Here is a 62,411-nt window from a genome sequence, read left to right on the forward strand (position 1 = left end):
CAGGAATAAGCATGCTGGAGAAGGAGGAGAATGACAATGACCAGTGTCCCTTTAGCCTGGCATTTGAGCCTGACTGACTTGCTCCCCTGGATGTGTCAGTCAATTTGCCTGTGAAACCCACTGCTCTCCTAGTTCACCTTAGAAGGGCCAACCCCTCCTCTTATTCCATTTGCCTGAACGCAGTAGGTTTTGGTTTCTTTTCATCAGAAGCAGCTTGATCAGAGAGAATGCCACTATTTGCCCTTCCTGCGCTGTGCTTCATTGCTCAGTCGTGTCCAACTCTTTGCAACCCCATGGACTGCAGCCCACCAGGCTCCTCTGTCCATGGGGATTCTCCAGGCAAGAATACTGGAGTGGGTTGCCATGCCCTCCTCCAGGGGATCTTCCCAACCAGGGATCGAACCCAGGTCTCCCACATGGCAGGTGGATTCTTTAATGACTTGAGCCTGCTGGCTCATAAAATAGGCCAGAAACAAGAACAATGATTCTCCCTAAAATCCCTACATACACATTCCTGGTTTGGTGCCAAATCTCTAACAGCTGCTAGCGTGGATAGAGAGGACCAGACTCTCCCCGTGGATTTGGATTTGGTTTCACAAACCAAGAGATATCACCCCAACCTCTTGGTTGAGGTGTTCCCCATTACTTCTGGTGAAATAGCCCGACTTGTTGCACTTACTAAGGACACCAGCCATTCCACCCCTGAAGCAGTGGAATTCAGTCAGCCGCAAGTCTAAGGGAAGTCACTGGGCCTTGGGGAACAGGCAGCAGCAGCAAGGAGAGGAGATGCCAGCTGTGTGCTGAAAGTGCTCTGGTAGCTCCCAGTAATTGATGATGTGGACTTGGGTAAGAGTATGCCCTGAGGATGATCAGGGCATTCTAGACAATGGCTGATGGTTGGTTTGTTAGAATTTCTTTAGATCTGAGGGGCTGCCCCTGTTCTCCACATTCCTTTCCAAGCCATGTCCCTGGAAAAGGTTTTCTATAAAAAGCTGGTCTGAGCCTGAGCTGCCCATGGTCAAGTATTAGCCCTTAACTTGTAGGGAGGAAACTGAAGGGGTTAAAAGAGCCCATCTACATAACTTCGAGAGCAAGGTCAGAGCCAGGAAGAAGGCAGGGCCCTCAGGAATGCCAGGTCAGCCCTGCCCAGGCACCTTGTGAATACAGCCCATGGGGAAGCCAGACCAGGCCGGTAATGCCAAGGCAGGAGGGGAGAGCCAAGGAGGGAACAAGGATATCCTATGGTGGGCCAGGGGCCAGAGGGAAGGTTAACCAAGAAGCCGATGCCAGAGACAGACCTTTAACAAATGGGAGGCAGGAAGGACCACATAGAAGTTGAACAGGGAGGGGATAAGCCTGGGGAGCGAAATAAGGATTACTAAGATGAAGCTGGCCAGCTGCCACAGCCCTTCGGTGCACATTTAGTACACTCCCTTAATATCCTGGAGCAAGGCCTTGAAGTGTCAGTTTCTCACTAGACTTGCAGTGCAAGGGCCAGAGCTTGCTGGAAGCAGAGAAGAACCCCTGAGCCAAAGTGATAGAAAGTTGCCAGAGTCAGGGGCAAAAGTAGGGCAGAGGTGGCAATCCAGAGAAGATGATGGCAATAAGAGGCCAAGAGAGTATAGAAAATATTGCCCTACTTCCTAGAAGTCGAAGTCAAAGGGACAGCTAACACAGAAGGGCAGCTTAAGGGAATGGCCTCACAGGCTCCTGGCTGAGATCAGGAGTATGGAGGTGGGGAATAGAGGATTAGGGTTGGAGGATTGTGAGATGTAAAGCTAAAGCTTCAAGGGAAGTCTATCCAATAGAGGTAGAGAAGAGTGAGTGGCCCAGCCCCAGGAAATGGGACAGGCAAAACATAATGTAGGAGGAGTGGATCCCAGCTTGTTGGTGGGGTACAGGATGGGACTCCCTTGAGTGAACTCAAAAGCCCATGGGAAGCAAGTGGAAGGAACTACAGAGGGACATTAGGGAGAATCACTTCCCCAAACCCCTGAAGCCCCTGTATCACATGTTTCAGCCAGTAAGCCAAAGATTATTCCAGACCTCCACTGACTAGTCTAGCAAGGGCCATTAATGTTCTTCCCAAATGGAGCCTTCTTAGTCTCGAGATGGAAGGGGTAGCTTTGGATGTCTGGGTACCAATTACAAATGTTGGAGATGAGATGAGGACGAGGATAGAACCTAACAAAGAAAGACTCAGAGAGGAGCCAGCAAGAATTCCTGAGGCTCAAAGCAACTAATGTTAACACATGGGAGAAAGAACTCAAGGGCTGCTGTGGTAAGATGGCAATTCTGATATGCTGCTGCCAAGATTACAAACAGGTATATTCTTTCTGAAGCCCATTTGGTGAAATGTAGAAAGATTCATAAAAATAGGCCCACCCTTTGACCCAAAACTCCACTTGTAGGGATTTACTCTAAGGAAAAGCTGATGTGGGCTCAGCTTTACATACAAGGATGTTCACCACTGTGACATTCATACTGAAGGAAAATTGGAAGAAATACAAACATTCAAAGATAGAGAACTGATCTGGCAAAAATAAAGAACTTCTGGAAAACGTACTATTATGTAGCCACACTACATCATGCTTCTGAGGAATCCAAAATGGCATGGGAAAATGAGTGTATTGTAAAATTTTAAGTGGAAGAATAAAAAACAAAATAAGCAAACAGAAGTAGAAAGTTGTAAGTTTCTAGAACAGAGACCCACTTACCTTAGTTAATGGGGAGACTGGGGGTGGGGATACGAAGATGGTGTCTTCTAGGGATGTAGAATGTGAGAAAGGGAACACTCTTAACAGCGGCACAGCTGTGCTTCAGGGGCCAGACCGTCATCTAAGAACTCAAAGCCACTTTAGAATATAATGCGGTTTGGGTTATCCTATGTGCCTGCATACCTCTCAGCCTGATTCTAATGCTCTGCAAGCTTTAAAGTGATGCAGCCTCTCTCGGTCTCTGTTTTTACTACTCCTGCCACATCCAACTTCCTGTTTTCTTTTCTTTGTCCTCTTGGTTTCCGCTCACTAATGGCATCTGCTACCTCGTGGTTTCTGCTTTCTGTGTGTTTTTTCAACTTCTGTCCGTACTACCAACAGCAGGGCCTCTACAATGACCTCCTATTGAAACTATCCGACGTAGGTCTTCTTGGTGCCGTTGCTTACCTTTTCCCTCACTGGGTAGAGCTCACTTGCCAGATTGCTTCGTAGAACACTGATAGGCCTATGGATGGGCTGGTCTTGGATGAGACATCCAAATGTGGTTGAATCAGCTGAGATCAGGATGTAGGAACTATGACTAGCTTTCCTCTGAAGGGAGCAATGGACATTTCAGTACTCAGAGTATAAGAGTACTCTTATACTTCTTCCCAATGCAGAGAGTCCATCCAATTTGAGGTAGATCCCAGCCAGAGGTTAGAGTAAGGCAGAGATTTACCCTTGGAGAAATGAAAGCTGGTGATGTTGTCAGAATCCCAGGAGAGAAACTGAGTCAGACACCAATCAGATAAATGGAGTACACGTGGCAAAGAGTGGGAAGAGACTACTACATAATGCACATGCCAATGCCTGTGACTCACCTCAGCCATATCAGATTTCAGCACAGTATGATTAATGGTATTAGATTGGTAGAGGGATTCCCTATCACAGCTAGTCTTGGTCAGGATTAGCTCAGAATTGAGCCATATTGAATCAACATACTGGACGCCTCTGGTCCTCTGTAGAAATTCCACAGATGCTTTTGCATTGTATAGGGAGGGAACTTTTACTCCCCGAATAGTTTGTTCTTTAACTAATAGTGAGTCATGAAATAGTTCTTGAACTTTTGACTTATGAACTCTGAATTTAAATATTCAACACAGATTCCTCTGTTGCATCCTGAAAGGGTGTTCAAATAGTTTTCTTTATGTGTATTAGTTTCCTGTGGCTGTTGTAACAAATGACCACAAACTTGGATGGTTTAAAACAATAGAACTGTATTCTCTCACAGCTGTGGAGGCCAGAAGCCCCAAGTCAAGGCACTGGTGGGAACATGCTCTCTCTGAAAGCTCTAGAGAATAATTCTTCTTAGCCTTTTCCAGGGTCCGATGATTGCCTGAAGTCCTTGGTGTTCCATGGCTGACAGCTGCATTGCTCTAATTTCTACTTATCTTTATACAGCCACCTTCACTGTGTATTGGTCTCTGTGTCTCTTTCTCTTCTTATGTGGATTCTAGTCATCAGATCAGGGTTCTCTCTAATCCAGTATGACCTCATTTTAACTAATTAGATCTGCAAATACCTTATTTCCAAATAAGGTCATGTTCTGAAGTTCCAAGCAGAAACGAATTTGGGGGAGGTGGTTATTCAATCCAGTATAACATATTAAGCATTTCCCAACCTCTGGTCAAATTAATAATGGAAAGAAAATCCTATGCTTTTCTTAGTCCCCATTAGATGAGGTCTGTTTGTTACTTGTATCTCTAAAATGGATACCAAATACAAAGATGACTGGGGTTATGAAGCCTTAAAATCTTTGACCAGCTTCCTAGCACCACTATAGATTCTCAAAGGGTCTGAGTAGAAGGGCCACCTGGTAAATGAACAGTGCTTATGACTAAGTGGGACTTTGACTTTAAACTCTTTTGGGGTCCCCCATTCCCAGAGATTTTGGGTGAACCACTGGACCTCTGACCTAAAACCCTAAATAAAAGCCAGAAATTGTCTTCTTACAAACCCAGTCAAGAGCATAATTTTCCATAGTGACAAGAGGTCAAAAAGGGTTTATTCAAAGGAAAAATGTCCCAAGGGAAAGAGAAAGTTGATCTTTCCACCTTGGGAAAGCAGCAGACACAGAAAAAAGGCATGGCCTTTGGAGCTTCGGTGTTAAGTTTGTGAGAAGTTCAGACCCTGGTTTCACCACTTGCTAGTTGGGTGACCTTGTTCAGACTAGTCAGGCACTTAAGTCTCAGTTTCTTCATTAGAACAATGGAGACAGTGGCATCTTCCTTACAGACTTACAGTAAGGAGTAAATGAGTAATGCATGCGGGGCTTCCTTGGTAGCTCAGTTAGCAAAGAATCTGCCTGCAATGCAAGAGACCCCAGTTTGATTCCTGGGTCAGGAAGATCCCCTGGAGAAGGGATAGGCTACCTACTCCAGTATTCTTGGGCTTCCCTGGTGGCTCAAATGGTAAAGAAGCTGCCTGCAATACAGGAAACCTGGGTTCTATCCCTGGGTTGGGAAGATCCGCTGGAGGAGGACATGGCAACCTACTCCAGTATTCTATCCTGGAGAATCCCCATGGACAAAGGAGCCTGGTGGGCTGAAGTCCATGGAGTCACAAAGTGTCAAACACAACTGAGCGACTAAGCATGCATGTAATGCCTATCAGTCAGTTCAGTTCAGTCTCTCAGTTGTGTCTGACTCTTTGCAACCCCATGAATTGCAGCACGCCAGGCCTCCCTGTCCATTACCAACTCCCAGAGCTTACTTAAACTCATGTCCATTGAGTCGGTGATGCCATCCTGCCATCTCATCCTCTGTTGTCCCCTTCTCCTCCTGCCCCCAATCCCTCCCAGCATCAGGGTTTTTCCAATGAGTCAACTGGTCACATGAGATGGCCAAAGTATTGGAGTTTCAGCTTCAGCATCAGTCCTTCCAATGAACACCCAGGATTGATCTCCTTTAGGATGGACTGGATGGATCTCCTTACAGTCCAAGGGACTCTCAAGAGTCTTCTCCAACACCACAGTTCAAAAGCATCAATTTTTCAGTGCTCAGCTTTCTTCACAGTCCAACTCTCACATCCATACATGACCACTGGAAAAACCATAGCCTTGACTAGACAAACCTCTGTTGGCAAAAGTACAGGGGAAATGCTAGTTACAATCATTGCAAGGCCTAGAACAACAGATTTAAGGTGCTCATATCATATTTCCTGATCCCACACTGATTTCGATGGCCCTTCCTAGAGCAAGAAGGCCCTCTCTTGTGGGAAGCAACCTAAGACCATTTGTCACCAGCTACAAGAGAGATATGTTCTCCAAATAGGCAAACCAAAGAACACTGTCATATCAGTCTGAGGTTTTAATCTAGAGGCTGCAAACTGGCAGCTCCCAGGTCAGATCCTGCTCCTAAGAAGTTTTCTTTGGTCTGAACAAAATGTTTAAACTTTTGGAATTTGTTGGCCACTTAAAAAAAAAAAAAAATCCAAAGATGTTCTTTAAAACGTAAATTTATGGCTTGAAAAATCAGAAGACCAGGCAATACTTTACCTAAATTTTCCTATGACCAGACTGCCCACATACTGTATTGCACAAACTGGCACATTTATGATAGTGAGAAGAAGCTCTTTTAATAATTACAGCTGAATAACAGACATTGATTGAATCTGCCTGAGGCTTCCCTGGTGGCTCAGTTGGTAAAGAATCTGCCTGCAATGCAGGAGACTGCCTGCAAGAGACCTGGGTTTGATCCCTGGGTAGGAAGATCTCTTGGAGAAGAAAATGGCAACCCACTCCAGTATTCTTGCCTGGGAAATCCCATGGACAAAGGAGCCTGGTGGGCTATAGCCCATGGGGTTGCAAGAGTCAGACATGACTTAGCCACTAAATCGTAGAGGCAAATCAGAATACAAGGTTGGTTACCCTACTTATGTAGGACCTCAGTGATCTGGAGCTAAGAGTGAATGCCTCTGTAGGGGATCTGTCTCTCTCAGTTGCCCCTACTTCTAGGGTTTTGAGTTTTAAAGTTTTATTTTAACTAACCTTTGTATATCACACCTAATAACTGGTTCAGTATCTCTGATCTGGGCTTCTATCAACTTCCTTCTCTTTGAAAGAAAGAGTGTGGGGTGAGTCATCAGTCATTGTATATGCTGGACTTCATTCAGGTGCTATCATGGATTCTGAAAGAATTTCCAATAGCATAGCAACATCTATGTAATCTCGTTTATGTCTTATCATCATCAGAAGTCTTATTAGTCAGTCCTCTGCATCTAAAGAGCATTTATCATTGGGGTATGGCACATGTGTCATAATAATCATTTGTAGACATTGTGAGATTCCTGAAATGTCTTCTGAATCATATAAGGAAATTCTTAATTTTCAAGGAGCTCCCATCTAAGGAATGGATTGCATTCCAAAAGTTTGCTTGTACATCTAGCATAAAGAATCAAAAGGTGCATCCTATAGAAACAATGTTGTTGCCCCCCACCTCACACATATAAGCCCACCACCACAATGGATATCCCATGTGCCACAAGTGAGAACTGAACACAGCCAAAAAATAAATAAATAAATATTCTTTTAAAAAGTGCTCATTCTTTAGAAATTCTGAATCAAAGCCAATGGTGTGAGAAGTAACTTATAGGAAGTTTTGGTGACAGTCTCCTCTTATGCCCACTTACATGTGGCATGTAATTTAGTCATGTAGATTTGTAGGACAGGTACAATTTGTGTAAGAAATATCAAAAACTCTTTATTAACTAGAACACTTGATGAATACAGAATATGTCATTTTTTCTAATCAAAGTGGATTATTTGAAGCTTGCAGTGTGGATAGGACTATTTAGAGCTGGTAGGGGTATTGGAAAGAGTCCTGCTTGAGGAGACAGGTGACCTCGCTTTGAGTTCAGTCTCTGCTCTTAGTTTGTGCAATTTTGGGTAAAAAGCTTACCTTTATTAAGATACAGCTTTCTTATGAGAAATCTGAAGAAGAATGATGACAGTAACTCATATTTCACCAATTTATTTTGAAGATAAATTGAGATAATGTAGCTTTGTACACTGTGAAATGCTATAGAACCAAAAACAATAGAAAAGTAAATGAACACTGATCAAGCTCTTTTTATGAACCAAGCATTGTGATGAAATTACTAGTATTAACTAGCCACTAACACTACCTACAGTGGCAGAAATAGTATCCTTAAAATTGTCACTCTCAAATCTTTCCCTACTGTATACAAATGAAGAGACCAGGGCAACCCTTCTACTCTGAGCTGAAACCAATCAGCTTCCTCCCACTGAAAATACTCACAAAACACCGGGCTTGTAAACATCCTGCCTTCTGATTTTAATGATAATATTACAATGGATAGGATGCTGCATCCTGGTCTACACCCCAGAGTAGGAGTGATATTGACTCATTGCATCTCTTGAGTATTACAAAGAAGATATGGCCCACTAAAAGAGTTGGATAATGGCAACTTTCAGCTAGACTTGGACTTGATATTTCTATGGAGTAAAAGAAAGAAATGGTCTTGGGTCCAACTAGAATTCATTAATGGAATAATTAGTTAATTAATTAATTTCTAGGACTTTGTGTTGTCTTATATGTTGGTTATGGCTGCCATAACCAAGTACCCCAGACAGAGTGGCTTAACAGAAATATATTTTCTCACAATTCTGGAAACTAAAAGTCTGAGATCAAGGTGTTGGTATGATTGGTTTTTTTTGAGATGCCTCTCAACTTGTAAATGACTGTCTTCTCTGTGTTTTTGCATGGTCTAGACCTGGTCTCCCTTCATCTTCACATGGTCTGTGTCCTAATCTCTTACAAGGATGCAGTTATATTGGATTAGGGCCTAGACTAATGGCTTCATTGTTACTTAAATACCTCTTTGAAGACCCTATCTCCCAATATAGTCAGTTTCTGAAGTACTAGGGGTTAGGACTCCAACATAGGAATTTTGAGAGGATAAAATTCAGCCTACAACTCTTTGATAAATCAGTGATCTACTTTGTTCTCAAGAAATTCCCCCAGTAATATCTCTATCTCCTTTATTTTTGCCTCCTTGGCACAGTCCTGCCTCACTCCCACTACCAGAGCCTCTTAGCACCTACAAAACAATGAAAAGTCCCTTCAGTTTTCATTGTGCTTCCAACACTGCTTCACCAATACAACACTGTCATTGCCATTGGCAGCTCCAATTCACAGATGTGTTGGTGCTCCAGAAAGCTTGTGTAAATTGAAATACCAGTTCTCTGTGAAACACGTTCAGAGTCCTTCTAGAATCCACTGTTCCTTAGAATCCACATACTATGCTTCTAATTTTTTAGTCCCCAAGTAACTCCAAGTTTTATATCAAGACCTCTTGTCTATTGGTCTATTCACTTCCTTAGATTCCGGTCTCTTGGTAAACTTGTTTTATCTTTTCAAGAACTTTTTTTCCAGAATGGAACTCTCCCCCCACCCCCCCCCACCCCCACTGATTCTTAGTTATTATCCAGATGGAAGATATTAGAAATCAGCCTGATACTGTTCATTCTAACCAAGAGGATTGTCTTCATCTATTTATAAGAGAGATCCAAACCATGTCTCACCTTGCAGCCCAGCTCGGGCTAACTCTTAAGCAAGGCAACTGGCTGTCTTGATGCTTGTTTGTCATTCCATCTGTTCTCCACCCTGCGTATGCTAAGCTAATGGTTTCAGTTATGTTACATAACAGATATTTCATCAGCTTTTTGGTTAGTAGGATATATGTTATGCTTGTGACCTCATGAAGTCTAATACCATGTAGCTCCTAGGAAAATTTAATTATACTGATGAACATCCTAAACTGAATATATCATTGAGCATAATAAGTATGTCAAATCTTATTATTTGACATACTTACCAGTGGCAAAGGATGCCAATCCATCAGTGATACTCAAGCACTATTTTTCAAAGTTTTTGACACAAAAGTTTACAGACATTTCGAGATGTAAATATTATCGGGTTAGTAAGTCATATAGTACTATTTTTCTCATATTTTATTTCTTCTAATTTAAGTCCTACCTGTCAGCTATTGAGATAGTTTCAAAATAAAATAATTTAAACCCAGATATCTACATGATTGGACAATAATAGTTCTTCTGATGCTATAGAATGTGAAAGTGTAACTAACCTGTTTTCAGCTTTTACAAGCAGTCCCTTCTCAATTCTCTGGCAAGCATGCCACAGGCAGTCACCCCTCTATAAATACGCAGTTAGAAAGATAAACACTCATTAAAGTCCCTAGTGGTTGCATTGTTTCTCAGGGTTCCGCAATATTTATTCAGTGTGTAGATAAAGAAAGAGATTAGCAATGTTTCCACTGGGCTCTACTCCTTCCTGAAGCCAGCCAGCCTTCTCCCCAGGAGAAAGGCAGTAATCTGTGCATGTGTTTCAGAATGCCTCAGGACAACTTTCTACTTCAAAAGCAAACTGAGCTCTTCATTGGTTCCATGCTAAGCCACCCACTTTTTCAAGGGACATAATTTTTAGTAACTTAATAAGCCAGACCTCTAAAATAATAGGAGTAAATTTGCAGAACAAATTTAATATTTAAACATGTGAGTATAGCTTAAATATTTACACATAAACTAAGAATGATTCAGGTAGGGGCTCTGATCTAATTTCATAGACTTAAGGACATTTTAAAACCTTAATTTGTCAATTAGTGTAGAAAGAATCCTGGTCTTAGTTTCAGTCTAATTAGTCCAAGGACTAACCCTGTGATCTCTGGGAAAACTGAGCTGAGCTTTTTTTTTTTTTTTAAAAAAAAAAAAAACAAATAAAATTAAGGACAATGGAGTAGAGCTCTAACATCCTCTGACTCTGAAAATTACGATATTCTTTCAGGGAAAACAGATCTCATCTTCCCATCTCATAAAGGTTTTTGAGAATTGGATGACATGATCACTCCAAAGCACAGCATCATCCATTGAGTAGAATATGTAGATGAGGAGTAGCTGTATTTGTTTTCTTATCTAGCAAGCATTTAGGGGAATAGATGAAAGAAAAACAACTGCAGAAAATGTTCACCCTTTCACTTTAAAGAAGGAAGGAAATAATTTAAGATTCTAGAGTTATTTATGGTTCTTTCAGACAAAGACTAGGTAAAATAATTAAACTTGGCATGTATTAGTATGTTGGATATAAGCAGCAAATGTAAAATCTTTGTCAAACAAAGTAATAAGGTCTTCTTATCTGATTAAAACTTTCAAAATGTTAAACTTATCTTTTTGAAAGATAAATCTAGTGTTTGGCCTGTTCAGTTCAGTTCAGTCACTCAGTCGTGTCTGACTCTTTGTGACCCCATGGACTGTACTGTTCTTTAAGCTATTTATTTATTGATTAATTCCAAGTACTTTTCCAAGGGCAAGGGATACAATGGTGAACAAAACAGTGTCCCTTTCATCACGGTGCTGACATTTCCACACTAGTGAGAGGAAATGAAAAATATACAAATAAGCTAATAAAGTTTACCAAATCAGTAGAGGGATATGTGCTATGGCATTTTCTAGTATTTAAAGCAGGGTAAGTGATGAGGTTGCCCAATTCAAGAAAAGTACAGACACCCTGTGCAACATCCAGAAGGACCTGAAGGACTGTGACTTCTGGCTGCTAGGCTGTAGAAACTTAAAAACTATAGTGTGATTAACCATGAGCCTTTAGTTTTCATCCATGTACATGGAGCGAAGTTTGCTTGTATCTTCCAAAGTATGTGCATCTTGGCTCCCAGAATTACAGCCCATGCTTGGTTTAATGCTTGCAAGATGAGTCCCTGAACAAGTAAAGTTAACTACTGTAGTAATAAATAAGTAAATAAATAAAGCAGGGTAAGGAAGATAGGGAGTGTCAAAGAAGGGAATGCTCTTTTCTATGAAATTGTCAGGGAACATGTCAATGATATGGAACATTTGAGGAGAGACTGAAAGAAAGCAAAGTCAGGTATATGGGGCAGGGGAGCCATTCCAGACAAAGGGAACAGCAGAGGAAAGAGGAGCTTGGGGTATCAGCGGAACAACAAAAACGTCAGAGGAAGAATAGGAGGAGTGATTCCGCACCATCTTTTTCTAAGAAAAGTATGGTCAAATTTATCTTCATCCTAAGATCAGTTTTCATAAAGTCCAATAAGAATCCTTTATGTAATCTCTTTTTTTCCGTGCCTCAATTTTTAATTGGAAAAATAGGGATGATAGTACCTCATAGGATTGTTGTAAGGACTAAATGAGTTACTAAATATAAAGAATAATTAAGACACTGTCTAGCACACAGTAAATCCTGCATGCTCATTCTCTGAGGTGTGTCTGACTCTTTGTGATCCCATGGGCTGTAGCCCACCAGACTCCTGTGTCCATGGGATTCTCCAGGCAAGAATGCTGTAATGGGTTGCCAGTTCCTACTCCAATGGATCTTCTCCACCCAGGGGTCAAACCCACATCTCCTGTGTCTCTAACATTGGCAGGCAGATTCTCTACCACTGAACCATGCAGAGCTACTTACTGCTATTATCATCATCATCATTATCTCTTATCCACAACTATATCAATAATTCAACTTTTTAGGCCAATAGTATAATTTTGCACCAGCCATTAATTATGTGGAGAGTTTCCTTACATATATCAGGATATTAGATAGGGTCATGGTACGTGGTGACTCAAGCACAGAGGTTTATGTCATCAAATGTCTTACAAAGAGCTTAAAATGACATAAACAAATTGGGGCTTGAAACTTAATACCTTAATCTAGACATAAAACAAGTATGGTATCATGTTCATGTACTTAAGTTTTTTTTATTTATTTATTTTTTTTCAGTCAGTCTTACTCAGTTCCCTCTCCTCACAACAACACAGAATTCTTGGATCTTTGCGATGTCTTTCACATTCATCTCCAGCATGTGGTCTGAATTGATTCCTTGTTTCTCAATTACAACCATCACAGAATCAAGATTAATAACCTGCTTGGTGAGTTTTGTCCACTTTGGAATCTGGGGCGTTTGTACTCACTGTGGCCCGGCGGGCTCTCCGGGGTTCTTTCTGAGGGCTCCCAGCAGTGAGGGGCAAAGACAGCTGCAGTGACTGGGAATCTGCCTGCCTTTGGACCACCCTGCCTGCTTCCACTATCTCCTTCCCTCTCCCAGGGGTTTAGCCATGACTGAGGAGAGTCTGAAGGTGGGTTGAAAGTTCACTAACATAATCCCTGTGCTTAACACAATGCCTGGCACAATGGAAGTACTCAGTAAGTGTTGTCTGTGAGTGATGTTGTGCTCCCCTAAACAGGTTGTCACTGAAGCATGACTGGCAGGAAGAACACCTGGGCACTGGACTCTCCTTCGGGTTGGGCTCCCACCTCTATTCACGTACCTGGAGCTGCTGCTTTCATTGTCAGCCCCTTCACCTCTGGCCACGGGGTACCTGCGACTGTCTTCGCTTTAGACATATGGTTTTTGTGGCCATTACACTTAATTTCACTAGTCATATCAGGCTGAATAGAATTTACAGTTAAAAAAAAAAAACAAAACAGATCCTAGAATTTTTATTCCTGGGCCCATTGGTCAGTCCCTCAACAGTCCTCCAGAAAACACTTAGTACGGACCCATTGTGTACTGGACACAGACTTAGGTAACATAACACTGTAGACCTCTACAATCTAATTAGTATAAGTAAACATTGGTACTAGTATCCAATAAAAGAGGGCATGAGAATCACAAGTGCCCTAAGTATAGGGTTCCATGTACCATACTATGTTAAATAGGTTGACTGATTTTCAGTGAGAACAGGAAGGCTTCAGAGTAGAGGTTGTATCCTGTGTATCATAGAAAGAATGAAGAACACTTCAGTTGGCAGAATAGTCATGTGTTATTGATAAATACTATAATTATAAATAGCAATACTACATCATCTGTCGTGTATGTTACATTATTGATCCAGCATCCTATTATGCCTCTGACTTGTGTTTGTCTCTGACTCCTTATGCTCCAAAGCCGTGACCCTGAGCCGCTTTAACCAAGAAACATTTAGAGCTAAAAACTGGTTGGCTTTAAAACAGCAAGTGCTGGGATACTGTTATCAAATTTGGTGGAGGTATTTGTTTCTTATTTTCTTTACCAAACATATGAACTACTTGTCCCAGATAACAGATTTTATTTCTTTTTTAAAAATTTATGCAAGTATAGTTGATTTACAGCAGATAACAGATTTTTGATATTCACTCTTTCTCAGTTAATAGTTGTATTTATTTTATTGTGAAAGTGAATTACCATTTTTCTGAGAATGGTTTGGAATATATTACTCCCAACTAATGAAGAAGAGTGGAGATTATGGCAGATGCTTAATATATTTTGAAAAAGATTTAATGGGAGGAGGAGATTGAGGAACTTTTCCAAATTCCTTTCCCATAATTTTACTTATTTATTCAGTTAATATTCACAGAATGTCTGCTATGTCTTGGCATAGATGACAGGAAGGGTATTCTTGGTAGTTAAGTGTTAGTAAGTATTTGAACTACTCAATAGAAACCCTGTATTTTTTTCATTATGGTGTGTGATCCAAATCTAGATAAGTGGTTTAATTCTAGTTGTTCATTTTCCCTACAAGTGTTGATGAGTCCCATTAGTAAAGGAGCATTTAATGGTAAGAGCCAAGTAGAATGCTTAGGGAATCATGCATTCAACTAGCATTTATTGAGCAACTTCCACGAGTCAGGTATTCTACATAATGGTTGATATTTTGTGTAGTTTTCCGAAAATGACAGTTAACAAAGAAAAGAGTGTGGCAATTTTAAAGTTAAACATAAAATGTATTTTTGTTCCTAAACGGATAAGGAGGATGTGGGAAGGAGTAGGATCAAACAAACTGAACACCAAATTTCTGACTGTAAATAATTCAATGTCCACCTGAGAAATATGCACTTAAACAACAAGAACCTGCTCCCTACTGGAGGGTGTAAAAGGTGACTGATTCCTAAGGTTCCTCCGTCCGTCCTGCCACAAGTCGCACGGGGCTGCTAACACGTTCTGCAGTTATTAAGGCCGCCAGCAGGCCAAAGCGCGACTGACCGTCGGAGCCCGGCGCGCCAGAGCCAGAGGCCGCCCCCACCTGCCGCCCGCGTCCGGCCCCGCCCCCTGGGCGCGCGGACCAATGAGCTGGGCCCCGGGGGGCGGGGGGCGCGAGGCCGGGGGCGGGGCGACCGGGGCCGGCGCGGTCGTGGCGGTAGCTGCAGGGGCGGCGGCGGCGACGGCGGCGGCTTGGCCGGGCGTCCGCGGGCCGTGGGGGATGGGGGCGGCGAGCTCCAGCCCTCGGCGGCGGCGGCGGCGGCCGTGAGTGTCCGGCGGGCGTCCGCGTTCGGGACGCGGGATGGAGCGCCGCGGTGAGTGTCGGGTGGCGGCGCTCGCACCAACCGTGGCGGCTGAGGCAGGGGTCTGGGGTCACCGGCGAGTTGCCGTCTAGGGTCCGGGCGGCCCAGGCGGCGGCCAAAACTGGAAGCGACTGCGGGCTGCGCTGAGGGTCGGCGGCGGCCCGGGCCGGTGTACCCAGAACTCCTGGTCCTCCGGGAGGGGTCCGAGCGGACGAGGGGCGCGGCAGGGGTAGGAGAGCGGGGAGAGCTAAAGAGGGCGTCTCAGGGACCCGCGGACCCCGGTGCCCCCACTTAGGCCACGCCGTCCCAGTATCTGGGGAGAGATTCTCGGGGCGGACTTTCCTCCCTTTCCAGGTTCCCCTGGATGTCCTGCAGCCCCTCTCCCTTTTCTAACCACGTTCGCTCATCCGCCTTTAAGCGGAATTCTGGAAGGGGCTTCTTCACCCTTCCTGCCCCGCACTCTCTCTCCCCCCCGCACCCCCCACTTTTGGTTTCCTTAATCAGGTCTTCACTTTCGTGTTCCCTACTTGGGATCTTTTTGGAAGTTTAGTGCCTTCTTCTCAAATTTTTGTCTGACAAATACGAAAGCTGAGGTAAAATAACTAGACGTTTCGTGTTGCCTGTCCTGTCTTATCACATTTCGCCTCACCTAGGCCCGGCTGTTTATTTATTTATTTTTTGGCGTGGGGAGCGGTAATGAAAAGTAGAAAAACACTTCAGTTCCCGTCCTACCCAAGTGCCCCGCTCCGGTGCGTCTCTGTCGCTCTTCACACTCCTCCCTCCCTCTCGCACCACTCCGACCCTTCTGTCACACCCCTGTAGATGTTCCTTCGCACGCGCACACACGCACCCGCTATCCCAGCCTGGTCCTCGGGTGAGCCCTGTGCTTTGCAGAATAGGAGTTGACAGGCGGAGGCTTGCAGCTACCAGGAGGAGAGCAGGAGAGGGTATCCCTGTGAGTTTGTTTCCCGGGCTGTCGCAGGATCCCACAACCCAAACCTTGGCCCGAGGGAAGGCCTTCCTTTGCCTTGAACAAAGTAGCCAGGGAGTCTCCTTGTCTTTGAGCCCCCTCTGACATTTCCAGGGTCCATTTCTTTTTCATCACCACTCCTTTTTAGAGAGGAGGGTGAGGTTTGTTTACCAACTACCCTCATGGATTGTTTTCTTGTTTTGTTTTTGGTCGTTGACATCCCCTATCCACCTCTAATGGTGGATCTCTTAGGGAGTGTTAGGAGGTGAAAGCTGCAACACGGTAGTGGAGCCAAAATAACCAAAGAACTATTTGTTTGACATTTACCTTTTCCTTTTCTTTTTGGGAATTAGCTTCCCCCCCCCCCCCCCCCCCCCCCTTGTTCAGTTTGAGGAATGGGGGGGGGGGGGTTGTAGTTTCCTGTTAAAGAAAAAGAATTCATAATTAAGTACCAAAGTGAATATTTAGAATGAGTAAAGAAATCGCAACAAATTATGGGTCTTGGAGATTTAAATCCCTTCAGAGATTTCTTTAGGCAGTTTGCCAGGAATGCATACTTAGAAATGCTTCCTGATTGTAGGACACTTAAGCTTCATTAGCTTTATGGTTCAAATAGCCTTAGTCTCCCGATTCTGAGAAAAAGTCTAGAGTGGATTTGAAGAGAAGTACGATAGGTCTGAATTGAAAAATTTTCAGTTCCCAAATTGGCAGGAAGTAAAACTCTGGCTCAGATGAAGAAAGCACTGTTCGTGGAATCTATGGTGGCTGGTCATTCCTGCTCTACCCACCTCCCTAAAATAGAACATCCACTAAATTATCAGCACCTCTCTTCCCAGTGGTAAAAGCCCTTGATCTAGGAATGTGTGCTGCTTCAATCACTGCTGTTGGTCTCAGTCCTTAGTACTGCGTTGAACAAAGCTCATGACCAAAAGGTTCCCTGGAAAGATTTTCATTCCTGTACCATTGGTGATTGATTCAGCATTTGCTCAGAAACTTTAGTTTGAAACCACTTTATGTTAGACAAGATCTTGTGGAAACTTTCAGTCTATTGGGTAGAAGCAGGTAATTTCAAATAAATAGGGCCCAAGGCATAAAATCTTGGGTTACCTGAGAAAAGTATGTTGAATGTCCTATGGGAAAGTAAAGGAATGACTTACTTTCAGTAGAGGAAATGAAAAGGCTTTTTGGAAGAAAGGATGTTTTTTGTGAGATTGAAGTCAATTAAGAGAATGATTTTCATAAGCACAGAAGGCCAAAGGATCCTTCTTGGCAGAATTGCTGGTTATCCTAATGCACACATACAAGGATGTCATCAGTCAGCTTCATGATTCTGCTTTGAAGTCTACTTTCTTTGTTTTTGATTTCCCACCTCATCTCCAGTATAATGATGAGCCGCAACACAGAAAGATACATCCCTGTATAAAGAAACAAGAAGGAGGGTTAGCAACACGTTTGGATATGATGAGGATTTTTGTGGACGGTTTGCACTTTCTGCTTTGTCTTTATCTTTTACTTTGATAAGCAGGAGCCCTTTGATGATACTGCCTCCCTGGGATAAGGTTTTTTCTTTTTCTTAAAAAATGCTCCAGTATTTATCCTTGAGAAAGTTTCCAAATACCATAGACTTTCTTTCTAAGGAAGAAGATGGAAAATATTTTGAAAAATATTAAGGGAGAGAGAAAGTTGAATCCAGGGATTATTTCAATAGAACTTCCTGCAATTTTGTGGGCTTCCCAGGTGGCGATAGTGGAAAAGAATGCCTACCAATGCAGGAGATGTAAGATTCGTGGGTTCCATTCCTTGGTTAGGAAGATCCCCTGGAGGAGGGAATAGCAACCTTATAATTTTACTTTTAATTTATCTAATATTCCTTGAGTACTAAAATAATAAGAGATTTTTATACACTGTGAGTGAGTTTTGACAATTGTGTACACTCATGTAATCCCCATAATCAAGATATAGAACATTTCCATTATTTCAAAAAAGTTTCACATGCAGAACTCCCCCCACTTTCTACACTACAAGCTCAGTCACCAGGCAGCCATTCCTGCTTTTTTGTTACTAAGAATTAGGTTCATCTTTTCTAGAATTTCATGTAAAAGCAATCATACAGCATATATTCTTTTGTGCGTTACGTTCATTTAGCATGATGTTTTTGAGATTCACCCATGGTTTTTTGCTATGTTATAGATATTTATTGTTGAGTAGTATTCCCTTGTAAGGCTGTTAGCATTTATCTGTTGACACTCGGATTGTTTCCAGTTTTTGACTATCATGAAAAAGGTTGCTGCATGCATTGGTGTATAGTTTTTGGATGAATGTATTTTTCATTTTGGGGAGTTATATAAGGGAGTAGAGTTGCTAGGTTTTATGGTAAATGTATGTTCGTGTGTATAAGGAACTGCCAGGCTGTTTTCCACAGTGGTGCGTACCTTATATAGTACCAATGTGTGGGAGTTTTAGTTGCTGTACATTCTTCTTATCCAGATTTCACTCTAGCTGAAATTGAGAATTCCAGTAGATATTTAGTGGTATCTCATTGTGGCTTAAATTTGTGTTTCCCTGATACTAATGATGTTGAGACTATTTCATGGGCTTATTGCCCAGTTGTGTATCTTCTTTTTTGAAGTATCTGTTCAGATCTTTTACTTATTAATTCCTTGTGCTGTTTGTTTTATTATTGAGCTAAGAGTTCTTGATGTAATTTGAATACAAGTCATTTGTCATGTATTTTCTCCCCATTTGTGGGCTTAACGGTTGTCTTTCAAATAGCAGAAGCTTTAAATTTCAATGAAGTTTAGTTAACCAGTTGTTTGTTTGTTCCCTAGATTTTCTATCCAAGTTTTCTTAGAATAGAGATCCTCAAACATATTCTTAAAGGACCAGATCATAAATAGTTTAGGCTTACAGGCTACAGTACCTCAACCACTCAACTTTGCTGTTGTAGGGCAAAAGCAGCTATTGACAGTACATAAACAATTGGGCGTGGCTGTGTTCCCCCATAGCTTTTTCTTATAAAAACATGCAGTTGCCTCTTCCAGCTCCAGTATTTAAAAGGTTGATAGTTTTAGATTATGTATTTAGGTTTATGATACATGTTGAGTTAATTTTAGGGTATGCTCTGAAGTAAGGATCATTTTTTTTCTCATATGGCTATCAAGTTATTTCAGTACCATTTATTGGAAAGAACACCTTTTCCCCTTTTGAATTACTTTAGCACCTTTTGAAAATATGTAGGTCTATCTGTAGACTATTCTGTTGGTCTATTTCACGCTCTGTAATAATATCATATTGTTTTGACGACTGTAGCTCTATAGTAAATCTTAAAATCAGACATTATGAATCTTCCAAATCTGTTCTTTTTTCAAAAATTTTTTGGCTGCTTAGATTTTTTACATATTATATACATTTCAGAGTCAGCCTATGAATTTCTACAAAAACCTAGGAGAGATTTTGTTTGGGATTGCTTGAAAGGACATCACTTTGAGGAAAATGAAAGTCTGTAACAGTTTTGAGTCTTCCAGTCTATGAGCATGACATACTTACTGATCAAGTCATTTCTTTAATTTCTTGCCACTAAAGTTTTATAGTTTTAAATTTAGGATCTTAGACATATTTTGTTAAATTTATTCCTAAAAATATCTTGTTTTTTGATGTTATTATAAATGGTATTTGTTTCTAAAATGTTACTGTCCAATTGTTTGTTGCTAGTATTTAGAAATAAAATTATAATATATTGACCCTACATTCTCTGGCCTTTCTAAATTCATTTATTAGTTGCAGTAACTCATTTGTAGGTTTCTTAGAGTTTTTGAGGTATGCAAACATGTCAATTTTTAATGAAGTGTTTTACTTCTTCCTTTTCAATCTGAATATGTTTTATTTTTTTTCTCTTGTTCTCTTGTACTGGCTAAGACCTTCAGTAGCAATAGTGTGTGTTAGTCCCTCAGTCATGTCCAACCCTTTGCAACTCCGTGGACTGTAGCCTCCCAGGTTCCTCTGTCCATGGAATTCTCCAGGCAAGAATATTGGAGTGGGTAGCCATTCCCATCTCCAGGGGATCTTCCTGACCCAGACATTGAACCCAGGTCTCCTGCATTGCAGACTGAGATTCTTTACCATCTGAGCCCCTAGGGAAGCTTAGTAACAATATTGATCCTAATCTTAAAGTGGAAAACATAGTCTTTCACTATTGACCAAGATGTTATCTGTAGATTTTTTGTAGATGCCTCTTAAAAGATTGAAAAAATTCCCTTCTATTCCTATTTTGCTGACTGCTTTAATCATGAAAGTTTGCAGAATTTTGTCAGATACTTTTTCTGCATCTATTAAGACAATCACATGTTTTTTTTGTCTATTGACTATTAAACTAAGCTTGATTCTTGAGACAAACCTTTCTTGGTTCTAATGTGTTATTTCTTTTAAATATTGTTGGGTTTGACTTGCTAATACTGTGTTAGGAAATTTGATCTGTAGTTTTCTTGCTATATATTTGTCTGCTTTCAGCATCAGAGTAATACTGACCTCATAAAATGAGTTGGGAGGTTTTTCCAGCTCTTCTATTTTTTGAGAGTTTCTGTAGAACTATTTTATCTAGTTCGATACATTTCATTAGTGAGGCCATCTGGGTCTGCAGTTTTCTTTGTGAGGTGTTTTAAATTATGAATCCATTTTTTTTTAGTACATATAAAGTTACCCCAGATTTTCTATTTTGTGTGTTAGATCTGGTTATTTGTGTCTTTCAAGAAATTTTTCCATTTTATCAGAGTTGAATTTTTTGGCAAAGTTGTTTATAATAGTCTTGTTTCCCTTTTAATATCTGTAGGTTCTGTACTGATGTTGTTTATTTCACTCATGATATTAGTAATTTTGTGTTTTCTCACTTTATTTTTTGATTAGTTCAGCAAGATATATATCTATTTAATTGCTCTTTTCAAAGAACCAGCTTTTAGTTACATTGATTTTTCTGTTACCTGTCTTCCATATCACTGAATTCTTTTGTGTTCAGTTGCTCTGTTGTGTCCAACTCTTTGTGACCCTAGCTTTGACTATTCGGACCTTTGTTCGCAAAGTAATGTCTCTACTTTTTAATACGCTGTCTAGGTTTGTCATTGCTTTTCTTCCAAGAAGCAAGCATCTTTTAATTTCATGGCTGTAGTCGCCATCTACAGTGATCTTGGAGCCCAAGAAAATAAATTACTGATTTCTAGTCTTACCATTATTTCCTTTGTTTTACTTACTTTCTGTTCAATTTGCGCTTTGCTTTATAGCTTGAAGTAAAAGCTTAAATCATTGATTTTAGATCCTCCTTTCTTTATTATTCAAGTATTTTATTTATTTTTAAAAACCTTTTTATTTTATATTGGCATATAGCCAGTTAACAATGTTGTGATAGTTTCAGGTGGACAACAGAGAGACTCAGCCATACAAATACATGTATCCATTCTCCCTCAAACTCTCCTCCTACCTAGCCTGCCACATAACATTGAGCAGAGTTCCATGTGCTATACAGTAGGACCTTGTTGATATCCATTTTAAATATAGCAGTGTGTACATGTGGATCCCAAGCTCCCTATCTCTTCCCCCCATCCTTCCTGCTTCGCAGCCATAAGTTTGTTCTCTGTGAGTCTGATTCTGTTTTGTAAATAAGTTCAATTGTATCATTTCTTTTTAGATTCTGCATATAGGGGATGTCATAGGATAATTCTCCTCTGTCTGACTTTACTCAGTATGACAATCTCTAGATCCATCCATGTTGCTGCAGATGGACCTCCTTTCTTTTTAATAGATATCTAAAACAGTATATTTCTCTAACTACTGCTTTTACTGTGTAACTTACCCATTTTGAAATATTGTGTTTTCATTTTTATTCAGTTCAAACTATTTTCAAATTTGCCTTGTGAAAATGTGACCCATGGATTATTTTAAAATATATTTTATAATTTCCAAATATTTGGAGATTTTCCTACTGTTATTAATTCTATATTTAATTTTGTTTGGGTCAGAGAACATACACTGTATGATTTCAGGTCTCTTAAATTTATTGGGACTTGCTGTATGGTCCTATATATATCTTAGTGAATATTTTATGTGTATTTGAAAAGACTGCATATTCTGTCATTTGGGTAGAATTTTCTATAAATGTGTGTCAGGCAAGTCAAGTTGATTGATAGTATTGTTTAAATTTTCTATATCCTTACAGATTTTCTCTTATTATTCTATCAGTTAATGAGAGAGAATTATTGAAATCTTAACTATCATTGGGATTTATCTATTTTTTCTTACATTTCTGTCAAGTTTTATCTTATATATTCTGACATATATTTTTCATCTATTTTTATGAAGCTCTATTTTTATGAGCATACACTTTAAGATCATGTCTTTAGGATGAATTGACTCTTACTATTATAAAATGTTACTCTTTATCCTTGTCTGATTAAAAACTACTTCTGCTTTCTTATGATTAGTATTTACTTGGTGTATCTTTTTGTGATGTTTTACTTTCAACCTACTTGTGTCTTTTGTATTTTAGGCAGTTTGTAATTGTGTGTGTGTGCTAAGTTACTTCGGTCATGTCCGACTCTTTGCGATCCTATGGGCTGCAGCCTGCCAGACTCCCCTCTGGTATTCTTCAGGCAAGAATACTGGAGTGGGTTGCCATGAGCTTCTCCAGGGGATCTTCCCCACCCAGGGATGGAAACCATGTCTCTTATGTCTCCTACATTGTCAGGCAGGTTCTTTACCACTAGTGCCACCTGGGAAGTTAGTATGTATTTGAGTCTTACTTTTTTAGAGATTGTCCAGTTGTCCAATTTGACCAGCTCTGCCTTTTTAATAGGGGTGTTTAGAGTATTTGTATTTAATGTAATTATTGATATGATTGGGGTTTAAGCCTATTATCTTGCTGTTTGTCTTTAATTTTCCTCATCTGTTCTTTGTTTCTTTTCCTTCTTGTTCTGCCTTCTTTTGGATTGACTAACTTTTTGAAATTCCATTTATAACTACTGTTGGCTTATTAACTGTACCTCTGAAGATTTAATATACATTTTAAATTTATTATAATATGCCTTCAAATAATAATATGCTATTTCACATATAGTGTAAGAACCTTACTTGCATTTCCCTCCTCCCTTAGTTTTTGTTATTGTGATTCTTTTTGCTATTCTACATATGTTGTAAATGCCACACAAATTGCTATTACTTTTGTCAGTTTAAAAAAAAAAAAAGAAAAGAAATTTACAAAATAAGCCTTGTGTTGAAGCTTCATTTGAGGTGAGTCTAGAATATTATTTTCTTAGGGCTGTTCTACATGTACTACTAACACATGTCCTTCTGGAATCTCTCCTTAAGTATTCCATAGGTCTCTCTGCTCTGGCTGATGAAAACTCAGAGGTCTCCTAGCCTTGTGAGAGCCCTGGAAATTGTTCAGCTACAGCTCCTTGGAAATTCTTTGTCCATCCTTGTGGGGATTCACCTTATACATATACAGCTTTGAATTCAGCAAGAAAATTAAGGAGTTGCCTATGCAAATTTCTGGAGCTCTTTCTCTGCCTACCTTATAACTCTCTGGTACTCTGTTGTACAGATTCCAGAGCTATGATTGCTCTTTCCTCAACAAGAGCACCACACTCTGTTTGGCTTCCCCCTTCTGTTCCATGGTCTAGAATGTGCCTACAGGCAGAAAGTTGGGGTGACTGTAGGGGTCACCTCATTTGTTAGTGATTCCATCTCTCCAGGATCATGGTCCTGTCCTGTTTATAGTCTGATGTCTGAAAATAATATAGTGGAAGGGCAAGTCTGATCTGTTATTCCTGCATTGATGTATTCAAAATTTTAAGACTTTTTTAAAATCTGGAAATTTTCTTTTCATCATTTTAGTGGCAATTTATTTAAGAAACTGTTGTTGCTTTATAAAATGGTGCACAGTCTAGACTTTACTGAGTGCATCCTGTGATACAATTTAACATATTCTGTTGTCTTCTATATTGCTTATAAAGTAATTGGATCTCGAGCAGAGTTTCTCAATCTTGACACTTTTTGACCATTTGGGGCTAGGTAATTCTTTGTTAGGGGTGGAGGTAGGAGGGTTGAGAGGTGCTCTCTTGTGCAGGTAGGATGTGTAGCGACATCCTTGGCCTCTATTCACTAGATGTCAGTACGATTCCTTCCCAGCTGTGAGAACCAGAGGTGTCTACAGACACTGTAAAATGTTTTTGGAACAATGTTCTGTTATGAAAAGTAGGCTACCTAAACTACAGAATCAATTTCAGGAATATGAAGATCCCTACCCAGCAAAAATAGGAACACTCATTATAGACGTTAACACTGGAGAGAACGCGTGGAAAAGATTTGAACAGTATGCAAGTTGAAGTTTCACAGAGCAACAGAAAAGCAACATCACAGAGGATAAGAATTTCTGTTTTAGAAGGGAAAAATACTTGAGACAATAATAATGTAAAATGGTAAAAACAATTTTAAGATATTGGACTTCTCCAATAAATATACAGATAGTTTTACTTTTTCTTTTTTTAAAAACAGTTTATGATTTAATTATAAACCAAAAATTTTGGAGTTGCAGAAAGGTATTGTTTCAATAGTGTACTTTTTCATACTAGAAACTCACTTGTGTGACATAAAATTTCTTTAAACAAAATGTAAATTAGGGGGAATTCATAAAATAACCCCTTTAATTTAAAAATGAACTACCATTTTCGCTAATGTTTCCAAATACCCTGTTCCTCCTTACTAAGGAAAAGGAGTAGAAAAGATGACAGATAATGAATGTATTTTTTAAAAAGATTTAAGAGAAGGATTGGGATTGAGAGACTTCTCAAAATTTCTCTCAGATAACAATACTTACAAGTTAATGGTCTAATATTCATTGAGGAGCCACTCTTTGTTGGTCCTGGGCACAATAGTTGGCTGTTTTGATATGGTTTAAAGGTAGATCTGGTGGGAAGGGTCTTGAGGTTAACCCAGAGCAGGTCCAGGGGGCAGACTTTCCTCTATTGAGCTCCCAGTTACCCTGCCTCTACCTTCCATGGCTTTAAAATGCTTTCCTATCTTCCCCATTGATGTCCTTCAGTTTAGTCCTCAGTGGTTTCCATAATGAGTGTCTGTGGTGCATCGTTCTCTTCCAGTAGGATTTGAAGGAACATTTGATTGTTAGATGTCCCCAGCATTGTTAATACTTTCTATCTTGACACAGTTATGTTTAAAGTTTAATGGGTATGTTTTCAAAAATTAAATCTGCAAATGATAGTAGGGCCCAAGTAATTGAGGAGTCTGAGGTTCTTATATTTATCTTTTCCAGTAACAACCTAGGGGCTTAATTGGGATCACTTGCCCAGAATTGTTTGGGGATGAGAAGTGTCTTTCTCCCCTTTCTTGCTAGTGAGTAGTCCCCCTATTTCTCTTTCGCTTTTTGTCTTCCCTGTTTTGTCTCCATCTTATTTTTTCTGCCTTAACTTGTCCCTGAATCTTTCTTGGTCTTCTTTCTCTCCTCTCCACAATTGTTCCTCACCCTCCCACATCTCTCATGGCTTTTTTCCTCTCCCTCCCTCCCGTGTGCTCCTTTCTGTCTTTTCACACCACTGCTTCTACCTCACACATGAGGACCTTGGGCACAACATTGTCAGTTCAACTTTAATGAGGAACGCAATCCTCTTTAAGGAAGTGGTGATAATGGAGTAAGAGAGTACAAAATTATTAATATACAGGTATTTTATTTTTTAAGTCAAAAAGCATTATATTAAGTATGATCCATATTTTGAAACCATGTATTATTGTTTAGTCCTTATGTTGTGTCTGACTTTTTGTGACCCCATAAACTGTAGCCCTCCAGACTCTAGCCTTTCCCAGGCAAGAATACTGGAGTGGGTTGCCATTTCCTTCTGTATGCGGATATACAGGTATTTTAAAATAGATATAAAAGAGTGTTTGAGATTGAGTAACTTTCTATTTCTTCCCCAAACCTTTTCTTATGATTTAATTAAGGTTGCAATGCTCCAGCCCCTTTTTGGCCTGGGATCCCTGACCATCTCATTAGTTTGTTTCAGTTCAGGGCATCATCAGTTTCCATGGTGAGAGTCCATGGCACAGTGTTCTTTTTAAGTGTGGTCAGAAGGAGAGTTTAGATTTAGGGTTTCCTTAGTATCTATGGCATGTCCTTGATACTGTTGTTTTTAAAGTTTGAAGGGGTAATTTTGTGTAAGTTGAGTCTGAAAATTCAGTGTGGAGCTAAAGTAACCAAGAAGCTGAGCATTTTCAGATTTATCTTTTATAAAGTAGCACCTGAAGGGCCAAATTTGATTTATTTCCCCAACATTGTTTTTAGTAAAAGAGTTCAAAGATATGAGAGATGTTCCTCTTCTCTTTGCCAGTGAGTATTTTCTCACTGTCTTGCTACTTCACTTGTTGGCTCTATCATGCTCACTTCCTTTTTCTGTTTCTGGAAATAGGTGGTCGCTCTTTTCTTTTTTTTTTCTCATTACCTTCTTTCTGCCCTCACTTATTTCTGTCTTCCTTGGTTTTGCCTCGTTCTCTCTCTGAGTGCAGGCCCAGTTTCCTCCTACTCTTCTTCCTCACACTCACTTGTCTTTTTCTGCATTCTCCCCCTGTGGATCATTTTTTTTTTCCTCTGTCTCCAACACTACCCATAGCCACCCTCCCCATGGGCCCTGTTTATCCATCAGTTCTTCATTTCTTTCTGAATGTTCCAGCATGAAAATAACTGATAAGGCATGTTTTCCTGAGTAGAATGATGTGGAAACCTATGTGCTTTCGGCCCCTGCTGCTTTCTTTAGTCATTCCATATTTCTCAGACAATTTTTTCTCATTCCAAGCGAGTTTGAGAGTGCAATTGAAGTAATATATAGGTCTAAGTGGAAAATAGGACCCTGTACAGAGGGTAGAGTAGTTAGTTGGTTTTGAAGAAGTTTATTTTTCTGAAAAGGAGTCAGGCTTGTGTTACACTTTTACCTGCTTTGGATCTTGTTTTTGTTTTCTTAAGAGTTGGAGAGAGAGGAACGAGGTCGTCAAAAGAAGTACCTCATAAAAAAACGTAGATTGCTCATCCAAGAAATTTCCGTTTGTCAGATGTAGTCATCAAGTGACCTATTCCTAAGGTTCCTCCGTCCGTTCTGCCGCAAGCCACACGGGGCTGCTAACACGTCCCGCAGCGCTCAGGACCGCCTGCCTGCTGCTAAGTGCAGCTGACCGACCGTCCGAGCGCCGGAGCCAGAGGCCGCCCCCACCTGCCGCCCGCGTCCGGCCCCGCCCCCCCGGGCGTGCGGGCCAATGGGCTGGGCCCCGGGGGGCGGGAGGCGCGAGGCCGGGGGCTGGGCGGCCGGGGTTGGCGCGGTCGTGGCGGTAGCTGCTGGGGCCGCTGCGGCGGCGGCTTTGGCCGGGCGTCCGCGAGCCGTGGGGGATGGGGGCGGCGGCGGCGGCCCTGAGTGTCGGGCGGTCGTCCGCGTCCGGCACGCGGGATGGAGCGCCGCGGTGAGTGTCGGGTGGCGGCGCTCGTTCCAGCTGCCGTGGCTGAGACGGGGGACTGGGGTCACCGGCGAGTTGTCTACGGTCCAGGCGGCCCAGGCGGCGGCGGGGTGCGCTGATGACCGGCGGCGGCGGGCCGGGTCGGTGTCCCCAGGACTCCTGGTCCTCCGGGAGGGGTCGGACGGGTCGAGGGGCGCGGCAGCGGAGGGGGAGCCGCGAGGGCACGAGCGGCGGCCCTGAGTGGGTGATGAAGATAATAAAAGCAAACACCTAGCGCATCCCACGTTCGGCATACTGTTTCCTAAGTGCGCTACACATTTTAACCTCCTGAGAGTTCCACGATTATTTAATTGATTTTTCAGATGGGAAAAACTTGTCAGCTAGTAATTGGCAGTGTGACTTCAGCTCAGGCAGGTTTGCTCCAGAATCTGTGCTCTCTTTCGCTACAGAGTTGATCTGACCCCGTCCTACCCCACCTGCCCTGACAGCAAGCGGTCCTCTCTTCAGCTGGGTCTCATTCCCGATGTATTTTAGGATTTCCGTGGTTGCATTGTTCTCGTCTCTCTCTCTTGGGCTGAGTGAGGGGTTTTTCGTTCCGAGGCCGCGTAAGCCTCAATGGTCTTTCCCAATTCTAGGGCTGGACTTCCCCCCACCCCTTTTGACGGCTGAATTTTTAAGCCTGAGACGTTTCATACTGCAGCTGTAGTAATTCATGAACCTTGTGTCTCCATGTTCATCTTTCTTGACTTTCTTCCTCAAGAGGGAATTGGGCTTATAACTTTAAGGAGAGCAGGATTGTTAGTTGCTAAAGGCGGGAGCTGAGTCCACCTTCCACTTTGTCCAGGCGTCTCCAAGACGGTATCTCTTGTCCATCGCTGTCAATGCCGGCCACGCTTTTTGGTTGCTCCATTTTCCCACTCTATTTAAATCCTGGAATGGGGAACGTGGTCTTTGGCTTTGGGTAGTTTTGGCTTGTCTAGGGAGAGCCCTGCCCGTCAGGAATGCTAGACATTCTGGAGGCGTGGGAGGTTGGGCAGCTTCATCTTCTTTAAACGTGCTGAGTTCTGACTGCACAGGAATGAAGTGTATGAGTATTGCATGCCTTCCTTTAGAAATTAATTATTTGCATATTACTGATAAAAGTTTTCAACATTCCCCTCTTCTGTTTTAGTGAGGAGTGCATTTAAAAAACATAATCAAAGACCTCCAGGATGAATTTTACTGATTAAAAAAAAAATCTCTTAAGTAGATTCTTACCAATCAGAAATTGTGTTGAAATAGCAGATTTCTAAAATATATAGCAAATTTTCCTAGGGTAGAAATAGTAAGATTGAGAATTAAATACAGATATTTGAGGTTGTTTCACTTTTCAATTAGGCAGCCCGGTGCCTAAAATGAAAATACTTCTGTAAGGAGACATTTGAGGCAGAGGAACATGGGGCAAGAACATTGGATAAACGCAGTCTGCTGAAGTCTTGGAAAAAACACATTCCAGGGTACCAGAAGTTAGTATTCACATTTCTGATGCACATATTACTTAGAGTTTAGAACATACAGATAAAATAGTTTTGCACAGTAGTTTTCTCTTTGCTACACAGTTCTCTGTGAAGTGGATGACTTTATATTGATGACTTGGAGTTGGAAGAGATGCAAGAGACTTAGAAGAGTTTCACAAATATTTTGCTCAACAATCTGTTTGCACAGTTCAAACTTCACTTGGAAGTCATTTAGTAGGCTTCTACAAAGTCAGTGAAGTTTCTGGAATTGTTTCCAGTCCTGTATTTCATGGTCACAATTTACAGATATATTGTAATGAAGTCACATGTTGTTCATTACTTATGTATGTCTACAATCTCCTGCAGTAAAGTACTGCTAATGATAATGGCTAATAGTTATTGCATCTTCTTGATGAACCAAGTGTTGTGCTAAGTGTGCTTTCCGTATTATTATCTTGTGTAATTAATTTTACGATTACAGTATCTGGTAACTACATTTTATGTTCCCACCAACTAGAGGTTCATTTTGGGACATGAGAAAGTAATGTGGATGATCTTGGATCTTGGATCTCCAAACTTTCTCATGATCATAGTTCAATTTTGTGAAAGTTTGGATTAACTTTATGTTAACATTTTTTTCAAATGTATTGTTTCCTTTTTTTAGTTTTAAATATGAAAAGTAGTAAAGTGTATATAGTAAAAGTAAAGTGTAGTACATTACTCACCATAATGCTGACTCCTCACATCACCGTCATTTTTGTTTGTTTACAGATAGTCTTGACTAAAAATGTTCAAGCATTTTTGAAACACTCTATAACTTTGAGTTACTAATTTGACAGTTGAAGTAAATTAGTTTTACTGTGGTGGATGATTTGTTTTATCTGAAGCTTGTGACATACGCTTTAAAATTTATAACCATCTTTTTTACCAGTGACAATGACCAGTTTTCTAATTTGCTAAAGTAAAAACCATCAAAATTAATCAGAGTGTCTTTATTAAGTAAGCTGCAAAAGGTGATAAATTAGGCTAATAGTCTTCTAAATTAATGATTTGTAAAAGAGCTACCCAAACAAGACACTTGAGTGTTGTTTTTGTTGGAGGGGAGACTTCGGTATAATAGTGCCCCCTAAATTGTCCTAAGTTCATTTTAGAAGTTATTTAAACATTTAAGAATTAATGTTAGATAGGTTTGAAACTAGAGTAAATGTAGAAATTGTGTTTCCAGAAATGATTTGAGGATAACAATATAGAATGAGGAATAAGTGTAAATCTATGGCTGATTCATATCAATGTATGACAAAACCCACTGAAATGTTGTGAAGTAATTAGCCTCCAACTAATAAAAAAATTAAAAAAAAAAACAATATAGAATGAAGGACTTTTAAATGTTATTAAAGAAGTGTCAGGACACCTTATTTAATAATCAGAAGTAGAGGAACAATAATAGAAATCCACCTTTGTACTCTTGTCTTTACGCAGCTTTATATGCCTTTTTTTGGAAAGATACTATTTTAGAGACAGATTGTTAAAAACAATTTCTATTTTCCATTCAAGACACTGCAGCAATCCAGGGTTAACCATTTTATTTCTATAAAAATTAATTGAAACTTTGTAAAATTATAAAATTTATAAATTCATTGTAAACTGCTTATTCATTATTATTCATCCTGCAAAATCGTTACTTATTCAGACAGTTTTGAGTTTTTCATCCCTCATACTGCTATAAGCAGAGAACACATGGTTAGCAAACATTGCTCATGATTTCCCTAAGATTATAGTCTGGATAGGGAAACATGAATCATCTATGGGAACTTGGATAAGTGCAGTGATGGAAAGCATAAGATGCTATAAAGCATCCAACAGGAAATTCTGTTCTAGTTTGGTGGCGGTGGTGGTTATGAGGCAGGGGAAGTCCAGGAAGGTTTCTTTGAACTGAGATCAGAATGAGTAAACAAAGAGGAAGGACTAGTCCAGGCAAATAGAACTGTATAGACAGGACCCTGTTGAGTCCAACAATTGGTGTTTTTCAGGTTGTAGGGACAGAATCCATAGTAAGTCTGAGAGCAATTTGATGGGTTGCAACTGGCATTTTAAAAAATGAAATGGAACAGGAAAGAAAACATCTGAGTACATCATCTGGCTTCTTAGCCAGAATCTGTTTTATGTTTACGTGTTCCTGCATGCGTACACCACACACAAACATAACATACTTAATGTGTATACTAGCTGCTGATATAAAATTATTTACCACTACAAGTCACGGTAAACAAATATTGGAAAAATGAGAAAGAGGTAAGTGGGTGGCCGGAGTGCTGAGAGTGTTGAGTAGGAATTTGACTTCAGATGACATTGCAGAGATAGGTAGGAGGCAGATCTCATGTTGAACCTTGTAATGCACGATAGCTTCTCATTGTCCTTTGGAAGAGTTTTGGGCAGAGAGATAACATGATGAGATTCATGTTTTGAAAATGAATGCCTTTGTAGTGAGACACTACCTTTGGAATGAACAAGAATGAATGTGGAGAAATCATTAGGAAATTAATAGCAGTAGCTCAGACAAGAAATCTCTGTTATTCACCTAGTGTGGTAGTAGAGATAGAATTAGATAGAGTAAAAGATGGGAGGGTAATCTATGGACTTGGGCAATGTATAGGAAAGAGTAAATGATGCAATTTTATATCTTGCATGTAATCCAGAAATGAATATTACATAAAACTTTCTACTATAAATTTCACAGAAGTCCTTAGTCATTCTACCATTTTGAAAGTTTCCAAATATCCAAGACAAAACGTTTGGTAAGTATTTCAGTGATAATGCTGGAGTTAATTTAATTCCTCTAGTCATTTCCTTTTAGATTTCAAGAGATAGAGACAAAATTAGGACTTTTAATTCCAGGAAGGTAAAATGTAAGGATGAAGCAGAAACATAGTAAGGTTTTCCCTGAGTTCCTGCTGTGTACCAGGTTTAGGCGTTTTAAGTGAAGTCTTTTAATTTTGTGTTCCCTTTTAATCTTCACACAGCCTGTAGCCAAATTGTACAGATTACTAAGTATTCAGCTAGGATTCAAATCTCAGTCTTTCTCATAACAAAGATTGTGTTTTTATTATAGCACCCTGAAATTACCAAAAATATTGCTCCAGTGATCATATATTTATTTGTTCAGTCCAAGTGTGTCATCATTGACTCAATGGACATGAGTTTGAATAAGCTCCGGGAGATGGTGAAGGACAGGGAAGCCTTGTGTGCTGCAGACCATGGGGTAGCAAAGAGGCGGACATGACTGAGCGACCAAATAACAACAAAATGTGTCAGATTTGTGGACATGCTTAGAACTTAATTTCAACAGAGAAATATTCTTGATGAAAAGTGATAATCCAGAGTGTGTGTGTGTATTGTTCAGTCCATGGAGTTGCAAAGAGTCAGACACGATTGAGCGACTAACACTTCACCAAAGTGAAGTAAGTAAGTGAAGTCGCTCAGTTGTGTCTGACTCTTTGTGACCCCATGGACTGTAGCCTGCCAGGCTTCTGCATCCATGGGATTTTCCAGGCAAGAGTACTGGAGTGGGCTGCCATTTCCTTCTCCAGGAGATCTTCCCAACCCACGGATTGAACCTGGGTCTCCCACACTGCAGACAGACGCTTTACCATCTGAGCCACCAGGGAATCCCAGAAGAGATGATTAACAGTTTGTCAGGTCAAACATAGTAATGATGAAAGGGAGATTTTGAAAACAGGCCTTTCTATTTTCAAAGCTCATATTTCACCTTTATTTTTGAAGGTGATGTCATAGTGGGAAAATATGTTCTTCCACTAAGTGACATTTCAGAACAACTTTATAGTTTAAAAAATTCTGTGCCCCAGAAACTAAGAGGAAGTTTATTAAGAGCATAGATTTTGGTCACAAGGCAGATGTGGTTTTAAGTACCAATTCATCATGTATCAGCTGAAGTGAAGTGAAGTGAAGTGGCTCAGTTGTGTCCGACTCTGCAACGCCCATGGACTGTAGCCTACCAGGCTCCTCCCATGGGATTTTCCAGGCAAGAGTACTGGAATGGGTTGCCACTGAGAGCTTAGACAAATCATTTAACCTCCAAATCACTTTCCTAACTTAGGAAATGAGAATTTGCATATCATAGACTTGTCGAGATTATTGGCACTTAATAAATGGAAGTTGCTATATTAGTAATACAGTTGGTTGTTGTTGTCTTAAATAGAATATTGAGGTGGGCTTTGAGCTGTTCGTGAACACCTGGTGTTATAATGTACCTTGGTTAATGAAATATTTGCGTTTCTCTCTTTTTTTCTTCCCCACTTAAGGAATTCCATTTTTTTGACTGTTATGTGAAAGGATGATTGCTTACAAACAGAAAAAGACAAAGAAAAAACGTGTTTTGTCAACAGGCCAGCTCTCAACTGATGTTACAACTTCTGAGATGGGGCTCAAGTCCATAAATTCCAATGCCATTTTGGATCCTGATTACATCAAGGAGTTGGTGCATGATATCAGGAAGTTCTCCCATATGTTACTATATTTGAAAGAAGCTATTCTTTCAGGTTTGTCAGCTCTTTTTCCCTTAACCTGCTTATTGGATGGTTTGTAGCATCTTAAATGCCAGCCTCGCTTTCATATAAGTATGTACACAGTAGCAGAAGCAGAATATTCTGCTTTAGATATTTTATATATGTTTTGCCAAATGTTTGATGTTTATAGTGTAAACTATGTTATAGTCAGATCCAATGCAATGCATAGTAAAAAGCTTGGGAAATGAGGGAACAAGACCTATTTGATATGGGAGATTTTTAGATATTTGGAATTTTAACCTTCTTGTTAATGGTAACAATGCACTGATTGGTCTTTAATAAGCACACTAATATTTTTAATTTATATTGTTAATACATCTGCCTAGATTCAGTTTTCTATGTTGTTCCTAAAACAGTCTAAAATCACTGATTTGAGTGAATTTTTTCCTCAGAAGTCAAACTTAATTCTGTTTTGCTGTTCTCTTCCTCAAAAGAGAGTCACAGAATTTATTTTCTGTCTAGTTAGAAATGGATACTGGAGCCTGAGACTTGATTGTCTTGAAATAAAGAGCTATATACACCTGTACTCCCTGATTTGATCTTAGTACCTGTCTTTCAACTTTCTGTGCTTTTTATATCTAATTTTGATGGCAGTGGTAATTAATAGTCATACAACTGATGTTCTTTTGTAATAAGTAGCAATTCAGTCTATATTCATAAAGGTATGTCTGGATGTAGAAAATGAAGTTTCCTGGTCATTTATATGAGACCTTCTGGGGTTTCATAGACATAAGATTTCAGTAAATATTTTCTGTGAATATGTTAGATACTCATTTTCTGATATGCATTCTGAAAAATAGAAACTAAAAATCCATGCCTTCTGTTTGTCATAAATACTGCTTTTAAGAGTTTATTTCTAACCTAACTGTAATTTTCCATTTGAAATGCCCAAAATACCTGGACTTGAATTGTAGCCTCAAAATTTTAGTATTGGATTTACCCTTAAATGACAATCATGTAAGTCATTCTTTTGAGACTATATATATATTTTTAGAAAAGAATTGACCTACATTTCTGTTCATTTTAATAGCTTGATTTTGAAGTCTAACTTTGGATAATTAAATGGTAAAAAGTTACTTTGTTGTTGTGGAAAGATATTCTAAATACATTAAGCCTTATACCAGTAACAGATTCATTATTAAAATGACACATCTGCCATTTATTTAAAAAAGCATAGCTGTGTAATAAAGGTTTGTTCTTAACTGGGTTTTAATTTTTTTTTAGTTCATATATAGTAAAATTTTTTTATTTTTGATGTAACTGGGTTAACTTTTAACTCAAAATTTAAGATGATTTATTAATTGGCAATTCATTTACTTTAAGGTAAAATCTGATTTTATTTAATGTGTCAATTAAAATAGGTTTCATTAATATAAATAAAATTTTTAGTTAGAATATCTATTGTTTTTGTTTTCCATAGGAAATTTTACATCATTTGGAATCTTTATCTCGCATGTTTATCCCTTGTTTCACAGATTTAAAATGGCAGTAATTTAAAACAAGTTGGACCCACTCCTTATATCCATAATTTTTTTTTAATGAGTTTTAATTTGTGAATAGACAGTTCATAGGTTAGGAAGGAAGAGGATTGAAAGTTGATCCTAAGTAAGAAGAAAAGAGGAAATTGGTAATAAGATAGCAAAAGGAAACAACCTTTTGAGGTAAAAAGATGTATATGGAAGTATATTTTTTTACAGAAATGTAATGTTAAAAATCTGTAAAGATGTTCTTTAAATAAGAAAACCAGTACTTCAAAATTTAGAACTTGAGTGTATTGCTAATAAAGTTTTCCTTTTATGGTTGGTAAATTAATGCAAAAAGCCATCTTTTGGGTAACCAGCTCTCATTAGTAAGCAGTAGCCAGAGAATTTCCATTAATTTATCTTTGGATTGATTTTAATGCTTGATTCTTTAGTCAGAGTTAAAAGGATTTATATATGCCATCTCAAAATAAATCTTGGATTTAGCAAGAATTTATTTTCTCTGTCTTTGCATGGTTGTTATCAAAATCTGGAAATATATTCTTTATTTGAATTGATAGAAACTTTTTGTTTGTTGTTTTCTTTAAAGGGAGTATGTATAAACAGTGTAAATCAACCTCATTATAAATGACAAATGCCATATAATAAAATGTTTGTTTAATTTTGATCATGATTTTCAACATGTTAGAGTGTCATACTATTTATTTAATAGAATTATTGCAAAAATCACATGAGATATAATCTTCAGGAAAGCAGGTAAAAAGTTTGAATTCTGTAGCTGTCTAAGGTGGTTTAATATATATATGTTAGTGGACATAGACATAGGTCACGCTTTTGTCTCTGAGCATTCAGAAATTTCCCTGGACTTCTGCTGTTCTGTATAGTTGTAAGCTGGCCAGACAACAAAGAGCTGTTTCATGGTTTTCTTTTGGAGTGAAGAGACCATTGTCAGTATTTGATTGGTGGCTTTGCCACTCTTTTTTGTCTTTTGCCTCCTCAAGAGGAGGGATGCCAGATTTTTGGTGTTGTTTATTACCTTTCAGTTCATGTTGGTTAAGGCTATGAAAAAGCTAAAAAGTTCTCTTTTAAGAATGTAGCTGTGGGTATGCAGATCACCTTTGGTGTTATCTGAATACCATTTTCTTTATGTACTTTACCTGTCGTGAAGCAGTGGTGTGCAAAATGATGTAACTGCTGCTTCAGGTGTTCCGTCATTGTTAAGGCTGGGTGTAAATCAATAGCTTTGTGATAGGTTTATAGCCACATTTGCCTTTCCTTGAACTAGTTATAGAGATTATTATAATTGTATATGATGCTTTACATTTTACAGAGTATTTTCACATGCAAACAGTATTTAATCACACAGTCCCACAAAGGCAAAGTTTAGCCCGTTTCATAGATGAGTTGTATGTATAATTTAGATTATGTGATTTCATCAACCTCTGATTGCTGATAAATAACTACTATTTTATTTGGAACCTAGAGATCATGAATGCCGAATGGTGTGTTCTTTTCTCATGCTTTATTAGCTGCTTCACATGGCCGTTTGATACTATAAAGACACTGCTCAGTTTTCATTATTTCTTTAACCAATTCTATTTCATGTGGTATTTATGTTGACCTACCCAATATGGTAGCCTCTAGAGATAGGGCTATTTAATTAGAATTTAAAATTCAGCTCCTCAGTTGCAGTAACTGCTTCAAGTGCTTATTACCCATCTCTGATTAGTTGCTACCATTTTGGATGGTGAAGATATAAAAATGACCATCATTACAGAGATTTCTCTTGGACAGTGATGGTATTGACATTTGGTTTTCATCAATCTCTGGAATATTGAGATGAATTTTTAAGCTATAAGTATTTTTTATTTTTATAGCCTGAGAAGAAAACCTAGAAAAAGCTGTTATTGGAGCAAAATTTTACTTAGAAATAGGAATTCTGGGAATTCATTTGAATTCCCCTTCCTTGAATTGCCTTTGGAATGTCTAGCTTTCAGGCAGTTCTTTGATTTGAACCAGCAGTTTCTAAGCAGTTTATACAAGTTGGTGAGATTGGTAATAAGGGATGGCAGAAAGAGCTCAGGAAAGAGAATCATACAATCTAGGTTCTAGACCCAGTTCTGCTATTGACTAGTTTTTTAATATGGCTTGAATCATTTAATAATTTGTTTAAAATGAGGTGCTTACACCAGATGCTATTGATATCATAATTCTGATTTTAAAATTGATTGGAGTTGGAAATTCTACATTGTTTGGAATATTGACAGTTCAGAGCTGAAGAAGACACCTATATTCAAACTATATACAGCTGTATTCAAACTATATAACACATTTTAGAGGACATCTGACTCCCACCAATTTTTAGGGTTTTATAATGTGAATTTTATGATAACTTTCTTAAGTGTGATGTTAATGAAAATTTCCCAAGTGAGGATGTTACGCTCATATTGCAGTAGGTATTGATGAACTGATTACAGAAAATTGTTGTTGTTAAGTCGCCAAGTTGTGTCTGACTCTTCACAGCCGCGTGGACTGCAGTACACTAGGCTTCCCTGTCCGTCACCATTTCTTGGAATTTGACCAAGTTCATGTAATGTCTGCCAAAGGACTCTTTGCCCCCTAACAGAGTTAAGATGTGTGTACACTTTGTCTCTACTGTTTTTATTTACAAACAAAAGTAGAGAGCTTAATGTGGGAGATCATAGGACTGTGAACACACTTGCCTTTGATATAGGGTAAGTGATAGTTTATTGATTCTCTGTCCACTACTTATTTCCAAGAGGAGGTTACCCTGTGGGTTTTTTTTTTTTTTGGCCGTGCAGGATCTTTGTTGCTACACAAGCTTTTATCTAGTTGACGTGAGTGGAGGCTACTCTCTAGTTGTGGTGCACAGGCTTCTCATTGCTGTGGCTTCTCTTGTTGCAGAGCGTGGGCTGTAGGGTACTCAGGCTTCAGTAGTTGTGGCATGTGGCCTCAGTAATCATGGCTCCCGGGCTCTAGAGCACAGGCTCAATGGTTGTAGCACAGGGACTTAGTTGCGCCATGCATGTGGGATCTTCCTGGATTGGGGATCGAACCCATGTCTCCTGCATTGGCAGGCAAATTCTTTACCACTGAGCCATCAGGAAAGCCCCCATAGTCTTATGTAAGTAGCAGATGTGAAATTTGAAGTTTTAGATCTCTCTCCAGTGTCATTATGGTACATTATGAATAATTACAGGACAAAATTTGCATCTTACGTTAAAATGCTGAAGGCACGCTGTTATACGTATATCCCCTGTGTTTAAATATAGCACTGCAGATTACTGTATGTGCAGGACCAATTCAGGTTTATGTTGCCCCACGGAGAAATAGTGTGTTCTGAATTCCAAAGATAAATGCTCTTCTAGTTTATACGGCAACCTTAAACTCTCCCTTTACCTTCCCATTCCCAAGTGAACACCATGTGTGGAAGTTTGAAATCTGGAAATTTGAAAAAGTGAAAGGCTTATAATTGGGTTTGAAAGAATAGTGCACATTGCTTACTTTGTCTAGTACTTAGTGCTTGGAAGTGTCCGTTGCCATTATAACATACATTTGAAGAAAAAAATTGGCAGTTAATCTAATACTTCTTATAGATTTTTGATTATATAACTTTTTAAAATGGATTTTAATAAAAGTTTACTGTTGTGACAACGGTGCCCTGGTTTTCTGTTTTGTTTAGGTTAGAAAGGAAGATAAAACTTCATCATCAGTTTCAGATAAAGTTCTCTAATTGTTAAAAATGATTTTTAGTTGAAGAGTGTATCGCTTTTAATTTGTAAAAATGTAACTGATCTCATAAGTGACAGCTTTTGATGAATTCTGAGTCCTAAATTTAACAGAACTGTAGTCAGAAGTGGTATGTTAACATTCTAAAGCAAACTTTACTGAAAGAAGGAATTAAGTAAAAATTTTAATGTCATTAAATACTATATTCTGTTGTGAGAGGGAAATTCTGTATAAACTTCCAAAATCTGAATTGAAATCTTATCTTGTGGATTACCCCCATTTTTTACACAGGAGGATGTGTAAATTTATTTAGGCAAATTACCGTGAGTATTAATTTTACCATTGTTGGCTAGTATTTAACTTTCAACCTTTATAGTGTGCAAGAAATTTTGTGAAGTACTGGAAACATAAGTTGCTAGTCCTCCTATTTTTTTTTCAGAAGTAAACCTCTCTAGAAGTGATTTCTAATCATTATCGTTTAGGAAAAGCTAATATGGATGTTAATAGGTTATGGCTTAGTGTCTAGAAGGTACAAAATGAATCTTTGAGGAATGAAAGTATGAAAGTATTTCATCTTTGAAGTATGAAATACAGGTAGCTCATTTATTACACACGTGTCAGCTTTAGGAGATTGCTTTCCTCTTCTGCACTTACTTAGTATGGCTTACTTAATTTAACCTCATTTGTAATAGTAACTGGCATTCAACTGGAAGTTGAAGCCTGTTAAATCACAGATTGCAGAGTATACCTATCATTAAGCTATAACTTCTTTAACCATGTTGATTATCATGGTGACTAAGAACATAAATTCTAGAGCTAGAGCCCTGAGGTGGAATTCTCATTCTGCCATTATTTGTATATAACCCTGGGCAAGTTACGAGTATTCTCTTCCTCAGTTTCACATTTCCTGAAAAAAGATAGTAGTACCTACATTACTGGGTCATTTTAAAAATTAAATGAGTTCATACTTCATATATGTAAGGCTCATAGAATAAGTCTTTTAAAATGTGAACTATAACTATTTTTACAATCTTCAAGTGATTGGATAATGAAAGTTGCTGTTAAAGCTTCACTTTTATCCTGTACATTCAGAAGTCATTACAGAAAACACAAGTGAGTTTCCTTGTGATAAGTTTTGAAAACTTTTCCCCTCCTCCTTGTTTTCATTGCTTTCCCAGAGAGGTTAAACTGAATTAATAAGACTGAGTTAAAAAATTGTCAGTTTTTATTTTTTTAAATCAAGGAAAACACCATGGCCTTTTCACTTATTTATTTACCTAAGTATTTCCATGAAGTGTTTGCAATATAAACACTGTGGTATTGTGTTAATGCATGAGAACCAAAAAGTGGAACTGGCTAATCTGTTCTCACTTGATAAGCTGAGTGAAGCAGAAAATAAATGGCACAAATGAAAGAAACAATAAATTAAAATTCAGATTACCATATAGGGATGGTAGATAAGCAAATGTTGGGATACAGGAATTTTACTCTTTTATATAGCTAGTATTAAAACTGATTGAACCTTATAGTATTTGCATATTTAATACCTTTGTACTGTAATTTAAATTTTATTACATTTACAATATGGCCACTATAAAACTTAAAAATTATCTTGTAATTATATGACTAAATTAAATACTATAATTTACTTGGTAGGTATAGAAATATTTTTATAAAATATATTCTTAATTATGATTTTATTTCTAAGTGGTTTACTAATTTAGATTTTACATATAAAATTAAATTGAAATTTAACTTTAATATCTCTTTTTCATTAATTAAAATATTGTGGAACCATACTGTAATTTGTTACTGAGTGTAATTCTGTGTGGGACAAATCTGTTTTCAAAGGTATTTAGTTAGAATGGCTTTCAGATTTAATAGTAATAATAGTTGCATATATTAAAACTATAAAGCACTTTTGTTTCTGTCAATTTATTTGATATTCACAACAAACATAAGGTAATTTGAATGAATTTTAAATGATGAATCTGAGGTTAGAGAAGCTGAGTTTTGTATATGGTCATTTCAAGGAAGTGGCAGATTAAGCATTGGAATGGAAGTTTCTTGATTTAAATCTATTGTTTTCTGCCACACCAATCAGCCGCATGCCTTTCTTCTGTATTGGAAAAAAACTAAAGTAGTTCAGTCATGTCCAACTCTTTGCCATGGACTACCCATGGACTGTAGTCTGCCAGGCTCCTCTGTTGATGGAATTCTCCAGGCAAGAATACTGGAGTGGGTTGCCATTCCCTTCTCCAGGGGAATCTTCCCAACCCAGGGATCAAACTCAGGTCTCCCACATTGCAGGCAGATTCTTTTCCGTCTGAGCCACCAGGGAAGCCACTGGGGAAGAACAATTACTGTCTTTTTTTGCTTAGCTCATTGTTGCTGCTTTTGGTGGTTTGGAGATATTTAGTGTTGGTGAAGGAGCTGCCTAAACGTAAAACTTTCTAAAAAAATAGAAGTTCAAGAAGCTTTTGCTTCATAAAAATAATTTGAGATAGCTTTATTCTTCTATAAGGAAAAAGAACATTGGAACATTTTTAAAATTATAAAACATAATTAAGGGCTTGCTATTTTATAATGTCCCAGCTGAAATATTATCAGAATATTCTGATGTCCTAGTAGTTAAACTCATCTACTCAAATACATAGGGGAGTTTATGAATCTTTGTACATAAGGCTTTTTAAATTATCATGTTCATTTCTATTGATTTATATACTTCAGAGATGTGTTCCGTCACAGAAAATAGGAATTATTTATAGTCATTTGAGATATTTCTGAAATTTCTTACTAAATAACTCAGTTACTGTCTTTCAGTATTTTGCTTTAAAACAACTTCAGTGTCTGTTTATAAGGGCCTCCTTGTAGGAAAAAAGGAATTTCAAATTGGTAGAATGTTTATGTTGACAATTATTGGAATGTTCTGCAGTGATTTTTAAGAAAAACTATAGCCGTGATTCTCAGGACCCTCTATGCTGTTGAAGATTATTGAGAATCCTGAAGAGTTTCTGTTTCTGTGGGCTGTATCTGTTACTATATACTGTAAACTAAGAACATTGAAAAATATAAACACTAATAAATTTGAAATATATTAATAAACACATAATAATTTTGAAATATATTTATTTCCACATAGTTAATTTGCTTGACTCTGAGAAAGCCAGAATTTATTACCTTGGTTTATTTAGGCATTTAAACCGTTAGTATTTTGTGCATACATGCTAAGTTGCCTCAGTTGTATCCAACTCTTTGCCACCCTATGGACTGTAGCCAACCAGGCTCCTCTGTCCATGGGCTTTCCTAGCAGGAATACTGGAGTGAGTTGCCATTTTCTTCTCTGAGGGATCTTCCTGACTTAGGGACAGAATTCTGATCTCCTGCATCGGCAGCAGGTTCTTTACCATTAGCGTCACCTGGGAAGCCTTCTTGTTTAATATCCAGTATCCATTTTGAATATTAAGGATTGTTGTTGACCCACAAAGATCAAGCTCTTTTTCCTGAGACCTCAAAATAAGACAAAGTATTTTTACCTACTATTTCCTAAGTATGTTAATATCTGTAGAAATTAATCTGAAACATCACAGTAGGGGATAGAAATGACTGGCTTTCCTTTCTCTCTTTTTTCCTGGGGTGGGGGGAGTGCCATGCTGGCTCCCACCATCCACCATCCAGTTATGCAGTTGTTCACTTTCAGGATACATGTAGAGCAATATCAGCATTGTTAACCTGAAGTCTCATTGAAAACTTTATCAGCTAGAGTCCAGTGCTTATGTGCATTTCCTTTGCCGTTAACGTTATACACTCCACTCATTTCCAAAGCTACTTAAGCCAGCACCTAATCTCTTGGGTTTATCTGTTATTAAAATTTTTGGATGAATGAGTGGAATTTTTACTGAAGGCACTCTATTCTCTCTCCTCCCATCACTATCTGAACTATTCTTCTTCACCTCTACCTGGGATACTTTTTGCCCTAATATACCCAGCTCCCCACCTTGTCTACTCCTTTTATACTACTTATTTCTCGTTCTTGATAATGCTGTTAATGAATGGAATGTTTGATAGATAATAGTAGAATTTTCTTTTGTTTTTTTCATCCTGTAGATTTTCTTTCTAGTGTCTGCCTTTTAATATTTCTGGGAAATTTGCATAAATATAAAACATGCCTTTTAAAATGTATTTTAAAGCTCTTAATATTTCAGTAGGGAGACAGCATAATGCTAAGAGCTTAGCTTTTAGAATTATACAACCTGGGTTCAAATTCTGACTTGGTTAACCTAGATGTGTCTCAGTTCTCTCATATGTACAATGGAAATTTTTAAAATTATCTAATAGAATTGATATGAAAATTAAATGAGGTGATAGGCTTTAAGTGCTTTTAACAGTGCCTAGCACATAAGGACGGAGAAGGCAATGGCAACCCACTCCAGTACTCTTGCCTGGAAAATCCCATGGACAGAGGAGCCTGGTAGGCTGCAGTCCATGGGGTCGCTAAGAGTCAGACATGACTGGGTGACTTCACTTTCACTTTTCACTTTCATGCATTGGAGAAGGAAATGGCAACCCACTCCAGTGTTCTTGCCTGGAGAATCCCAGGGACAGGGGAGCCTGGTGGGCTGCCATCTGTGGGGTCACACAGAGTCAGACACGACTGAAGCGACTTAGCAGCAGCAGCACATGAAGAAGCATTTTGTAAGTGTGCCATTATTAAACACTAGTGCTATATATATAAGGTTATAGAAATGAACATTACATCAGAGTATTGTATTTCAGGTGTTTTTTCAAAGTTTTGAGGATTACTTCAGGGGTTTTAAAGATTAGAGTATACTTTCTGGTTTGCCAGTAATGGTGATCCAGAAACATGTCTGTTTACTGGCAAGTGCCCCCCTTTTCGCTTGCTAGAGTATTTCAGTTTGAAAGATAAATTATATGGTCACCTTATTTCCAGGGGTTATAAAAGGTTGTCTGTATGTCTTTGACCAGGGCTACTATAAGTGTCAGAGCAGGCAGGTGGGTGCTGGGAAGGAAGCATGCCTAAAAGAGAGCAGTGCTGCTCTGTTTCAGCTGCTTGTGGCCAAGGAGGATGTGAGCCTGGTATAATCACATTTTGATTTTTCAAGTGTAGGCATAAATCTGGAGTTCTTGTAATGATCCCCCAGTTTTTCATCATTGGCAGTTAATTCAGTTTTTCTAAAAGTATAAAATTTCATTGAACCATATAAATCTATGCATTTTATTGTATGTAAATTGTATCAGTTTTTAAAATATATAGGTGGAATGGTGGTACATACATATATGCCTGTGAGTTGCTCATTTCTGATACCTGATAATAGCTTAATGATGAGTCAATTCTTATGTGGTAACTTAACATGTAAGTGCCATTTAATACGAGTTAATATTTCAGACATTTATAGGGCTTTAACTGTTACTGTATGTATTAAAAAGTATATTAATAGTAAAAACTGTAAGACAGGAAAAACTTATAAAGTTGCCTCAAGGGAAATCTGGAGAGCACATTTAGACTGAGAAAACTGCAAAAGGTAGTGCCTAAGTTGACTCTGACTATGAGTGCCTTTGAAATCTTTAGTGAATTAAAATGATGATGGATTTTTTGAAAGCTAAATGAGTTACATGTAATTGCAATGGTGAAAATAAAAGTGACCATACTGTAGGCAAAAATTTTGGAGCCACTGCTTCTGCTTGAAATGTGCTACCAAAGGGTCTTTCATGGTTTATTTAGATTCTTGTAACATGGTTTGGGAAACAAATTAAAAAAATTTTTTTTCCTTTAAGAGTGTTTTAAAGAAGTCATTCATATACGTCTGGATGAACTTCTTCGTGTTTTAAAGTCTGTAATGAGTAAACATCAGAACCTCAATTCTGTCGATCTTCAAAATGCTGCAGAAATGCTTACCACAAAAGTGAAAGGTAAGGAAGACAATATTAACTGTGGGTTGGCATGAGCAAAAAGGATCCACATGATACATTTTGGTTCATAATGTCTGTGGAGCCGTCTCTCATGGCGCCTGTATGATGTGTATCAGTAGGAGTCATACACACTTTGATATTTAAATATTCCTACTAAGTCACCCTGGAGAAGGGAATGGCAATCCACTCCAGTATTCTTGCCTGGAGAACTCCATGCACAGAAGAGCCTGGTGGGCTACAGTCCATGGAGTTGCAAAGAGTCAGACATGTCTAAGCAACTAACACACTAAGTCACACCTAAAACTCTCTTTGTCTTAAAAATCAAACTTTATTTGTCAGGAAACACTCTAAAAATACTAAGTGAAATTAACTAAACAACTGACGTTTAAAATTTTTGAGTTTTTTGAAAGTATGTATGCTCTTTTGAAATAAGTTACTGGTGCACAAAAAGTCTTTGTTATCTGAGGACAATTGATGCTGGAAAATGGCCATTTGTAGTGACTCCACTTAAAGGAGGGAAACAAATGGGAAAAAAGTAAACTTAATTGGTACCTTATTTTAAAATGTGGATAAATGAAACTAAAATTGTAGAATAAGTTATCATATATGTGTATATAAATGTGTGTGTATATATTACATGTGCTAAAAGAAATAAGAATTAGGACATTATCCTTTGATGAAATAATTTGGACCAAAAATTGTTAAAATCAATTATTCTAGGCTGCATTATATAAATATTGAGAAAAATGACACCAGGGTCAAAGGAGTTCAGTTAGGAGATTATTGGAAATAATGGGCTAGATGAGGGTTGACGGTCTGAGCTAAGGCAGAAGCTGGGGTGTGGTAGAAGTAGAGTGTGGCTGTTACAGAAGAGGAGATGACTGTTGATTTGATGAAACATAGGACAGGTTGAGTGTAAGGGATTAAGCTGAAGTTTGAAGTTGAAGATGTAGTGGACTTGAATTGTTGTTGACCTGTGAGTGGTGGAAGAGGATGACACCAACTCAGAGTGTGCAGATTGAGTAGAGAGCTGAATGTGAGATCCCAGGGACAGAGAAGATGAGGTAGATTATCTGGTGAAAGATGTACGGAATTTTTAAAATGTTAGGTTCTAATCAGTGATTGTCAGTGTTAAATGTTAACCTGATAGGTAATGTGAACTCAAATAGTTTAACAGTTTAGTTTAACTCACCGAAAGTGAGTCACCATAGGTTGAGTAATGAAATGAGAGGCTTTTTTGGGGAGAGGGATTACCTGTCCTGAGTCTCAAAGGTCAGGTGAATATTAACTGGTCTAGGGCAGGGATTGGAACTGCAATTCTGGATGCTTGTAGAGCTCTGGATGTGAAAAACATGATGTGATTGATGTAGAGAGGGCAAAGGGCAAGTGTCAAGGGATTAGGCAGGAAGAGAAAATAAAAACATTGTCAGTACAATATAGTCCATGTACTTAAGAACTGCCTTCCCTACTTTTTATGTAGATTTATCCCATTTGCGTGGTTCTCTTTTTTTCTCTATTTCAAGCACTGGCAAAATATAGATGGTTTCAAAGTGGATAGCTTCTGTTGTGACTCTTAAAAATGCATAGTAACCAAATATGTTTTTAAATAGATTGTTTATAAGCACAATTTAATGTAAGTTAGAGTAATTTGTGTCTATAGATAGTAAAATTTCCATGCTTGAAAATAACGACCACAGTTCATTCAATTGTTGTCAGTAGCTATTGTGTATAGTCAGGATGTCCTGGGGAAGGAGGGTGTCTGTGTATGGTTGATGTCCACATTCCAGAAACAGAAAGAAAGTGACCTCTCCACTGCTTTACAGATCTTTTTTCTTTGAGGTAAAGCAATTTTTTGAGTATTATTTCCAGCTAAGATTGTCTTTACCCTTGGAATTATTGTTACAGTCTTACTTTTGTGTTTGATGAAATTTAGAAGATTACTTTGTTGTTGGGGAATTTATTGTTTCAGTAGGACTCCACTTACTCTGTTTCAGTAGGACTCCATGAAGCTAGAAAACTAAAAATTGTGTTTTATTTGGTGTAAGTTTTAAGTTTCTAAATGACCCCCCTTATCTTATTGTTGAGGCCATCTAAAAATGTCATTGATAACTCAAATGAGAAATATTCAGTAACCTAGAAAATTGGTGTCATATTAGAGCTTATTTAATTCTTTCATTTAATCTTAATTTAGTTTTCAAACCCTGGAAAGGCCAGGGTTTGAAGTGTAGAAACCATTTTTTATTATTGTTGTTGTTGTTTAGTTGTTCAGTGGTGTCTGACTTGTTTATGACCCCATGAATTGTAGCATGCCAGGCTCCTCTCTTCATGGAATTTCCCAGGAAAGAATACTGGAGTGCGTTGCCATTTCCTCCTCCAGGGTATCTTCCCGATCCAGGAATTAACTCCAGTCTCCTGCTTGGCAGGAGGATTCTTCAGGTTTGAGCCACCTGGGAAGCCCTAAAGACAGTTAGATCAGGGAGGTATAATTTTGTTTGTGCTGCTCAGGGTGTGAATGCATGAAATCTATGCACTTCCTCTGCATAATAATAACAGTTGCATTGGAATAAAATTGAAATCCTTTAACTTCTCTTATTTTTTATTTTAAATGTGGAATTTACCTTTTAATAATCTTAAAAGAAAAATCCTTAGCTTTTCCCCATTTGTTCAAATAGTGGTTTGTATTTCCTGTGTCTTGTTGTTTCCAAGCAGGAAGCTCAGTCTGACAAAATATTTGCAATATGGTAAGAGAGATACAGCTTATTTGTGAAGTAGATGAAGACATCGTATCACTCAGTAATTTATTGTGTATGTAGTAGTTGTGTTTTCATCATTTACAAGCATTTTGGTAAACCTCATTTGTAATATAAAAGGGCCATTTTTAAGGTTTTTCATGATCTGTATTTTGCCCTATATTTAAAAATTGGCAACAAAAGAAGAAAAATAAGTTTTAATTATGTATCCAAAATTGTAGAAGCCTCACATGTTTTGTTTTGAAACTTAATTTTTTAATAGGCAATTCATTTACATGATTCGTAGGGCAAACATTATAAAAAGGTATTCAATCAGTGAAGTGTCTTTCCACCTCAGACCTTAGCTACCCATTCCTTTCCCTAGATAAGCAACAACTGTTACTGGTTTTTTATGTATCTTTCTGAAGACATATTACATATACAGAAGCAAATACAGTATGTTCTCTTTCTTATGCAAAGGGTAACATTCTGCTCTTTGCTTATTGTTCTGAGTTATCTGTATATAAAAGTCCTCTTTTGCTGTTATTTATTTTTTCAAAGCAACATGATATTCCATTATATTGATGTATTATAATTAATTTAACCAGTTCACTACTAATAGATGTTTGGATTGTTTCTAATTTTTTAATTACAAACAGTACTTCAATGAATAGCTTGTGTATATTCCTAGGTGAGTAGTTACTAGAACAGAGCACATGTGCATTTATGTTTTTTATATTGCTAACATCCTCCATAGAGTTTCTGTCTTTCTGATAGTCACGCTGAAGAAACTAATTTCATACACCTTTGCCAACAGAGCTGGTGACCAGACTTTATTATCCAATCTGATAGCAAAAACTGGTATCTCAGTATAGATTTGATTTGCTTTTCCCTTATTTTGGGTATAGTTGAGTATCTTTTCATATGTTTCAGAGCCATTTGCACATCATTTTATGTGACTTGACTGTTGATTCAGATTTTTTTCTTGATGGTCGTTTTTTAGTACTGATTTACTAGTGATTTATAGAAACTATAAGTGAAATTAGTCCTTAATCTTTGACATAAGTTGCAGGTTTTCTTCAGTTTGTTTTTATCTTTTAAGTTGCTTATTTTATTTTATTTTGCATCTATATCTCAATCTTTTGTATTTTTTTGAGTATAAGGGAAAGATTTCCCTGCTTGGAGATTATAATAGCATTTGCCATTGTTTTTTCTTCAAATGTTTTCATGGTGTTGTTTATTAAATTTAAATCTTTGGTACATTCCAGAATATCTATGTTTCTAGCTAGTTTATTGAATAATTCATATTTTCCCCATTGGTTTAAGATACCATCTTTATCATAAATGTACTACATTGTCACCTATATTTAATAACCTATTTCTAGAGTTTATTTTCTCCCCTTGATTTGTTTAGTTATGTGTCAATACCTTATTGTCTCCATTGTTTTATAGTATGTTTAGTGTCTGGTAGGGATAGCTCCTCTTTCCAGTACTCTTTTTGTTCAGGATTTTATTTTTCCATAAGCACTTTTGAATTGATTTGTCCTAGTTCCAAAAAATATGTGTTAATATTTTGAAGGTGATTTGAATTAAATTTAAATTAATTTGTAATTAAGTCTATAAACATAGATTATAGTTAATTTATAATTAACTTTATAAATAAAATTAAGGAGCAATTTGTATACTTAGCATTTCTGAGAATATAGAATGCATGTAAATTCTTCAAGTTGTCTTTTTGTTTCTCAGAAGCAATGTGAAGTTTTCATTTTATAAATCTTGTAGCTTTTGGTTTGTGTTTTTGCCATTTTCCCCATGCAACTGGTGAAAATTGTCTTCCATTGTATCTTTTAATTCAGCAGTTTTCAAACTTTGGCCTCTGATTTATGACATCACATTAATGAATTGTAGCCAGCATTTTTAAAATTTGAAAGAGAATAGAAAAGAAGTTTAAGGCTTAAGGATGTTTCAGAAACTTTAAAGGTGTTATATAACTGATAACTATTATATGTTTATGGTATACTTGGTCATGATGTGATGTGTATTTTTTACCAAAGGTTGGTTATTGTAAAATTGTTTCAGAGTTGCTGTTCTAGTAGAGTATATGTATGAAAATTATTCAGTGTTTTCTTAAAGAGGTACTAAATGTGTTTTAGTGCTCCTTGTTGTGACTTAATAGGGAACTCGAGATATTTAAACTTTGCACAAAATTTTTTAAATTTGATTTTGAAGGTCAGCTAATAGGAGAGAGTGGAGACAGAGAGGCTAATTAGCAGGTTGTTAAATAGTCCAGACTGGAAGTAAAATGTCCTCTTTGAACTAAGTCAGTGTCAATGGGAATGGGATGGAAGGAAAAAACTTCAGAGGCACTTTGGAAGCAAAACTAATGAGCTAGGAAATGTATGGAAAAGAGTAGACTTGAGGGGCAGAGCATGTGAGAAGATGAGGGTTTGGTTTCGTACATGCTGAGATCACAGTGCTGGTGGGTGAAGACTAGAAAGGAGGGGGAGGAACATATCAAACAGACCAGTGGAGCTCAGAGGAGAAACCTAGATAGGTAGTTTGAGGATTATTTGCTTAAAGATACTGAAAGTGGTGAGATTCTATGGGGATAATGTATAGAGAAGAAGGCCAAGATGAGAACTTTGGACTGAGTGGAAACAGCTGTATGAAGCACAATTGTCTACAGATAGATGAAGAACATGAGGGTGCTCAGATTTACTAAATACCAAGTTCCACACCCTAGGTGCTTTACATTTGTTTTCTTAGTTCCTTTCAGTTTACATATGAGAAATTGTCAGAGTAAAACAGGAAGTGATATGGGTCAGATTTAAACTCAGGTTTGAACCTCTGAAGCTTTGCTTCCTCTAGTTAACTATAATGTATTGCTTCTAAGCAAAATGCTTCAAGACGATGAAAGTGGTTAATACTTACAGTAATAATAGCTGACATAATATATTGAGGATGTACATACTGTTAAGCTCTTTACATGGATTACCCATTAATCTCTATAGGAAATTATTATATCAGCTCCTGTTTTGCAGATAAGAAAGCTGAAACATAGATTTGTTCAGTTCCATATGTATTAAGTGGTAGGGTTGTTGAGAGTTGCAGAATGATCAAATAGGATGAACACTTAAAAGGAAAAAAAGACTTCTAAGTTTGACTAATATAGTTGCAGATTACTGACAGTGTTGTTGAGTGGTATTGAGTGAGACATTGAGTATTTTCTATATAAAAAGTTCCCTTCTATGTTCATTCAGTCTTCACAGTGGTTCTCAAAATACGTATTATTATCCCCATTTTATAAATGAGGAAACTGAGGAACAGAGCAGTTAAGCTACCTGACCTCATAAGAGATGGACAGATTTAGGATTTAACCTAGGCATACTGGCTTTGGAACCCATCCTTTTAACCAGGGGTGCACAAACTATTAGTACTACCAGTGGGCCAAATCTGACCTGCTGCCAGTTTTTGTAAATAAAGTTTTATTAGAAACAACTACTCAAATTTATTTGTTTATGTTTGACTCCTTTATACAGAGTTGAATATAGTTGCAACAGATTGTATGGCCTGAAAAGTCTAAAATATTTACTATCTAGCCCCTTACAGAAAAAGTTTTCCAACCCCTGCTAACCATTAAACTGGATGAAAAGTCAAATCCTAGTGCATTCAGTCATTATCTATTTATAGAGGTTTGTCAGTAAAGAAATGCTGAATGAGGATGATGGCTTTAAGGAGAAATATGGTAAATTTAATTTTTCCCATAGAAAAGATTTGGGTGTGTTATTAGTATCATAAAAAGTGTCAGCTAGTGGGAACTAGGGGAGCCTTGAGGGAGGAGGACAGAGGAGCCTGGTGGACTACAGTCCATGGGGTTGCAAAGAGTTGGACGTGACTGAGCACAGCAGTGGTGGTACAGGGTTTTGGAGAATGCAGGAGAGAATGGCAAGATATATTTTTGGAAAGGAGCTGAAGATTATTCTTTGAAACCCTGGGCAGGAGCAAAAGAAGTTAAAGGAAATTAGAGATATAGAGCTGTTTTGAAGTGGAGGCAAAGGCAAGAAGAGGAATTTTCAGTAGATGGCTGTAACCTCATTTGAGTAGGGATGAAGATAAGGACTGAAGATGGTTCAAATAATTGTCTTTTCATTACTTACAATTATTTTTTGAAGTCTCCCTGTCCTGTTTTGTGGTTTGAAAAATATATTTATAGGAAAGGAAGAATAATTACAGAATTCTGCCAAGTGTTATAAAAGTAGTTTTTTTTCTTTTCTTTAAAGTCTGAATGAATGAATGAAGTCGTTCAGTCGTTGCGACCCCGTGGACTGTAGCCTACCAGGCTCCTCGGTCCATGGGATTTTCCAGGCAAGAATACTGGAGTGGGTTGCCATTTCCTTCTCCACGAGATCTTCCCGACCCAGGGATTGAACCCAGGTCTTCCACATTGTAGGCAGATGCTTTACCGTCTAAGCCACCAGGGAAGTCCACCAGGAAGACTTCCACCAGGAAGTCTTTAAAGTCTAACATGTTAAAATTAGGAAATAGAAGTAGGCTTTACATTTTTTTCTGGTATTCCATTTTAAATTATGTTTGAAGTCTACTTTCCAGCGCAGTTTTTAAGACAGCATTATTGAGGTATAATTGACTTACAGTAAACTGCACATATTTAAATTAAGGGTACAATCTGATCAATTTTGGTATTCATATTCTTGTGGAACCATCACAGTCCAGGTGATGCATGCCCCGTGGTAATCCCTCCCTTCTGCACCTCTTTGCCCCCACCTTTACCAATATTGATACAGTGTCTTTTCATTGTGTTCAAAATACTTGCTAATTTCCCTTTTTCTTCTTTTACCCATGGGGTTAGTTAGAAGTGTGTTAGTTTCCTAATATTTGAGAATTTTTACAGAGATTTTTATTGTTTAATTCCATCTAGTCACAGAACATATTTTGCTGGCTAGAATCCCTTTAAACCCACTGAGACTGCTTTTATGGCCCATAATATGTTCCATCTTTGTAAATTTACATTGTATGCTTGAAAAGAATGTGTGTTTTGCTGTCATCGGGTAGAGGTTCCTTAAATGTCCATCTCATCCATGTGTCTGATAGTGTGGTTGAAGGCTTTCATATCCTCTACTGATTTTCTGTCTACAGGTTCTGTCAATTATTGAGAGAGGGTTTTTGAAATTTCTGACTATAGTTGTGAATTTGTCTATTTCTCTTTTCAGTTCTATTAATTTTTGTTTCATACATTTTGAAGCTGTTAATTGGGTACATAAATGTATAAAATTATGTCCTCCTGATGAACTGACTCCATGATTATAAAATGGCATTCTTTATCTCTGTTAGTTTCCTTTGCTCAGAAATCTGTGTGTGTTATGAGACAGTAAGCTTAGGGCAGTTGTAGAGCTTACCACGTTTGTTTATTGTTAAGTTTGGATTCTTCTTTGCTGCTTGATAGCTAGTGTCTTGAAAACTGTTGTTTCATATATTTTGTATGGATTTCTTTCAGCTGTTTAGGTTATGTAAGCTACAACCTAAATTTTGAGATATTTTAAAAATTATTTGTTGTGGTTCTTAAGTTTTTCTTCATCTTTGTATCAGGACTATTTAGAGGAATATGATGAAAGGTGTGGACCTTAGCCCCTCCTATCTATAAACTCTTGGTTGTAATTTCCTGAGGCTTCCAGGTTTGAGGTTTTAATTCATCCCTTCTTAGGAATCCTAGCTTTCTAGAAAGCATTTTCAATTCTTGTTGCACATTAGATTCACCTGGGAGAAATTTTGAATAAATATCTGTGCTTCCCCAGGCTTTTAAAATCTGAATCTTGGGTGGTGGGCCTCGGATTTTGTTTTTAAAGCTTCTAAAGTAAGTCTGATGTACAACCAAGCTTAAGAACAATTCTGTTTTTAAACAAAGTGTAGCTTCGTCTCCACTTGGTTTCTCTTCTTCCAGTTATTGGCAGAGATCCTAGGAGGGTGATTGGCAGGGATCCTAGGGAGGGTGAATGGCAGGGATCCTAGGGAGGGTGATTGGCAGGGATCCTAGAGAGGGTGGGATACAAGGAGCCAGTTGCTCCTTAAACTCAGTCTGAGTAGAATGTGATGCTTCAAACAGTTTACCTATTCAACCCTCAAGTTTTGTCTCTGTAAATTGTATCTGGGCTTTTAACAAAGGTGTGTAAAGACAAAGTTATAATAAGAAACTTTTTCCAGTTATGTTTCATAATTTTCTTTTAACAAAATGCAAAATGTTAGAATATCACTATGATAAACAAAAGACAGCTATATATCAATTTAAATGGACCTCAGAGCCTAAGGACCTTATAAGAAATAAGACTTTAAAAAGGAAGAAATAAGGAATTAAAATTTTTTAAAGTATTGGGTGTTGTTAATATGATAGACTTTGTGTATAGGTTTTATGCTATGTCAGATGTATATATGACTTTAGATATTGGTAATTTGTAGTGGAAAATGTACTTCATATTGACTTAAGTGGGCCACAGTGCATTTAACTGTTTTTTAAAAATGCCATGAAGCAATAAGCAAGAGAAAATAGCACAGAGCTCTCTTACTGAGAGAGGGCTGATGTAACGTGGTCTCCATGACTCAAGATCCATTGATTTCACATTGAATCACTTTTTGGATGTGCCAAATAATGCAGTGTGTGGAGGAGTCAGTTTGGAATGCCAGCTACTTTTATGCAAGGTGATTCTTTTGTATGATTTCTTTAATGAAGAACTTGAACATCATATTTATTTTGTTTATTAGGTTTTTTTAGTTTCTGAATCTTCTAATGCTTCTAGAAAGTAATGGCGGATTTTTATGGGATTAAATGACTTTGTATAAATCTAGTTTATTTTCCCCCTCATTTATTGTAACCCCTTTTCCCTACAGCTGTGAACTTCACAGAAGTAAATGAAGAAAACAAAAATGATCTCTTCAGAGAAGTGTTTTCTTCTATTGAAACCTTGGCCTTTACCTTTGGAAATATGTAAGTAGAGGACTGTCATTTCAAGAATTTAGGGCCTGAGTGTCTCAGTGAGAGTATGTGTCACGATAATTCAGTATGTAAAGCAAAGTAAAGTATTAACCAACATAAAATATTATCACAGCTTTGAAAAAGCTATATCCTGTGTTGCTTTATTGCTGTATTTGGAGGTGTTTATGGCCATTCAGAAGCAGCATCCATTTGTGAGTGACTGCTTAGTTTATGTGGATAGAGTCTTAGGAGTTTATATCTAAGGCTCTTTTAATCTAGATGACATGTTGAATGTAAAGCTTGTAACAGAGCAATATAACGACTTGTGTTTTGTCTTTGTTTTTTTAATTTCTATTTTTTTTTTTTAAACTTCCTCTGGATAGCTTGACAAACTTCCTTATGGGAGATGTAGGCAATGATTCATTATTGCGACTGCCTGTTTCTCAGGAAAGTAAGGTAGGCCAAGTTTGTATGAAAGCAAAGACTTTAATATTTTTAGCTTCCTATTTTAATAATATCCTAATCTTAATCTCAGCATTAGTCTTTGATAGTTTTTTAATGTAGCAAGAAAATGGCCAATTTGGGGGCCAAAAATTTAGTTGTACTTTTGAAGTGACACTATCATTTTAAAAGAATGTATCTGATAATTTTATAGTGTCTTATGTAATGAATCTATATGTCATATGATCCAAAATTTTAGTCAGTAGTTCTTAGCTGTTTTTCTTTCCTGACAGTGTCACAGGTCTTAAAGACTGGTGGAAACTTAGAAAAATGATACAGAAAGTGAAGAAGGTGTTAATCTTTTCACATACCCTACAGTTTGTTTGTTACCATGAAACACCTTATTAACAAAACTGTAGGTCTTAGTTCTCCCTAAGAGCATCCTTATAAGTATGTCAGAGAATTAGAGTTCTGATTCCTAATTGCAGAAAAATGCCTATGAAATAATAGAATATTAGGAATGTATGTAGAATATTGCTTGAAAGATTTATAGTAATCGTAGTAGTAATATTTTCATTTGAGTAATATTTTTTCACCAAATTCAAGATATTTAAACAGACTGCATTAGGGACATATGTTGATCATTTCCTGTTAAGGATTTCCAGAAAGGATTGGAATTCCGATCCAAAAGGATTGCAACACATATTTGGAAATATGCCAAGTACTTGTTATTATGTCAAAATAATAGAACTACAGGTCTTTCTTAAATAATACAAAATGTGAATGACCACTTAAAGGCCGTTTGTTATATGTACTACAGTATTTAGAAAAAAAATGTGACATTCTGAAGTCATCCATTTGATGACTGAAGGAGGACAGTGTAGAAACCATATCAGAATTATGAAGAATTTCAAGATCTTTAAATATTATGCTGATATTTATGATTTTTCCTCAATTATATGTTTCAAGCTTGCTGCTAATTTAGAAAGTGTAATAAAACATTCTATTGGTGTAACAGGGGTCTAAACAATTTAAATTTTAGGTGTGAATCATATGTCTTATTCATGTGCTCCTGTTGTGGCCCATGTTGCTGTGTGTGAGCGTCTGGTTGCAGTGGCTTCTCTCACTTCGGAGCACAGGCTCTAGGGCGTGCAGGCTACAGTAGTTGTGGGACACAGGCTTATTTGCTCCACATGGCGTGTGGGATCCTCTTGGATTAGGAATCGAACGCATGTCTTCTGCATTGGCAGGTGGATTATTTACCACTGAGCCACCAAGGAAGCCCCAAACCTACATCATCTTAATCTTTAAAATAGTCTTATGAAGTGGTGTTCTTAGCCTCATTTTATGAAGGGGCAAGCAAACTTAAGTGAGTATAAATATGTAGCTCAGTGTCATATAGCTACTAAGTGATAGAGCTTGACTTCAGATGTAGGTTTTACATGATTGCTTTTGCAGTGAATAATAAGCTCTCACAATTTGATAGATAACCTTTTCCTGTACTGTCTATTAAGGTAGCCGCATGTCACATGCAGTGCATTAAATTAAAATTTTAATTCTCATTTACATTAGCCACTTTTTAATGCTATTTTTCAAAGGTAGCTAGTAGCTACCTTATTGGACAGTGCAGCTATGGAACATTTCCATCATCATAGAAAGTTCCACACTAAGCTGGACTTTGCATGATATGCTTATCATATAATAAAACGGTAAAGGATGGCTGAAAGAGAGTGTCTTTGTCTTCTGTTTAGATAGCAGTCTATTTAGATTGCTTCTATAACTTGCTGACTAATATTTTTGAGATCTTCAGAATTTAAAATTTTGAATGGATTCATTAATGCTGTTAGTAAACAAAGAGGTTATTCATTCTTGGACCTTGAGAACTGCTGTTGTAAAAAGCTATATAGTTCTTATTAAATGTTCTGGCATTTAAACAGGCTTCTCAGGCTCTTTGAGTTCTAAATGCTTGAAATTCTTTAGTAGGAATTATCTCAGAGTAACAAGTTAGAGTGAAAAAAGTTTGAAGCAAAGATCTGTTACCTTCTGCTGTAATCTTAAATTTGCTTTCTTCCTGTTTTAAAGTCTTTTGAAAGTGTTTCTGTGGAATCAGTGGACTCATCCAGTGAAAAAGGTAATGTTTGAGGTACTTAAAATTTTAGTCAGACATTTTGCAGTTACTTTTGATAAATGTTTTGGATTACTTAATCTTCTTGCTTAGTAGCCGAAAGTATTTATTTTAGACATAAGATGAATAATATGTAGTGTTACATATAAAACTTAAGGGAAAAAAATCTACTAGAGCAGATAGTGTGATGATAGAGACTGATCAACAATTATATAGGGTTTGTAACTTGATGAATAATAGAAATATGCATTGAGATTTAAAAATGTAATTTGAAATTATTTTCAACTCAAACCGTGACCCTTTGTTTCTGAATTTGTCACATTTTTTTCAACCAGTTTTCATTGAAAAACATCTTAGGATTTTAATGCTCCTTTAAAGGTTTCATGTTATGAGCTCTTATTTAATATATACTTACCTTGACATTTTTTTATTTTCAGGAAATTTTTCTCCTATAGAATTAGACAGCATGCTGTTAAAAAACACTAATTCTGTAGAACTGGCTTTGTCATATGCTAAAACATGGTCAAAATATACCAAGAACATAGTCTCATGGGTTGAAAAGAAGCTGAATTTGGGTGAGTTGCCCTTTGGGGCATCTAATTAACTCTGGAACATAAGAACTGAATTCTTTGTGATTCATTTTCTACAGACTGTAAATAATGATTCCAAATTAGTAGTGCTTTCATTGTAGTGAATAAAATCATTGTCCATTTTCTTTTCTTGAAATAGGGAAGGCTCTCCTTAAAGTAAATATACTTATTGAACATTGAACTGTGGACCAACCATTAGATATGGGGACACCATGACAGTGTACTGTCTTTGCCTTTAAAGAAGTCATACTCTAATGAACGAAAAGAAATGCAATCAGATAATATAGTTAAAGGAGATAAAAAACAACTATCAGATAAAATCTAACTATCAGATCAGAAGGCAATGGAAACATATATGAGGAACATCTTAATAGCTAATATTTTCCCAGTGTTTTACATTAACAAAGTGCTTTCACATCCCTTATCTGATTTAATCCTTACCAAAACCCTGGGAAGTAGACAAGACAAAATTCTTATTCCTGTTTAACAGAGGAAGTGAATGAGACAGGGAATTTGCCTAAGGTCAGCAGATTTGCCTAAGATCATATTAGTAACTGGCAAAATACAGAATTTACCCCAAACCTGTGCTCGTTCTGTTACATTATTTGCCTTTAATACGGGATGCCCATCAGATTCACCTAAATAGCCTTAGAAACGGATAATAAACAGGCCTAGGTCCCAGTCCCCCAGAGAGGTAAGATCTATGCAAGTGTATTTTGAAAGTTTCCCAGTTAATTTCGATGAGTACTTTCAATTAAGAATCATAGCTTCATACCATGATGCAGACTAGTATTTGTGATCACTTTTCAATTGGGGGATTACAGATAATTTTAGAGTATGGAGGAGAAAAAGTTAAGTTGAACTTACCTTCTGATGCCTTCTTTGACCTTTTCAGAATTGGAGTCCACTAGAAATATTGTTAAGTTGGCAGAGGCAACTAGAACTAACATTGGACTACAGGTAAGTGGTCAGTGAACTACTAGGGTTCTATGCCAAGCGATTACTCAGCTCCTGATAATACCATGTAAAATCAGAAAATTTTGTCCTTAATACAGGAAGAAACTTGAATGCTAAGTAACCTTTTTATTGACAAGATAAAATCTTTTTAAACTTACAAAGATATTCATTATTGAAGAAGCTAGGAAATTTACAGTTTTATATATATATATGAATATTAATTATCTTGTTAGCTACTAATTTTGCTGACTAGTTTAAGAATTACTTATAATTAATTTTCTTCAGTATTTTTTCGTATGGTCATACTTATGAATAGTCATTTTTCTGAGAAAAATTTAAACTTAAAAATTTCTCTTTTTGAAGAAAGATAATGGGGGTGGATTTAGAACTCTAGTACATTTCTATTGGAAAATTTTCTTTTCAATTTTAAATTCTAGGAGTTTATGCCACTGCAGTCTTTATTTACCAATGCCCTTCTTAATGATATAGAAAATAGTCACCTTTTACAGCAAACAATTGCAGCTCTCCAAGCCAACAAATTTGTGCAGGTAAAAATTTATATATACACTGTACTTTTTTTTTTTTTTAATATACACTATACTTTTTTTTTTTTTAAACAGCAGTGTACCTTTAGAAAACAGCTTTTTTCTCTCTCTTCTGTTTTTTTTTTGTTGTTGTTTTAAAATGCCCTTGGCAGCCTCTACTTGGGAGGAAAAATGAAATGGAAAAGCAAAGAAAAGAAATAAAAGAACTTTGGAAGCAGGAGCAAAATAAAATGGTTAGTATTATAATAGTTTCATCTGTTTGTGGACATGTAAAAATCATGAGCAGTCTATCAGCATATATACCCTGGGAAGATGCATATCTTATTCTATAGTTTATCTAAAATTCAGTAGTAACTGTCTTGCTGAATGTGCTGAAGAGATTTGTACATTAGGATTTTTCTTATTTTGTATTTAATATTAATACTCTTTTTATTCTGTGTAGCTTGAAACAGAGACTGCTCTTAAAAAGGCAAAATTGTTGTGTATGCAACGTCAAGATGAATATGAAAAAGCAAAATCTTCCATGTTTCGTGCAGAAGAAGAACATCTGAGCTCAAGTAGTGGATTAGTAAAAAATCTCAATAGGCAGCTAGAAAAGAAGCGAAGGCTGGAAGAGGAGGCTCTTCAAAAAGTAATCATCTTTTTTGTTATTTGTTACTATTGAGTTAGCAATAATCTGCTAAGGCTTCAGTTCTCAAATTCTCACCTGCATCAGGACCACCTGGAAGGCTTGTCAAAACAAACTGCTGGGCCGCGTCCTCAGTTTCTGATGTAGTAGGTCTGGAGTTGGCCCCACACAACGTGGATCGCAAACAGGTGCCCGGGACTGCTGCTGCTGTTGCTGCTCGGGATCCACTCTGAGAGCCGCTGTGCTAAGAGATTGTTGCTTATATTTTGAATTTTGGGGTTTATCTGTGAAGGAACTATCTTAGGGCAATCATTTAATATTTTCTGCTTGATTGTTCAGGAGGTTCACCATTTAGGTAACTGGGTATATATGTGTACTTATTCTAGTACCTGCTAGCAAGACTAGGCAGAAGCTTTGTGTTATTAATGTTTATGAAATATAATTGATAAATTCTGTAAGAAGATTATAGGAAATGGTAAACATAAATAGAGAAGTCTATTAATGGACATTTATTTTATAGACAATGTACTAATTGTAAATTATACGTAACTATTCATAGAAGTCAGGTGTCCTTGAATTGCTGACCAAAACAGAATATTTATCTTTAGGAATATTCTATCTAAAACATAGAATGTTTCAGAACTTTCATGCATAAACCATTTCAATCATTTAAATTGAGCTTTACTAGAATAAGTATTTATTTTAAAATACAGATTCAGTGAACCAGCATCATTTTTTTCTCTGATAACTCCTAAAGGTAGAAGAAGCAAATGAACTCTACAAAGTGTGCGTGACAAATGTTGAAGAAAGACGAAATGATCTAGAAAATACCAAAAGAGAAATTTTAGCACAACTCCGTAAACTTGTTTTCCAGTGTGATCTTACCCTGAAAGCTGTAAGTAATTTCTTCAGTATTTTAAAGAGAAAAAAAAAAGTTTGTACATCTGTAGATATACAGACTGTATAACCTCTAGAATACTTGATGAGTTGCAATTCTTACAGGATTTAATTTCTGAGATTATAGGAAAGGTTAGAGTTTGAAACGACTCTGTTTTTAATTCTAGTATGTGATTTGAGCTTTTTTATCTATTCTCTTCTCCATGGATTGATGATTCGTTTGGTTAAAATTGAAGGGTGAGTGATTGAAATTGCCTCTAAGCCACTCTCTCTTGGCTTGACTAACAAAATGGATTTAATCCCTGAAACTTCTATCAGCGCAATGAGATCTGTTCTCCAGAATTTGAGTAAACTAAATTTTGAAATTGAACCCAATGGTTTATTTAAAGACAAGGCATTTAGGTATCTCTTTAAAATGGTTTTTATTAAAAATTTATGTACAAAATACAGTCAACTTTCCATATTCATGGGTTCTATATTAGTGGATTCAACCAACTGTGGATTGAGAGTATTCAGGGAAAAAAAGATTTCCAGAAACTTGCAAAAAAGCAAAACTTGAATGTGTCGGCATTGGTAACTATTTACATAGCATTTAATTGTACTTAATAGCTGTTTACATAGCATTAGGTATTATAAATAATCTAGAGATGATTTAAAGTCTCTAGAAGGTTATGCCTAATTTACATGCAAATATAATGCCATTTTATATTTGTATCCACACCACTCCCTGGTATCCATGAGTGGTCCTGGAAACAATTCTCTTAGATACTGAGGGATGACTGTACTTCTTTTTGGTGTATGTTTCACAAGTTTTAAAGCATAAATAAATTTCTGTAATCACTACCATCACAGTCAGGACTCGAAATAATTCTATCACTCCAATAAAATTTCCTCATGGTACCCGTTTGTAGTCACACTCTCCACCTATCTCTTATCCCTGGCAAATATTGATCTGTACTCTATCTCTGTAGTTTGATCTTTTCCACAGTGTCACATAAATTGAATTATAATATGTATCTTTTGAAGACTGGCTTCTTTTACTCAGCATAATGCTTTTGAGATTCATCAGTGTTATGCATGTATCAATAATTCATTTCTTTTTACTGCTGAGTAGTATTCCACTGTGTAAATATACTGCAGTGTTTATCCATTCACCAATTGGACAATTGCAGTTTGGGGTAATTAAGAATAGAGTTACTATGAATATTCATTTACAGTTTTTGTGTGGATAAAAGTTTTACATTTCTGGGGTAAACACCTAGGAGTGAGATTATTGGGTGGTATGGTAGATGTTTAATTTTGTAAGAAATTGCGAAACGGTTTTTTTAGAGTTTTTTTCATTGTAACTAGCAATGTGTGAGAGTTCCAGTTCTGCTCAACAGAACACTTGTCAGCTGTTGGTTCAACAAGTGTCTGTTCAACACTTGTGAGTTGTTGGTTTTTATATTTTAGCTATTCTTAGGTGTGTAGTGGTAGTGGTTTTGTGTTTTTAGAATGACTTATGATATAGAGCATCTTTTAAAGGGTAAGTTTGCAATCTATGTGTTGCCTGTTCTTTTGGATTGAGTTATTTTCTTATTGTTGAGCTTGCATATATTGTCTTCCAGTCTGAAACTTCTCTTTATTCTTTTAGCAGTGTCAGGGAACAAAAGTTTTAATTTTGATGGAATCTTACTTAATTTCTCCTTTATGAGTCATGCTCTTGGATGATACCTAAGAGTGCTTCATCTAACC

The 62,411-nt window shown here is 37.5% G+C and overlaps 1 protein-coding gene across 5 annotated transcripts; it reads left to right on the forward strand.

Moving 5' to 3' along the window:
- Window positions 1–14,925: 14,925 nt before the first annotated feature.
- Window positions 14,926–60,748, forward strand: LOC122436499 (rho GTPase-activating protein 29-like). Of its 5 annotated transcripts, none has more exons than XM_043460277.1 (13): window positions 14,926–15,091; window positions 31,776–31,833; window positions 33,358–33,594; window positions 44,649–44,783; window positions 54,410–54,506; window positions 54,878–54,950; window positions 57,018–57,066; window positions 57,498–57,635; window positions 58,546–58,610; window positions 59,045–59,155; window positions 59,305–59,385; window positions 59,595–59,783; window positions 60,538–60,748. In XM_043460277.1, the coding sequence occupies exons 3-13, from the start codon at window positions 33,390–33,392 to the stop codon at window positions 60,745–60,747; spliced, it is 1,353 nt and encodes a 450-aa protein (XP_043316212.1). In that variant the 5' UTR covers window positions 14,926–15,091; window positions 31,776–31,833; window positions 33,358–33,389; the 3' UTR covers window position 60,748. The 5 variants fall into 5 exon arrangements, with proteins under 5 accessions (XP_043316212.1, XP_043316215.1, XP_043316210.1 ...); XM_043460278.1 differs by lacking the exon at window positions 14,926–15,091 and adding an exon at window positions 27,424–27,548; XM_043460275.1 differs by lacking the exon at window positions 31,776–31,833 and having other exon boundaries at window positions 14,927–15,091.
- Window positions 60,749–62,411: the final 1,663 nt, after the last annotated feature.

This window comes from Cervus canadensis, unplaced genomic scaffold, assembly GCF_019320065.1.
Source record: "Cervus canadensis isolate Bull #8, Minnesota unplaced genomic scaffold, ASM1932006v1 Scaffold_018, whole genome shotgun sequence".
NCBI classification, from domain to species: domain Eukaryota; kingdom Metazoa; phylum Chordata; class Mammalia; order Artiodactyla; family Cervidae; genus Cervus; species Cervus canadensis.

Coding starts and splice junctions, on each gene's coding strand:
- LOC122436499 (XM_043460277.1), top strand. CDS start 33,390: ATGATTGCTTACAAACAGAAAAAGACAAAGAAAAAACGTGTTTTGTCA. Junction 57,636..58,545: donor TGAAAAGAAGCTGAATTTGG/GTGAGTTGCCCT, acceptor TGACCTTTTCAG/AATTGGAGTCCACTAGAAAT. Junction 59,156..59,304: donor AAGCCAACAAATTTGTGCAG/GTAAAAATTTAT, acceptor TGCCCTTGGCAG/CCTCTACTTGGGAGGAAAAA.